This window comes from Somniosus microcephalus, chromosome 9 (genome assembly GCF_052327205.1).
Source record: "Somniosus microcephalus isolate GS21.2 chromosome 9, FLI_Smic_1.0, whole genome shotgun sequence".
NCBI lineage: Eukaryota > Metazoa > Chordata > Chondrichthyes > Squaliformes > Somniosidae > Somniosus > Somniosus microcephalus.
Window position 1 is genome coordinate 252,202,349 of NC_140995.1, and position 69,368 is coordinate 252,271,716.

Sequence of the window (69,368 nt, forward strand, 5' to 3'; positions counted from 1 at the left end):
TAGCGTACATAACATTTCCAGTGGGTATTACACTTATATATTATTATTGGGATGTTTTTAGTGTCTTCACCTGTGAAGACTTGGTGAATAAGGTTGGTGAGCTACAAGCAGAATTAGCCATATGGCAATATGACGTTGTGGCAATAACAGAAACATGGCTTAAAAACAGTGAGGACTGGGCACTTAATATTCAAGGGCACAAGGTGTTCAGAAAAGATAGGGAAGGAAAAAAGGGAGGTGGGGTGGCAGTGCTGATTAAGGAAGACATTGTAGTGTTGGAAAGGGCGGATGTTCTTGAGGGGACAAGGACAGAATCCGTTTGCTTAGAGTTGAGGAGCAAAAAGGGTATGATCACGCTATTGGGGGTATTATATAGGTCTCCAAATAGTGAGGGGGAGGTAGAGGAGCAAATCTGCGGGGAAATCGTAAAGATATGCAAGAGCTATAGAGTGGTGATATTGGGGGACTTTAATTACCCAAATATCGATTGTGATAATGCTAGGGGGAAGGGAAAGGAGGGGGAGGAATTTCTGAAATCTGTTCAGGAGAATTTCCTTGACCAATATGTTCTTGGCCCAACTAGGAAGGAGGCATTGCTGGATCTGGTGCTGGGGAATGAGGTGGGCCAGGTCGACCAAGTGTCTGTGGGAGAACACTTGGGTACGAGTGATCATCGTATCATAAGATTTAGATTAGCAATGGAGAGGAGCAAGGAACAATCTAGAGTGGAACTTCTAAACTGGAATAGGGCTAACTTCAATGGGATGCGAAAGGATCTAGCCAGGATAAAATGGAACCAAAGACTGACAGGAAAAACTGTAATGGAACAATGGGAGATCTTTAAGGAGATGTTCCAAGTACAGGCTAGGTACATTCCAACAAGAGGGAAGGGTAAGGGAACCAAAGCAAGGGCTCCTTGGATGACGAGGGAGATAGAGAAGATGATGAAACAAAAAAGAGGGTCTATGATGCATGTCAGATGAATTCTTCAAGGGAGAACCAAGCCAAATACAATAAGTTGAGAGGGGAAGTGAAGCTGAAAATAAGATTGGCAAAGAGAGAATATGAGAGTAGAATGGCAGTTAACATAAAAGGGAACACAAAAATCTTCTACCGGCATGTAAACAGTAAGCAGGTAGTAAGAGGCAGGGTGGGGACTATTAGAGACAAAGAAGGTGATATATACTTAGAGGCACAGGGCAAGGCTAGAATACTCAATGAGTACTTTGTATCGGTGTTTACTAAGGAGGTGGATGCTGACAAAATATCGGTAGAAGTGGAAAAGGTAGAAGCAATGGAAGGGGTGAAAACTGATAGACAGGATGTACTAGAAAGGCTGGGTATGCTTAGAGTGGACAAGTCACCTGGTCCAGATGGCTTGCATCCCAGGTTGCTAAGGGAATTGGGGGAGGAGATAATGGAAGGGCTGGCCATAATCTTCCAATCTTCCCTAGATGCGGGGGAGGTGCCTGAGGATTGGAAAGTGGCAAATGTGATACCATTTTTCAAGAAAGGGTGTAAGGACAATCCTAGTAACTACAGGCCGGTCAGTTTAACATCAGTAGTGGGTACAGTTTTAAAAACAATAATCAAGGAAAAAATTAACGGGTATTTGGAGAGGTTTAAGCTAATTAAGGAGAGCCAACACTAGTTTGTAAAAGGCGGATCCTGTTTGACTAATCTAACTGAATCTTTTGATGAAGTAACAGGGAGGATTGATGAAGGGAATGCAATGGATATTGTCTACATGGATTTTCGGAAGGCGTTTGGCAAAGTACCACATAGAAGATTGGTTAAAAAAATTGAGGCTCATGGAATAGGTGGGTCAGTGGCAGCTTGGATAAGGAATTGGCTTAAGGACAGAAAACAGCGAGTTGTGGTAAATGGCTGTTTTTCAGGCTGGAGGATGGTAGACAGTGGTGTTCCCCAAGGGTCAGTGCTGGGGCCACTGCTTTTTTGATATTATAAATGACCTGGATATTGGAATACAGAGTAGAATTTCTAAATTTGCTGATGACACCAAACTGGGGTGTGGCAAACAATAAGGATGATAACAATCGACTGCAACAGGACATAGAAAGGCTAGCAGAATGGGCAGACAAGTGGCAGATGGAATTTAATACAGAGAACTGTGAGGTGATGCAGTTTGGCAGAAGGAACAGGGAGAGGCAATTTACACTTAATGGCACAGTTTTAAAGAGTGTGCAGGGATAGATGGACCTGGGAGTTTAAAAAATGTTTTATTCGCTTATGGGATCTGGGCGTCGCTGGCAAGGCCGGCATTTCTTGCCCATCCCTAGTTGCCCTTGAGAAGGTGGTGGTGAGCCGCCTTCTTGAACCGCTGCAGTCCGTGTGGTGAAGGTACTCCCACAGTGCTGTTAGGGAGGGAGTTCCAGGATTTTGACCCAGCGACGATGAAGGATCAGCGATACACTCCTAAGTCAAGATGATGTGTGACTTGGAGGGGAACTTGGAGGTGGTGGTGTTCCCATGCGCCTGCTGCCCTTGTCCTTTTAGGTGGTAGAGGTCGCGGGTTTGGGAGGTGCTGCCGAAGGAGCCTTGGTGAGTTGCTGCAGTGCATCTTGTAGATGGTACACACTGCAGCCACGGTGCGCCGGTGGTGGAGGGAGTGAATGTTTAAGGTGGTGGATGGGGGGCCAATCAAACGGGCTGCTTTGTCCTGGATGGTGTCGAGCTTCTTGAGTGTTGTTGGAGCTGCACTCATCCAGGCAAGTGGAGAGTATTCCATCACACTCCTGGCTTGTGCCTTGTAGATAGTGGAAAGGCTTTGGGGAGCCAGGAGGTGAGACACTCGCCGCAGAATACCCAGCCTCTGACCTGCTCTTGTTGCCACAGTATTTATGTGGCTGGTCCAGTTAAGTTTCTGGTCAATGGTGACCCCCAGGATGTTGATGGTGGGGGATTCGGCGATGGTAATGCCTTTGAATGTCAAGGGGAGGTGGTTAGACTCTCGCTTGTTGGAGATAGTCATTGCCTGGCACTTGTGTGGCGCAAATGTTACCTGCCACTTATCAGCCCAAGCCTGAACGTCGACCAGGTCTTGCTGCATGCGGGCATGGACTGCTTCATTATCTGAGGAGTTGTGAATGGCGCTGAACAATGTGCAGTCATCAGCGAACATCCCCATTTCTGACCTTATGTTGGAGTGAAGGCCATTGATGGAGCAGCTGAAGATGGTTGCGCCTAGGACACTGCCCTGAGGAACTCCTGCAGCGATGTCCTGGGGCTGTGATGATTGACCTTCAACCACCACAACCATCTTCCTTTGTGCTAGGTATGACTCCAGCCAGTGGAGAGTTTTCCCCCTGATTCCCATTGACTTCAGTTTTACTAGGGCTCCTTGATGCCACACTCGGTCAAATGCTGCCTTGATGTCAAGGGCAGTCACTCTCACCTCACCTCTGGAATTCAGCTCCTTTGTCCATGTTTGGACCAAGGCTGTAATGAGGTCGGGAGCCGAGTGGTCCTGGCGGAACCCAAACTGGGCATCAGTGAGCAGGTTATTGGTGAGTAAGTGCTGCTTGATAGCACTGTCGATGACACCTTCCATCACTTTGCTGATGATTGAGAGTAGACTGATGGGGCGGTAATTGGCTGGATTGGATTTGTCCTGCTTTGTGTGGACAGGACATACCTGGGCAGTTTTCCACATTGTCGGAGAAATGCCAGTGTTGTAGTTGTACTGTTAATGTGCATCGGTCCCTGAAGGTGGCAGGACACATTGAGAGAGTGGTTAACAAATCATATGGGATCTTGGGCTTCATAAATAGTGGTATTGAGTACAAAAGTAAAGAAGTTATGCTGAACCTTGATAAAGCTCTGGTTGGGCCACAACTGGAGTATTGCGTCCAGTTCTGGTCACCACACTTTAGGAAGGATGTGAAGGCCCTTGAGAGGGTGCAGAGGAGATTTACCAGAATGGTTCCTGGGGTGGGGAATCTTAGCTACAAGGACAGGTTGGAGAAGCTGGATTTGTTTTCATTAGAGCAAAGGAGGTTGCGGGGTGATTTGATAGAGGTGTACAAGATTATGACGGGTTTGGATAGGCTAGACAGGGAAAGGCTGTTCCCACTAGTTGATGGTACAAGGACTAGGGGACACAGATTTAAGGTTTTGGGCAAGAGATACAGGGGAGGGATGTGAGGAAAAACTTTTTTACGCAGCGAGTGGTGAGGACCTGGAACTCGCTGCTGACGGAAGTGGTGGAAGCGGAGACCCTCAATGTTTTCAAGGGGAGACTGGATAGTCACTTGAGGGAACTAAACTTGCAGGACTACGGGGATAGAGCGGGGGATGGGACTGACTGGATTATTCTACAGAGAGCCGGCACGGACTCGATGGGCCGAATGGCCTCCTTCTGTGCCGTTATGAATTTATGACTCTATGGGGGAAAAATTCAGTTGGTAGCGCCACCCATTAGCGCCTTAAGAGGGCGCTAAGTGGGGCACAAAGCAACTAGCGCCCGGGCGCGGCGATATCTGCGCCTCTTGCAAAATTGACCGGGCATTTTGCGGCGACACTAAACAATACCGCCCGATCTCCTGCGCACGCAGATCTTGATGTCATTTGAGAGTGCAACACCCTTGGGGCGCCCCGGGACGGAAATTGAGTGGCACCCCTCTCCTTTCCACCTGGCGCGACCAACGACAGGTTGACTGGAATGCTTCCCAGTCGCTGTGGGGCTGGGGTGTCGCTATTTCAAGGGGGCCTCTTCCTGGCTTTTGTGTGGTAGCCATTTTTGCACCACTCGTTCTGAGAGAGAGAGAGATTTTGAGAGAGACAAAGAGAGAAAGAGAGACTTCTGCATTGAGTCAACGCTGTCTGAGGTAGTTTTGGCTTCTGATCATAACTTTGCAGGTACTTTGCTCTTTGACCTTCATAACTTTGATTGGCCAGATACTATGGGGGCTGCAATGGATGGGGGCGTCGTCCTTCTCCATCACATTCGGAGGGCACAGAGACGCAGAGAGAGAGTGGCAATCATGGCCAGACGAAGGAGGGCCAACAGGCCTCTGTACAGGAGACCTTATCCTCCCAGGGTTTTTCGTCAACAATTCTCCTACATTAATATGCCTGAGGAGCAGTGTTTGTGAAGGCTGTGCTTCAGCAAGGAGGTGGTCACTGAGCTCTGCCACGTGCTTCAGCCAGATCTGCAGCCTCAACTGAGGAGCAGGATGTCTCTGTCGGTGGCAGTGAAGATAACAGTGGCTCTCAACTTTTATGCCACCGGCTCATTTCAATCAGCTACTGGGGACATCGCCAATATTTCCCAGTTCGTGGTGCATTGCTGCATCCATCAGGTAACAAATGACCTCTTTAAAAGGAGACGAGAGTACATCTCTTTCCCCATGACCCCGGACAAGCAGCAAGAACGCGCAACGGGCTTTGCGATGATAGCGGGCTTCCCCATGGTGCAGGGCGCCATTGACTGCACGCATGTGGCTTTGCGGGCACCGCAAGAGAATGCCGAGGATTTCCGCAACCGAAAGGGCTTCCATTCCTTAAATGTCCAGCTGGTCATAGAGTCATAGAGTCATAGGCCTAGAAATTGAGTTGCCTTAGCGCCGCTTTTGCGGCGCTAGAGGGCCTAGCGCTGCAATTGGCGCCGGCGCCGAAATTGCCTGGGGCCCTTCCGCCGCGCTAGACCGGTAGCGCTGCGCCGGCACCGATGACGTCATCGGTGTGCGCAGCGTCCCGGTTGCCATGGCGACGGGCCCCAGCGCCGAAATTCAGTTGCGGCCGCCTCGCCCGTGGCAGCCGCAACTAAGACTCTGGCAACAGAGTCTTACCTGACTTTGCGCCGGCGCATTAAAGGCCCCGCGGCGGCCGGCCGCTTTCCCGCCGGCCGCCTGGCCGCAGCTCCCTCCCCGGACTTCCCCCCGCCCCCCCCCCCCGGAACAGAAGCAAGCCCGGCACTTGTCCGAGGTGCCGGGCTCATTTTTAGAACGATTTTCGCGGGCCGCGGCCGGGTGCAGGCAGCTCCTCCTTAAGGGAAGGAGGAGGCCTGCACTTCCCGAACCTGCCGCACCGCAGCGGGCGCCGCAGCGCCGGAATAGCGCCGATATTCAGCACGTAGCGCCAGTTTTCAGGCGCAAACACCTCTCAGCAGCGCCGGCAGCCGTTTGGGCGCAGAATTATTGAATTTTGGGCCCGACCAGCGCGACTTAGCTCCGGCACTAACTTCCGGCGCTAAAGCCCTGGCTGCGCCAAAACTCAATTTCTAGGCCATAGAGTTTTACAGCACAGAAAGAGGCCCTTCGGCCCATCGTGTCTGCGCCGCCCATCCATCCCTGTCCAGTCTAATCCCATTTTCCAGCATTTGGTCCATAGCCTTGTATGCAATGGCATTTCAAGTGCTCATCCAAATGCTTCTTGAATGTTGTGAGGGTTCCTGCCTCTACCACCCTTTCAGGCATTGAGTTCCACATTCCAACCACCCTCTGGGTGAAAAAGTTCCTCCTCAAATCCCCTCTAAATCTCCTGCCCCTTACCCTGAATCTATGCCCCCTTGTTATTGACCCCCCTACTAAGGGGAAAAGTTCCTCTTTGTCTACCCTATCTATGCCCCTCATCATTTTGTACACCTCAATCAGGTCCCCCCTCAGCCTTCTTTGCTCCAAGGAAAACAACCCCAGCCTGTCCAGCCTCTCTTCATAGCTGAGGCGCTCCATCCCAGGTAACATCCTGGTGAATCTTCTCTGCACCCTCTCCAAAGCAATCACATCCTTCCTATAGTGAGGCGACCAGAACTGCACACAGTACTCCAGCTGTGGCCTCACCAGCGTTTTGTACAGTTCCATCATAACCTCCCTGCTCTTATATTCTATGCCTCGGCTAATGAAGGCAAGTATCCCATATGCCTTTTTAACCACCTTATCTACCTGTTCCGCTGCCTTCAGGGATCTATGTACATGTACACCAAGGTCCCTCTGACCCTCTGTACTTCCTAGGGTCCTACCACTCATTGTGTATTCCCTTGCCTTATTTGTCCGTCCAAAATGCATCACCTCGCACTTTTCAGGGTTAAATTCCATTTGCCACTTTTCCGCCCATCTGACCAACCCGTTTATATCGTCCTGTAGCCTGAGGCTTTCCTCCTCACAATTTACCACCCCACCAATTTTCGTGTCATCTGCGAACTTACTGATCATACCTTTTACATTCTCATCCAAATCATTTATGTAGATCACAAACAACAAGGGACCCAGCACCGATCCCTGAGGTACCCCACTGGACACAGGCTTCCAGTCACAAAAGCAACCTTCAACCATCACCCTCTGCCTCCTGCCACTCAGCCAGTTTAGGATCCAACGCGCCAAGGCACCCTGGATCCCATGGGCTCTTACCTTCTTGACCAGTCTCCTATGCGGGACTTTGTCAAAAGCTTTACTGAAGTCCATGTAAACCACATCCACAGCATTTCCCTCATCCACCCCCCTAGTCACCCCCTCGAAAAATTCAATCAGATTTGTCAGACATGATTTACCCTTGACAAAGCCATGCTGACTATCCCCGATTAATCCTTGCCTCTCCAAGTGGAGACTAATTTTGTCCCTCAGAATTTTTTCCAATAATTTCCCTACCACAGATGTTAGGCTCACTGGCCTGTAATTCCCTGGTTTATCCCTGCTACCCTTCTTGAATAATGGTACTACGTTAGCTGTTCTCCAGTCCTCTGGTACATCCCCTGTGGCCAGAGAGGTTCTGAAAATTTGTGTCAGAGCCCCTGCAATCTCCTCCTTTGCCTCCCACAGCAGCCTGGGATACATCTCGTCTGGGCCTGGGGATTTATCCACTTTTTGGCCTGCTAAAACCGCTAACACCTCCTCCCTCTCGATGCTAATATGTTCAAGTATGTCACAGCCCCCTTGCCCGATTTCTATGTCTGCATCGTCTTTCTCCATAGTGAACACAGATGCAAAAAATTCATTTAAAACCCCGCCTACATCATCTGGCTCTACACACAGATTGCCACTTTGGTCCCTAATGGGCCCTACCCTTTCCCTGGTTATCCTCTTGCCCTTAATATACTTATAAAACATCTTAGGATTTTCCTTTATTTTGCTCGCCAGTGTTATTTCATGGCCCCTCCTCGCCCTCCTAATTTCTTTTTTAAGTATGCCCCTGCATTTTTTATACTCCTCTAGGGCTTCTTCCGTCTTTAGTCTTTTGTAACTGCCAAAAGCCCCCCTTTTATTTCTAATGCATTTTTGTATATCCCTTGTCATCCAAGGTTCCCTTTGCTTGTTGGTCCCACCCTTGACCTTTACAGGAACATGTTGGCGTTGTACTCTCTCTATTTCCCTTCTGAAAGTCTCCCACTGTTTTGATGCGGATTTTCCTATAAGTAGCTGCTCCCAGTCCAATTTGGCCAGATCCTGCCTTATCATATTAAAATCGGCCTTCCCCCAATTTAGAACCCTTATTTCCGGGCCGTCTTTGTCTTTTTCCATGACCACCTTAAATCTCACCGAATTGTGGTCACTGTCGCCAAAATGCTCTCCTACTGACACTTCCACCACTTGCCCGGCTACATTCCCCAGAATTAGGTCCAGTACCGCCCCCTCTCTTGTAGGACTTTCTACATGTTGGCTCAAAAAGCTCTCCTGGATGCACTTTAAGAATTCTGCACCCTCTAAGCCTTTCACACTCTGACTATCCCAATTTATATTGGGGAAGTTGAAATCCCCCACTATTATTACCCTATTATTTTCGCACTTTTCTGAGATTTGCCTACATATCTGTTCCTCTATCTCCCCCTGACTGTTTGGGGGCCTATAGTACACTCCCAGCAAAGTGCTTGCCCCCTTTTTGTTTTTAAGTTCTACCCATATGGCCTCATTAGAGGAACCCGCTAATATATCATCCCTCCTTACAGCAGTAATTGACTCCTTAATTAATATTGCAACACCCCCTCCCCTTTTACACCCCCCTCTGTCTCGCCTGAAGATTCTATACCCCGGAATATTGAGCTGCCAGTCCTGACCCTCCCTCAACCATGTCTCCGTGATAGCAACAATATCGTACTCCCATGTGTTCAACAACAACTTCAGTTCATCCACCTTATTTGCAAGACTCCTTGCATTAAAATAAATGCCTTCCAGCCCTGCCATATTCTCTTTTGCCTTCACATATTTGCTTTGCCTTCCCAGCTGACTTGTTTTTCCCTCTGTATTTGGCTGTAAATCATCCCCTACTATAGCTCCACTCTGTACCCCATCCCCCTGCCAAGTTAGTTTAAACCCCCCCCAGCAGTGCTAGCAAACCTCCCCGCAAGGATATTGGTTCGCCTCTGGTTCAGGTGTAAACCGTCCGACTTGTACAAGTCCCACCTTTCCCAGAAGCAGACCCAGTGATCCAGGAAACTAAAGCCCTCCCCCCTGCACCATCCCTTTAGCCACGCATTCATCTGTTCTATCTTCCTATTTCTATACTTACTAGCACGTGGCACCGGGAGTAATCCAGAGATTACAACCCTTGAGGTCCTGCTCTTTAATCCTTCACCTAGCTCCCTAAATTCTTGCTGCAGGACCTCATCCCTCTTTTTACCTATGTCGTTGGTACCAATGTGGACCACGACCACTGGCTGTTCACCCTCCCCCTCCAGAATGCCCTGCAGCCGCTCAGTGACATCCTTGACCCTGGCACCAGGGAGGCAACAAACCATCCTGGATTCACGTCTACGGCCACAGAAACGCCTATCTGTTCCCCTTACTATAGAATCCCCTACCACTATTGCTCTCCCACTCTTTTTCCCCCCTTCCTGGGCAGCAGGAGCACCGCCAGTGCCAGGAAGTTGGCTGCTGCTGCCTTCCCCTGGTGAGTCATCCCCCTCAACAGTATCCAAAGCGGTATACTTGTTTGAAAGGGGGATGTCCGCAGGGGTTCCCTGCACTACCTGCCTGCCTTTGTTGCTCCGCCTGATGGTCACCCCCTGTGCTGCCCTACCCTGAGGCGTGAACAACTCGCTAAACGTGCTATCCACGAGCCTCTCAGCATCGCGTATGCTCCAAAATTCATCCACCCGCAGCTCGAGCGCCACAATGCGGTCTACAAGTAGCTGCAGCTGGATGCATTTCCCGCACACATGGTCGCCAGGGACACTGGCAGCGTCCCTGATTTCCCACATAGAGCAAGAGGAGCAGAACACGGGTCTGAGCTCTCCTGCCATGACTTACTCCTTTAATTAATCTAAAAATTTATTCAATACCCCAGTTACAGGTATACTCTAGGGCGCTTTATTTACCAACTGTCCTCACCACAACAGAGTCCCTAGAAATTTAACACCACAGAATTCAAGCTTGTAATGAAAAGAGAGAAATACTCACCAACCAATCACTTACCTGCTCCCTGGTGACGTCACACCCCGATTACTTTTTACCTCCCTGCAACTACCGAGCTCGCAGACTGGAGTTTGGTATGCCTCTCCTGGCCTCGCTGCCGCTTTTATACCTCGCCGCCGAGTCTCCCACAGGTCCCGCCTCTCGCTGCCTGCCGCCGCTGCTCTGAGGTCTCTCCTGGCCTCGCTGCCGCTTTTATACCTCGCCGCCGAGTCTCCCACAGGTCCCGCCTCTCGCTGCCTGCCGCCGCTGCTCTGAGGCCTCTCCTGGCCTCGCTGCCGCTTTTATACCTCGCCGCCGAGTCTCCCACAGGTCCCGCCTCTCGCTGCCTGCCGCCGCTGCTCTGAGGCCTCTCCTGGCCTCGCTGCCGCTTTTATACCTCGCCGCCGAGTCTCCCACAGGTCCCGCCTCTCGCTGCCTGCCGCCGCTGCTCTGAGGCCTCTCCTGGCCTCGCTGCCGCTTTTATACCTCGCCGCCGAGTCTCCCACAGGTCCCGCCTCTCGCTGCCTGCCGCCGCTGCTCTGAGGCCTCTCCTGGCCTCGCTGCCGCTTTTATACCTCGCTGCCGAGTCTCCCACAGGTCCCGCCTCTCGCTGCCTGCCGCCGCTGCTCTGAGGCCTCTCCTGGCCTCGCTGCCGCTTTTATACCTCGCCGCCGAGTCTCCCACAGGTCCCGCCTCTCGCTGCCTGCCGCCGCTGCTCTGAGGCCTCTCCTGGCCTCGCTGCCGCTTTTATACCTCGCCGCCGAGTCTCCCACAGGTCCCGCCTCTCACTGCCTGCCGCCGCTGCTCTGAGGCCTCTCCTGGCCTCGCTGCCGCTTTTATACCTCGCCGCCGAGTCTCCCACAGGTCCCGCCTCTCGCTGCCTGCCGCCGCTGCTCTGAGGCCTCTCCTGGCCTCGCTGCCGCTTTTATACCTCGCCGCTGACACTCGCTGTCAATGCCCACTATCCTGGCAGCAGCCACGATGCATTCATCCTGCGCCAGACTTCTGTGGCAGACCTTTTCCAGGCATCGCATCACCCAGGAGGTTGGCTTCTCGGGGACAAGGGCTATCCTCTGTGCACCTGGCTAATGACCCCACTCTGTTCGCCCAGCACCCCTGCTGAGCTACGATACAACGAGAGCCATCAAGCTACCAGGAACATCGTTGAGCACACAATCAGCGTGCTCAAGCAATGGTTCCACTGTCTGGACCATTCTGGAGGAGCCCTTCAGTACTCGCCTGAATGAGTCTCCCATTTCGTTGTGTGCTGCATGCTGCATAACCTTGCAATCCTCAGGACCCAGCCAATGCCACCAGGCATTGGAGCACCAGCAGAGGAGGAGGAGGAAGAGGAGGAGGAAGATGAGGAGGATGATCATCAGCAGCACCAAGGCGGGAGGGAGGCACAAAGTGGAAGGGCCGTCCGTCAAAGGCTCATAGCAAGTCGCTTCTAGGCCCCCTCTGAGGAAATGGCTTCTGCCATTCAAACAACCTGAATGAAACCATCCTGCAACCCCTAAGCCGGTCAAGGCAACAATGAGTGCAAAGACCAAACATGTACATTTTGAATACAGACACTTCTTTATTTGACAAACTCTGTGTGTCTCATTTCCACATGACAAACTAATAGAAAGAAACACAAAAAAAAGCAGTCATTCACATAACTGGCTCTCACAACCTGGAGACAATGTCCAAAACAGTAACAAAAATTTGACCACGAACCTCGGCCTTCAATAAAACAATGAAAAACATTTTGCCACACCTCCTACTTTCTGCCCTTCGAGGGTGATCTGCTTCCCTTGCAAAATTGCCCCCTTCCCACCCTGCAGCTCGTCCGTAATGGGACCCCAGTGGCTGCAGCAAGGCTGGGGGAAGGCTGCTGAGTGTCAGAAACTGAGACTGCAGATGCCCTTGAGGGACGGCCTGGACAAGCTCTGGGCCTGGAGGGCCCGGCTGCTGACTGCTCCAACTCTGCATGGGTAGCAGCAGTCTGTCCTACAGGTGGTGGCAACTGCAGTGGAGAAGTGACAGTGGTGGCAGCAGGAATGCTGTCATCTTGAGAGAGGACAGCAACTCCCTGCTCGACCGACACACTGGCACTCCCATGGGGCAGCACTTCAGCATCCGGAGCAATCTGCTGGAGCACAGATTGCTGGCCTGCTGCGGCGTGGTGAGGGCCCCAGGGAAAGCTGCCCAATCCAGCGAGGGTGGCAGCAGTCAGTGCTCGCGTGGCCTCAATCTGTGTCTGCATGAGACCAGCCACTGACTGCGTTGCAGCACTAAGCTTTTGCATGGCAGCCGCCTGTGCTACAGCGAAGTGCTCCACACTCCTTGCCAGTGATTCAATGGATTCGGGCATCCTTGCCACTGCAGCCATGAGCTCAGTGTGCCTGTGATCCGCCTGGGCGCTCATTTCAGTGAGGACCCGCTCCTCCTCTGCGTCCAGTGCAGCAGGACTCGAGGCCATACTCTCCCTCCGGGGAGAAGGCCCCCGAGCTTCCCTACCCCCATCGCGTTGCTGCAGCTCGCTGGGTCCTGGAGCTTCACCCTCATCAGACCATTCCTCCCTGCTCCCCTCCAGGGAAGACGTGTCCCCAGTATGGCCATGGGCTGCCTCGGCTGAGAGTGGCACTGATGGTCCGGCTTCCTCCTCCTCGTCGCCTTCAGAGTCACTCACAGTGGCAGCTTGAGGGCCCGCCTCCTCACCTGGTGAATCTGAAAGCAGGGAGGTACAAGAGTGGCTTTAGCATGAGGACAGGGTGGCAGCAAGGGAGGCATGAGTGCAGCGATTTAGTGATTTGGATTGTATAGTAATCTGGGATGTAATGCTTAAGTTATCCACCAAATGGAGACAAATATGAAGGGATCACAATTACCAGTGTTTTAAGGTAATGTCCTTGCACACCACTTATTAAGGTAGTGGCATTGCATTCTGGGTATGACTCAGAGGTTGATCCTCCATCTCTTGCTTGTGCAGTAAGAAATAGAGTGTGCATGCCTGCAGCTGTAAGAGCTATGTTCTCTCCTAAACTGTGTAATTAAAAAGTAAAGTTTTGGTTCCTGAAGTCTGGCTTATCACAGTTTCTGACCTTACCACTCCGATATCACATTTGGCGACGAGGCTGAACAGATCTCATCTTGAAGAAGGGAAAATAAAAGAAAAGCACTGAATCCAGGAATCATGGCTGCTATAGTAGGACAGCTCTCTGCTTTTGATGTTCAGACGCAGACATGGAAAGAATACTGTGAGTTGCTGGAGCATTTCTTTGTGGCAAATGATATAGTTGATGGCGGGAAAAGGAGAGCTATTTTGCTCACTTCCGTGGGAAGTCAGACATATAGGCCTAGAAATTCGGTTTTGGCGCAGCGAGGGCTTTAGCGCCGGAAGTTAGTGCCGGCGCTAAGTCCCCCTGCGCGCGCCAAAAATTCAGTAGCGCCGCGCCCAAACGGCTGCCGGCGCTACTGAGGGGTCTCAGCGCCTCAAAACTGGCGCCACGCGCCGCATTGCGGCGCTATTCCGGCGCTGCGGCGCCCGCTGCGGTGCGGCAGGCTCGGGAAGTGCAGGCCTCCTCCTTCCGTTAAGGAGGAGCTGCCTGCACCCGGCCGCGGCCCGCGATAATCTTTTCAAAAATGAGCCCGGCACCTCGGACAAGTGCCGGGCTTGCTTCTGTTCCGGGCGTGGGGGGGGGGGAAGTCCGGGGAGGGAGCTGCGGCCAGGCGGCCGGCGGGAAAGCGGCCGGCCGCCGCGGGGCCTTTAATGCACCGGCGCAAAGTTCTGTAAGGCACCTCTGCCAGAACGTTGCTTGCGGCTGCCACGGGCGAGGCGGCCGCAACTCAATTTCCGAGTTCGGGCGGGTTACCATGGCAACCGGGACGCTGCGCACACCGATGATGTCATCGGTGCCGGCGCAGCGCTACCGGCCTAACGCCGATTTAGGGCCCCTGTCAATTTCTAAACTGGCCATAACTTCGGCGCTAGGCCCTCTAGCGCCTCAAAAGCGGCGCTAAGGCCAGTGAATTTCTAGGCCATAGTTTAATGAGAAACTTATGCAGTCCTGAAAAGCCTGGAGACGTACCATTTGCTAACTTAGTGGACTTGCTAAAGGAACATTTCAATCCCAGATCAAGTCAGATTGTACAGCATTTCAAATTTAATTCACGGATCAGGAAACCGGGAGAGACTGTATTGGATTATGTAGCGGTGTTGAGAAAACTGGCACACAATTGCAATTACGGGAACAGTTTGAAAGACATGCTGAGAGATAGGCTGGTTTGCGGGATAATGGATGCTCGAATGCAGAGGAGATTATTGTCCGAGACTGGGCTTACATATGAAAAAGCGTTGGAACTTGCTCAATTAATAGAGACAGCTAACCGTGATGTGCAAGAAATACAAGGTTCAGACTGGGCTACGACAAAGCAAGTTGGAGGTCCGCTGGTGCACAAGTTAAATATGAGTCGGAAACCACAACGTGAGCATGTAAAGGCATGTTATAGATGCAATGGAGATCACCTGGCGAGGGAATGCAGGTTTCTGGAGGAAAAGTGCCACAAGTGTGGGAAAAAGGGACATATAAAACGTGTATGCCAAGCAAAAGCTACCCTGGAGGTTTACAAATCTAAAGGGGGAGAAAAGCAAAACCTAGTAAGTGAAGTGAAGAAACAGGGAGCACATCACATCAGCGGAGAAGCTGAGGCAGAAGACGACATGTTCATAATGCATGGTATGGTAGAGGACATTCCAAAAGTGGATCCTATCACTTTGCAACTGATAGTAAATGACTCTAAGGTGCACTTTGAGGTGGATACCGGATGTGGTGTTACCATAATGAACAGGGAAGAGTACTCAAAATTGTGGAACCGTGCAAAAGTTCCAGAGTTAAAGTCTTGCTCTATGCAGCTTAAAACCTATACCGGTGAACGAGTGGCAACATTGGGTACAGCTACTGTAACTGTGCAACACAGGAACACCGTGGAACAGCTACCTGTAGTTGTAGTATCGGGTTCTGGACCAAACTTGTTAGGTCGGGGCTGGATACAAGAACTTAAATTAGATTGGGGAGCAATAAATCAAATAGAGGGAGGCAAACAATTGTCTTTGCAAGAAGTGTTGATTGAACATGAGAACGTGTTCAAGGAAGAACTTGGCACATTTAATGACCCCCCAGCTAAGATTTATGTCGACAAGGAGGCACTGCCAAGGTTTTTTAAACAACGACCTGTGCCGTATGCCATGAAACCGAAGGTAGAGGCTGAGCTTGACCGTCTTTTAAGAGAGAACATTCTGGAACCCGTGAAATGTTCAGAATGGGCAGCTCCCATTGTACCTGTTTTAAAACCAGACAATTTGGTAAGAATCTGTGGAGATTATAAATTGACAGTAAATAGGATGTCTAAACTTGAACAGTATCCTATTCCTAAAACTGAGGATCTTTTTGCAAACCTGGCTGGAGGGAAGAAATTCACGAAGCTGGATATGAGTCATGCATACTTGCAGATTACACTAGATGAGGAATCCAAGAAGTATGTAACCATAAATACACACAAAGGTTTGTTTACCTATAACCGCTTGCCATTCGGTGTCTCATCTAGTCCAGCTATCTTCCAGAGGACTATCGAGGATGTACTGCAAGGGATTCCACATGTTTCAATCTATCTGGATGATATTCTGGTGACGGGAAGAACCGACCAGGAGCATCTGAGCACTCTGAGAGAGGTACTACAAAGAACATAAGAACATAAGAACATAAGAAATAGGAGCAGGAGTAGGCCAATCGGCCCCTCGAGCCTGCTCCACCATTCAATAAGATCATGGCTGATCTGATCCTAACCTCAAATCTTCTATCACTCTGCATCCACCCGAACCCATGTGATCTCCCGGGAGAGGTGATTGGATAAGGCTGGGTTACGGCTCAAGAGGAGTAAGTGCACTTTCCTGGGGAATGAGGCCGTGTTTCTGGGACACAGAGTGGATGCCACAGGGCTCCATCCAATCAAGGAGAAGGTACAAGCACTGCAGGAGGCCCCAGCTCCTACCAATGTGACTGAGTTAAAAGCTTACCTGGGACTGCTAAACTATTATAACAGGTTTTTACCAAACTTGGCAACAGTGTTAGCACCTCTTCACAAACTTCTGTGCAAAGAGACACTGTGGCAGTGGAAAGAGGAACAAAGGGTTTCATTTGAACAGTCCAAGAAACTGATGCTGTCCTCGGATGTGCTGGTTCACTACAATGCAGAGAAAGACATCATTCTCTCTTGTGATGCTTCACCTGATGGGGTGGGGGCAGTTCTTTCACACAGCTTGGAAGATGGAACAGAAAGACCGATAGGGTTTATGTCTCAAACTCTGACCCCAGCGGAAAAAACTATTCCCAATTAGATAAAGAGGGATTAGCGGCAATGCTTGGGTTACAGAGGTTTCACAAGTACCTATATGGCAGGAAATTCACCATATGCACCGAACATAAACCTCTTCTATCTCTTTTTAATGAGATGAAAGCAGTACCACAGATGGTGTCACCCCGGATCCAGAGGTGGGCAGTGACGTTGAGGGCATATGAGTATGTCATCGTTTACAAGGCGGGCAAGTACCATGGGAACGCAGATGCCTTGAGCCATCTTCCACTACCAGGTACACCTATCCGTGTAGCTCCAGAGGACAGAGTTTTGATGTTGGAGGACACGGATACAGCAATTGTGACCGCAGAACAAGTAAGGACTTGGACTGGTAAAGATCCAGTACTGTCTAGAGTCCGAGAATATGTAATGAGGGGTTGGCCACAGCATCCGGAAGGGACTGATTTCATACCTTACAGTGTCAGGAAGACAGAGCTGAGTGTGCAGGATGGCTGCGTGTTGTGGGGAGCTCGAGTGATTATTCCACAGCCAGCACGACAGTCTATCCTAGTACAACTACATCAGTGTCATCCTGGAGTTTCACGCATGAAAGCCTTGGCAAGGAGTTACTTGTGGTGGCCAAAGCTAGATGAGGAGATAGAAAATCTTGTCAAGACATGCAGCACTTGTCAAGTACACAGGAAGGCACCAGCAGCGGCTCCACTCCACCCCTGGGAGTGGCCGGATAAACCATGGAGAAGATTACATGTAGATTATGCGGGTCCATTCATGGGAAAGATGTTCCTCATAATCATTGATGCACATTCCAAATGGATGGATGTGTATCCTGTAAATTCTGCTTCATCTACTGTTACTATAGACTGCCTGCATAGGAGTTTTAGTAATCAAGGGATACCGGAGATCGTAGTAAGTAACAATGCCACGTGTTTTGTGAGTACAGAAACAAAAGAGTTCATGCAAAACAATGGCATAGTGCACGTGACTTCAGCTCCATATCATCCGTCTTCAAATGGACTTGCGGAGAGAGCCGTACAAACATTTAAGGAGATGATGAAAAAAAAGTGCGGAAGGGAGTTTGGCAGCAAAGGTGTCATGAGTTCTGTTCAGCTACAGAATAACACCTCAATCTACCACAGGACTCTCTCCTGCTGAGTTGTTGTTAGGACGTCGAATACGCTCCACTCTTGACCTGGTTCACCCAGATCTAAAAAGGAAGGTGGAAAACCGACAATTCAAAAAAAAGGAGAACCATGACAGAAGGACAAAGAGCCGCAGGTTTGGAGAAGGAGATGCGGTCCTTACCAGAAATTTCAGCTATGGTCCAAAATGGATTCCTGGCGTCATAGACTCAGTGACCGGTCCAGTTTCATATAAGGTCATGTTGGGAACTGGTCAGGTGGTACGCAGACATGTGGATCAGATACTGACCAGACAAAGGGAAATCAAACTGGAGGTTCCAGAGGAGATGTCGGAGGACAAGTTGGTCCCCAGTTATCCAAATGCATTGGTGGTACCAACACCACGAACAGAGACCGTTATACCTGGACCCCTTCGTCAAGAGGAAACCATCGTAGCAGAGTCAGATACTCTGAGTACTGCTCAGGAGCAGCAGGTGGCTCTACCACAACCAATCAGGGACTTGACTGTAAGACGTTCACCAAGGACTCACAAGCCGCCAGAGAGATTGATCACGACCTGCTAGATTCGTTCAGTATGGACTATCGTTAAAGGAGTTTCCTTATGGACTTTTTAAGAATGTTGTTAAGCATTTATTGTAAACATAAGAGGGGGGGGGAAATAGTAATCTGGGATGTAATGCTTAAGTTATCCACCAGATGGAGACAAATATGAAGGGATCACAATTACCAGTGTTTTACGGTAATGTCCTGGCACACCACTTATTAAGGTAGTGGCATTGCATTCTGGGTATGACTCAGAGGTTGATCCCCCATCTTTTGCTCATGCAGTAAGAAATAGAGTGTGCAGGCCTGCAGCTGTAAGAGCTATGTTCTCTCCTAAACTGTGTAATTAAAAAGTAAAGTTTTGGTTCCTGAAGTCTGGCTTATCACAGTTTCTGACCTTACCACTCGGATATCACAGATTGAAAGTGTCAAAGGCTGCTGTTGTGAGGAACAATTGGAAGGAGAGAGGACAAAAAGGTGATGACATTACCATTGCTGTCCAGAATGGGGTCGGCGTCTCCAGTGGCAATGGGACCAATCACCCGGCTTGCCACAATCCTGTGGATGCGCTCAAGATCGCTGAGGGGTTGCAGCTGAGGCCGCGCTCCACCGGTCCGTTGCTGCTGTCTCCTATTATGAGACAGCTTGGCCTGCAAGAAAAAGGACGGCGTCTGAGTATGTATGCAGCCATGGTCTTGCCTGAAATGCCTCCCATGGTTGAATAGCCCTTACTGTATGCAGCCATGGTCTTGCCTGAAATGCCTCCCATGATGAATAGCCCTTACTGTATGCAAAGTGTGGAATGTGCGTGTGTGAAAGGGCCATTGGTGTTGGATGAGTGTTGGGCATTGGGGCTTTCAAGACCCTCTGGCCATAAAGTGAGGTTGAGATGGAGGGATGAAGAGGTTTTGAAAAAAAGGCACTCACCCTGACGACCCGAGTGAGGTCATTGAACTTTTTCCTACATTGTATATGGGTCCTGGGCACCATGCTGCTTGAGGAGACTCTCTGAGACACCTCCCTCCACACTCTTCTGTACTCGCGTGGCAAAGTCCTCCTGCCACTCTCTGGGTACAGAATGGATCTTCTGCACTCCACCCTGCGAACCAGAACCTCCAAAGCCCGCTCGCTGAAGCACTGTGCTCGCTCCCTGGTCCTTTCCATGGTGTTTGGCTGCTAGATTTAGCCACAGGTCTGTCCAGGCCGAGATTCAAGGCTCCAGTGAGCAGGGTGTGGCTGCAGAGCAAGATCGACCCTCCCCTTTAAGAACTGACCGGCGCCAGTGTGTCTCTGTTCAATTGCTAACTGACAGCACCTGCGCTGCGCCCACCCTCTGAGGTAGCGCCTCGCTCCTCGGCCTCAGCGCCTTAAGAGAGGTGTGTAGCGCCTGATTTAGCGCTCCAGTCACCTCCAGGGGTGATAAAAGCCAAGTTTGCTGTCGGAGGTGATAATTAGCGCCAGGCACTAAACTTTGCGCACTGCCGATAATGGCGCCCCATATGGGGCAATACTGAATTTCTCCCCCCATGAATCTATGACGCTATGTTATGATCGCTATTGGTTAAATGTTCACGCACAGTTCGGCTGTTAACTAAATCTGGCTCATTACTCATTACTCAATCTAATGTGACATGCCTGCATGTTGATTCTAGGACACACTGAATGGCGGAGCAGGCTCGATGGGGCGGTATGGCCTACACCTGCTGTTCTAATGCGCCGCTCTTGGCCTCGCCCTTTTCTCCGCCGCCGCTCTCAGCCTCGCCGTTATCTACCGACTTGCACTCGAGTCGGTGTTAGAGTCTGGGGGCGAGCGGGGTCGGTGTTACAGAGTCTAAGGGTGAGCAGGGTCGGTGTTACAGTCTGGGGGTGAGCGGGGTCGGTGTTGCAGTCTGGGGGTGAGCGGGGTCGATGTTACAGTCTGGGGGTGAGCAGGGTCGGTGATACAGTCTGGGGGTGAGCGGGGTCGGTGTTACAGTCTGGGGGTGAGCGGGGTCAGTGTTACAGTCTGGGGGCGAGCGGGGTCGGTGTTACAGTCTGGGGGTGAGCGGGGTCGGTGTCACAGTCTGGGGGTGAGCGGGGTCGGTGTTACAGTCTGAGGGTGAGCCGGGTCGGTGTTACAGTCTGGGGGTGAGCGGGGTCGGTGTTACAGTCTGGGGGTGAGCGGGGTCGGTGTCACAGTCTGGGGGTGAGCGGGGTCGGTGTTACAGTCTGGGGGCGAGCGGGGTCGGAGTTACAGTCTGAGGGTGAGCCGGGTCGGTGTTACAGTCTGGGGGTGAGCGGGGTCGGTGTCACAGTCTGGGGGTGAGCGGGGTCGGTGTTACAGTCTGGGGGTGAGCGGGGTCGGTGTTACAGTCTGGGGGCGAGCGGGGTCGGTGTTACAGTCTGGGGGTGAGCGGGGTCGGTGTCACAGTCTGGGGGTGAGCGGGGTCGGTGTTACAGTCTGAGGGTGAGCCGGGTCGGTGTTACAGTCTGGGGGTGAGCGGGGTCGGTGTTACAGTCTGGGGGTGAGCGGGGTCGGTGTCACAGTCTGGGGGTGAGCGGGGTCGGTGTTACAGTCTGGGGGCGAGCGGGGTCGGAGTTACAGTCTGAGGGTGAGCCGGGTCGGTGTTACAGTCTGGGGGTGAGCGGGGTCGGTGTCACAGTCTGGGGGTGAGCGGGGTCGGTGTTACAGTCTGGGGGTGAGCGGGGTCGGAGTTACAGTCTGAGGGTGAGCCGGGTCGGTGTTACAGTCTGGGGGTGAGCGGGGTCGGTGTCACAGTCTGGGGGTGAGCGGGGTCGGTGTTACAGTCTGAGGGTGAGCCGGGTCGGTGTTACAGACTGGGGGCCAGCGGGGTCGGTGTTACAGTCTGGGGGTGAGCGGGGTCGGAGTTACAGTCTGAGGGTGAGCCGGGTCGGTGTTACAGACTGGGGGCAAGCGGGGTCGGTGTTACAGTCTGGGGGTGAGCGGGGTCGGAGTTACAGTCTGAGGGTGAGCCGGGTCGGTGTTACAGTCTGGGGGCGAGCGGGGTCGGTGTTACAGTCTGGGGGCGAGCGGGGTCGGTGTTACAGTCTGGGGGTGAGCGGGGTCGGTGTTACAGTCTGGGGGTGAGCGGGGTCGGTGTTACAGTCTGGGGGTGAGCGGGGTCAGTGTTACAGTCTCGGGCTGAGCGGGGTCGGTGTTACAGTCTGGGGGTGAGCGGGGTCGGTGTTACAGTCTCGGGGTGAGCGGGGTCAGTGTTACAGTCTGGGGGGTGAGCGGGGTCGGAGTTACAGTCTCGGGGTGAGCGGGGTCAGTGTTACAGTCTGGGGGTGAGCGGGGTCGGTGTTACAGACTGGGGGTGAGCGGGGTCGGTGTTACAGTCTGGGGGTGAGCGGGGTCAGTGTTACAGTCTGGGGGTGAGCGGGGTCGGTGTTACAGTCTGGGGGTGAGCAGGGTCGGTGTTACAGTCTGGGGGTGAGCGGGGTCGGTGTTACAGTCTGGGGGGTGAGCGGGGTCGGTGTTACAGTCTGGGGGTGAGCGGGGTCGGTGTTACAGTCTGAAGGTGAGCGGGGTCGGTGTTACAGTCTGGGGGTGAGCGGGGTCGGTGTTACAGTCTGGGGGTGAGCGGGGTCGGTGTTACAGACTGGGGGTGAGCGGGGTCGGTGTTACAGTCTGGGGGTGAGCGGGGTCGGTGTTACAGTCTGGGGGCGAGCGGGGTCGGTGTTACAGTCTGGGGGCGAGCGGGGTCGGTGTTACAGACTGGGGGTGAGCGGGGTCGGTGTTACAGTCTGGGGGTGAGCGGGGTCAGTGTTACAGTCTCGGGGTGAGCGGGGTCGGTGTTACAGTCTGGGGGTGAGCGGGGTCGGTGTTACAGTCTCGGGGTGAGCGGGGTCAGTGTTACAGTCTGGGGGGTGAGCGGGGTCGGTGTTACAGTCTGGGGGTGAGCGGGATCGGTGTTACACTCTGGGGGTGAGCCGGGTCGGTGTCACAGTCTCGGGGTGAGCGGGGTCGGAGTTACAGTCTGGGGGTGAGCGGGGTCGGTGTTACAGTCTGGGGGTGAGCGGGGTCGGTGTTACAGTCTGAGGGTGAGCGGGGTCGGTGTTACAGTCTCGGGGTGAGCGGGGTCAGTGTTACAGTCTGGGGGTGAGCGGGGTCGGAGTTACAGTCTGGGGGTGAGCGGGGTCAGTGTTACAGTCTGGGGGTGAGCGGGGTCAGTGTTACAGTCTGGGGGTGAGCGGGGTCGGTGTTACAGACTGGGGGTGAGCGGGGTCAGTGTTACAGTCTGGGGGTGAGCGGGGTCAGTGTTACAGTCTGGGGGTGAGCGGGGTCAGTGTTACAGTCTGGGGGCGAGTGGGGTCGGTGTTACAGTCTGAGGGTGAGCGGGGTCGGTGTTACAGTCTGGGGGTGAGCGGGGTCGGTGTTACAGTCTGGGGCTGAGCGGGGTCGGTGTTACAGTCTGGGGGTGAGCGGGGTCGGTGTTACAGTCTGGGGGTGAGCGGGGTCAGTGTTACAGTCTGGGGGTGAGCGGGGTCGGTGTTACAGTCTGGGGGTGAGCGGGGTCGGTGTTACAGTCTGGGGGTGAGCGGGGTCGGTGTTACAGTCTGGGTGTGAGCGGGGTCGGTGTTACAGTCTGGGGGTGAGCGGGGTCGGAGTTACAGTCTGGGGGTGAGCGGGGTCAGTGTTACAGTCTCGGGGTGAGCGGGGTCGGAGTTACAGTCTGGGGGTGAGCGGGGTCGGAGTTACAGTCTGGGGGTGAGCGGGGTCGGTGTTACAGTCTGGGGGCGAGCGGGGTCGGTGTTACAGTCTGGGGGTGAGCGGGGTCAGTGTTACAGTCTCGGGGTGAGCGGGGTCAGTGTTACAGTCTGGGGGTGAGCGGGGTCGGTGTTACAGTCTGGGGGAGAGCGGGGTCGCTGTTACAGTCTGGGGGTGAGCGGGGTCGGTGTTACAGTCTGGGGGTGAGCGGGTTCGGTGTTACAGTCTGGGGGTGAGCGGGGTCGGGGTTACAGTCTGGGGGTGAGCGGGGTCGGGGATCCAGTCTGGGGGCGAGCGCGGTCGGTGTTACAGTCTGGGGGTGAGCGGCGTCAGTGTTACAGACTGGGGGTGAGCGGGGTCGGTGTTACAGTCTGGGGGTGAGCGGGGTCGGTGTTACAGTCTGGGGGTGAGCGGGGTCGGGGATCCAGTCTGGGGGCGAGCGCGGTCGGTGTTACAGTCTGGGGGTGAGCGGGGTCGATGTTACAGTTTGGGGGTGAGCGGGGTCGGTGTTACAGACTGGGGGTGAGCGGGGTCGGTGTTACAGTCTGGGGGCGAGTGGGGTCGGTGTTACAGTCTGGGGGCGAGCGGGGTCGGTGTTACAGTCTGGGGCGAGTGGGGTCGGTGTTACAGTCGGGGGGTGAGCGGGGTCGATGTTACAGTTTGGGGCTGAGCGGGGTCAGTGTTACAGTCTGGGGGTGAGCGGGGTCGGTGTTACAGTCTGGGGGTGAGCGGGGTCGATGTTACAGTTTGGGGGCGAGCGGGGTCAGTGTTACAGTCTGGGGGTGAGCGGGGTCGGTGTTACAGTCGGGGGGTGAGCGGGGTCGATGTTACAGTTTGGGGCTGAGCGGGGTCAGTGTTACAGTCTGGGGGTGAGCGGGGTCGGTGTTACAGTCTGGGGGTGAGCGGGGTCGATGTTACAGTCTGGGGGCGAGCGGGGTCAGTGTTACAGTCTGGGGGTGAGCGGGGTCGATGTTACAGTCTGGGGGCGAGCGGGGTCGGTGTTACAGTCTGGGGGTGAGCGGGGTCGGTCTTACAGTCTGGGGGCGAGCGGGGTCGGTGTTACAGTCTGGGGGCGAGTGGGGTCGGTGTTACAGTCTGGGGGCGAGCGGGGTCGGTGTTACAGTCTGGGGCCGAGCGGGGTCGGTGTTACAGTCTGGGGGTGAGCGGGGTCAGTGTTACAGTCTCAGGGTGAGTGGGGTCGGTGTTACAGTCTGGGGGCGAGCGGGGTCAGTGTTACAGTCTCAGGGTGAGCGGGGTCGGTGTTACAGTCTGGGGGCGAGCGGGGTCAGTGTTACAGTCTCAGGGTGAGCGGGGTCGGTGTTACAGTCTGGGGGCGAGCGGGGTCAGTGTTACAGTCTCAGGGTGAGCGGGGTCGGTGTTACAGTCTGGGGGTGAGCGGGGTCAGTGTTACAGTCTGGGGGTGAGCGGGGTCAGTGTTACAGTCTCAGGGTGAGTGGGGTCGGTGTTACAGTCTCGGGGTGAGCGGGGTCGGTGTTACAGTTTGGGGGTGAGCGGGGTCGGTGTTACAGTCTGGGGGCGAGCGGGGTCAGTGTTACAGTCTGGGGGCGAGCGGGGTCAGTGTTACAGTCTGGGGGCGAGCGGGGTCGGTGTTACAGTCTGGGGGCGAGCGGGGTCGGTGTTACAGTCTGGGGGCGAGCGGGGTCAGTGTTACAGTCTGGGGGTGAGCGGGGTCGGTGTTACAGTCTGGGGGTGAGCGGGGCCGATGTTACAGTCTGGGGGTGAGCGGGGTCGGTGTTACAGTCTGGGGGCGAGCGGGGTCGGTGTTACAGTCTGGGGGTGAGCGGGGTCGGTGTTACAGTCTGGGGGTGAGCGGGGTCGGTGTTACAGTCTGGGGGCGAGCGGGGTCGGTGTTTCACTCTGGGGTGAGCGGGGTCGGTGTTACAGTCTGGGGGCGAGTGGGGTCGGTGTTACAGTCTGGGGGTGAGTGGGGTCGGTGTTACAGTCTGGGTGCCAGCTGGGTCGGTGTTACAGTCTGGGGGCGAGCGGGGTCGGTGTTACTCTCTGGGGGTGAGCGGGGTCGGTGTTACAGTCTGGGGGTGAGTGGGGTCGGTGTCACAGTCTGGGGGTGAGCGGGGTCGGTGTTACAGACTGGGGGTGAGCGGGGTCGGTGTTACAGTCTGGGGGTGAGCGGGGTCGGTGTTACAGTCTGGGGGTGAGCGGGGTCAGTGTTACAGTCTGGGGGTGAGCGGGGTCGGTGTTACAGTCTGGGGGCGAGCGGGGTCGGTGTTACAGTCTGGGGGTGAGCGGGGTCAGTGTTACAGTCTCGGGGTGAGCGGGGTCAGTGTTACAGTCTGGGGGTGAGCGGGGTCGGTGTTACAGTCTGGGGGTGAGCGGGGTCGCTGTTACAGTCTGGGGGTGAGCGGGGTCGGTGTTACAGTCTGGGGGTGAGCGGGTTCGGTGTTACAGTCTGGGGGTGAGCGGGGTCGGGGTTACAGTCTGGGGGTGAGCGGGGTCGGGGATCCAGTCTGGGGGCGAGCGCGGTCGGTGTTACAGTCTGGGGGTGAGCGGCGTCAGTGTTACAGACTGGGGGTGAGCGGGGTCGGTGTTACAGTCTGGGGGTGAGCGGGGTCGGTGTTACAGTCTGGGGGTGAGCGGGGTCGGGGATCCAGTCTGGGGGCGAGCGCGGTCGGTGTTACAGTCTGGGGGTGAGCGGGGTCGATGTTACAGTTTGGGGGTGAGCGGGGTCGGTGTTACAGACTGGGGGTGAGCGGGGTCGGTGTTACAGTCTGGGGGCGAGTGGGGTCGGTGTTACAGTCTGGGGGCGAGCGGGGTCGGTGTTACAGTCTGGGGCGAGTGGGGTCGGTGTTACAGTCGGGGGGTGAGCGGGGTCGATGTTACAGTTTGGGGCTGAGCGGGGTCAGTGTTACAGTCTGGGGGTGAGCGGGGTCGGTGTTACAGTCTGGGGGTGAGCGGGGTCGATGTTACAGTTTGGGGGCGAGCGGGGTCAGTGTTACAGTCTGGGGGTGAGCGGGGTCGGTGTTACAGTCGGGGGGTGAGCGGGGTCGATGTTACAGTTTGGGGCTGAGCGGGGTCAGTGTTACAGTCTGGGGGTGAGCGGGGTCGGTGTTACAGTCTGGGGGTGAGCGGGGTCGATGTTACAGTCTGGGGGCGAGCGGGGTCATTGTTACAGTCAGGGGGTGAGCGGGGTCGATGTTACAGTCTGGGGGCGAGCGGGGTCGGTGTTACAGTCTGGGGGTGAGCGGGGTCGGTCTTACAGTCTGGGGGCGAGCGGGGTCGGTGTTACAGTCTGGGGGCGAGTGGGGTCGGTGTTACAGTCTGGGGGCGAGCGGGGTCGGTGTTACAGTCTGGGGCCGAGCGGGGTCGGTGTTACAGTCTGGGGGTGAGCGGGGTCAGTGTTACATTCTCAGGGTGAGTGGGGTCGGTGTTACAGTCTGGGGGCGAGCGGGGTCAGTGTTACAGTCTCAGGGTGAGCGGGGTCGGTGTTACAGTCTGGGGGCGAGCGGGGTCAGTGTTACAGTCTCAGGGTGAGCGGGGTCGGTGTTACAGTCTGGGGGCGAGCGGGGTCAGTGTTACAGTCTCAGGGTGAGCGGGGTCGGTGTTACAGTCTGGGGGTGAGCGGGGTCAGTGTTACAGTCTGGGGGTGAGCGGGGTCAGTGTTACAGTCTCAGGGTGAGTGGGGTCGGTGTTACAGTCTCGGGGTGAGCGGGGTCGGTGTTACAGTTTGGGGGTGAGCGGGGTCGGTGTTACAGTCTGGGGGCGAGCGGGGTCAGTGTTACAGTCTGGGGGCGAGCGGGGTCAGTGTTACAGTCTGGGGGCGAGCGGGGTCGGTGTTACAGTCTGGGGGCGAGCGGGGTCGGTGTTACAGTCTGGGGGCGAGCGGGGTCAGTGTTACAGTCTGGGGGTGAGCGGGGTCGGTGTTACAGTCTGGGGGTGAGCGGGGCCGATGTTACAGTCTGGGGGTGAGCGGGGTCGGTGTTACAGTCTGGGGGCGAGCGGGGTCGGTGTTACAGTCTGGGGGTGAGCGGGGTCGGTGTTACAGTCTGGGGGTGAGCGGGGTCGGTGTTACAGTCTGGGGGCGAGCGGGGTCGGTGTTTCACTCTGGGGTGAGCGGGGTCGGTGTTACAGTCTGGGGGCGAGTGGGGTCGGTGTTACAGTCTGGGGGTGAGCGGGGTCGGTGTTACAGTCTGGGTGCCAGCTGGGTCGGTGTTACAGTCTGGGGGCGAGCGGGGTCGGTGTTACTCTCTGGGGGTGAGCGGGGTCGGTGTTACAGTCTGGGGGTGAGTGGGGTCGGTGTCACAGTCTGGGGGTGAGCGGGGTCGGTGTTACAGACTGGGGGTGAGCGGGGTCGGTGTTACAGTCTGGGGGTGAGCGGGGTCGGTGTTACAGTCTGGGGGTGAGCGGGGTCAGTGTTACAGTCTGGGGGTGAGCGGGGTCGGTGTTACAGTCTGGGGGTGAGCGGGGTCGGTGTTACAGACTGGGGGTGCGCGGGGTCGGTGTTACAGTCTGGGGGTGAGCGGGGTCGGTGTTACAGTCTGGGGGTGAGCAGGGTCGGTGTTACAGTCTGGGGGCGAGCGGGGTCGGTGTTACAGTCTGGGGGCGAGCGGGGTCGGTGTTACAGTCTGGGGGTGAGCGGGGTCGGTGTTACAGTCTGGGGCGAGCGGGGTCGGTGTTACAGTCTGGGGGTGAGCGGGGTCGGTGTTACAGTCTGGGGTGAGCGGGGTCGGTGTTACAGTCTGGGGTGAGCGGGGTCGGTGTTACAGTCTGGGGGTGAGCGGGGTCGGTGTTACAGTCTGGGGGTGAGCGGGGTCGGTGTTACAGTCTGGGAGTGAGCGGGGTCGGTGTTACAGTCTGGGGGTGAGCGGGGTCGGTGTTACAGTCTAGGGGTGAGCGGGGTCCGTGTTACAGTCTGGGGGTGAGCGGGGTCGGTGTTACAGTCTGGGGGTGAGCGGGGTCAGTGTTACAGTCTGGGGGTGAGCGGGGTCGGTGTTACAGTCTGGGGGTGAGCGGGGTCAGTGTTACAGTCTGGGAGTGAGCGGGGTCGGAGTTACAGTCTGGGGGTGAGCGGGGTCAGTGTTACAGTCTGGGGGTGAGCGGGGTCAGTGTTACAGTCTGGGGGTGAGCGGGGTCGGTGTTACAGACTGGGGGTGAGCGGGGTCAGTGTTACAGTCTGGGGGTGAGCGGGGTCAGTGTTACAGTCTGGGGGTGAGCGGGGTCAGTGTTACAGTCTGGGGGTGAGCGGGGTCGGTGTTACAGTCTGGGGGTGAGCGGGGTCGGTGTTACAGTCTGGGGGTGAGCGGGGTCGGAGTTACAGTCTGGGGGTGAGCGGGGTCAGTGTTACAGTCTCGGGGTGAGCGGGGTCGGAGTTACAGTCTGGGGGTGAGCGGGGTCGGAGTTACAGTCTGGGGGTGAGCGGGGTCGGTGTTACAGTCTGGGGGTGAGCGGGGTCGGTGTTACAGTCTGGGGGCGAGCGGGGTCGGTGTTACAGTCTGGGGGTGTGCGGGGTCAGTGTTACAGTCTCGGGGTGAGCGGGGTCAGTGTTACAGTCTGGGGGTGAGCGGGGTCGGTGTTACAGTCTGGGGGTGAGCGGGGTCGGTGTTACAGTCTGGGGGTGAGCGGGGTCGGTGTTACAGTCTGGGGGTGAGCGGGTTCGGTGTTACAGTCTGGGGGTGAGCGGGGTCGGGGTTACAGTCTGGGGGTGAGCGGGGTCGGGGATCCAGTCTGGGGGCGAGCGCGGTCGGTGTTACAGTCTGGGGGTGAGCGGCGTCAGTGTTACAGACTGGGGGTGAGCGGGGTCGGTGTTACAGTCTGGGGGTGAGCGGGGTCGGTGTTACAGTCTGGGGGTGAGCGGGGTCGGGGATCCAGTCTGGGGGCGAGCGCGGTCGGTGTTACAGTCTGGGGGTGAGCGGGGTCGATGTTACAGTTTGGGGGGTGAGCGGGGTCGGTGTTACAGACTGGGGGTGAGCGGGGTCGGTGTTACAGTCTGGGGGCGAGTGGGGTCGGTGTTACAGTCTGGGGGCGAGCGGGGTCGGTGTTACAGTCTGGGGCGAGTGGGGTCGGTGTTACAGTCGGGGGGTGAGCGGGGTCGATGTTACAGTTTGGGGGCGAGCGGGGTCGGTGTTACAGTCTGGGGGCGAGCGGGGTCGGTGTTACAGTCTGGGGGCGAGCGGGGTCGGTGTTACAGTCTGGGGGCGAGCGGGGTCGGTGTCACAGTCTGGGGGTGAGTGGGGTCGGTGTTACAGTCTGGGGGCGAGCGGGGTCGGTGTTACAGTCTGGGGGCGAGCGGGGTCGGTGTCACAGTCTGGGGGTGAGCGGGGTCGGTGTCACAGTCTGGGGGTGAGCGGGGTCAGTGTTACAGTCTGGGGGTGAGCGGGGTCGGTGTTACAGTCTGGGGGTGAGCGGGGTCGATGTTACAGTTTGGGGGCGAGCGGGGTCAGTGTTACAGTCTGGGGGTGAGCGGGGTCGATGTTACAGTTTGGGGCTGAGCGGGGTCAGTGTTACAGTCTGGGGGTGAGCGGGGTCGGTGTTACAGTCTGGGGGTGAGCGGGGTCGATGTTACAGTCTGGGGGCGAGCGGGGTCAGTGTTACAGTCTGGGGGTGAGCGGGGTCGATGTTACAGTCTGGGGGCGAGCGGGGTCGGTGTTACAGTCTGGGGGTGAGCGGGGTCGGTCTTACAGTCTGGGGGCGAGCGGGGTCGGTGTTACAGTCTGGGGGCGAGTGGGGTCGGTGTTACAGTCTGGGGGCGAGCGGGGTCGGTGTTACAGTCTGGGGCCGAGCGGGGTCGGTGTTACAGTCTGGGGGTGAGCGGGGTCAGTGTTACAGTCTCAGGGTGAGCGGGGTCGGTGTTACAGTCTGGGGGCGAGCGGGGTCAGTGTTACAGTCTCAGGGTGAGCGGGGTCGGTGTTACAGTCTGGGGGCGAGCGGGGTCAGTGTTACAGTCTCAGGGTGAGCGGGGTCGGTGTTACAGTCTGGGGGCGAGCGGGGTCAGTGTTACAGTCTCAGGGTGAGCGGGGTCGGTGTTACAGTCTGGGGGCGAGCGGGGTCAGTGTTACAGTCTCAGGGTGAGTGGGGTCGGTGTTACAGTCTCGGGGTGAGCGGGGTCGGTGTTACAGTCTGGGGGTGAGCGGGGTCGGTGTTACAGTCTGGGGGCGAGCGGGGTCAGTGTTACAGTCTGGGGGCGAGCGGGGTCAGTGTTACAGTCTGGGGGCGAGCGGGGTCGGTGTTACAGTCTGGGGGCGAGCGGGGTCGGTGTTACAGTCTGGGGGCGAGCGGGGTCAGTGTTACAGTCTGCGGGTGAGCGGGGTCGGTGTTACAGTCTGGGGGCGAGCGGGGTCGGTGTTACAGTCTGGGGGTGAGCGGGGTCGGTGTTACAGTCTGGGGGTGAGCGGGGTCGGTGTTACAGTCTGGGGGCGAGCGGGGTCGGTGTTTCACTCTGGGGTGAGCGGGGTCGGTGTTACAGTCTGGGGGCGAGTGGGGTCGGTGTTACAGTCTGGGGGTGAGCGGGGTCGGTGTTACAGTCTGGGTGCCAGCTGGGTCGGTGTTACAGTCTGGGGGCGAGCGGGGTCGGTGTTACTCTCTGGGGGTGAGCGGGGTCGGTGTTACAGTCTGGGGGTGAGTGGGGTCGGTGTCACAGTCTGGGGGTGAGCGGGGTCGGTGTTACAGACTGGGGGTGAGCGGGGTCGGTGTTACAGTCTGGGGGTGAGCGGGGTCGGTGTTACAGTCTGGGGGTGAGCGGGGTCAGTGTTACAGTCTGGGGGTGAGCGGGGTCGGTGTTACAGTCTGGGGGTGAGCGGGGTCGGTGTTACAGACTGGGGGTGGGCGGGGTCGGTGTTACAGTCTGGGGGTGAGCGGGGTCGGTGTTACAGTCTGGGGGTGAGCAGGGTCGGTGTTACAGTCTGGGGGCGAGCGGGGTCGGTGTTACAGTCTGGGGGCGAGCGGGGTCGGTGTTACAGTCTGGGGGTGAGCGGGGTCGGTGTTACAGTCTGGGGCGAGCGGGGTCGGTGTTACAGTCTGGGGGTGAGCGGGGTCGGTGTTACAGTCTGGGGTGAGCGGGGTCGGTGTTACAGTCTGGGGTGAGCGGGGTCGGTGTTACAGTCTGGGGGTGAGCGGGGTCGGTGTTACAGTCTGGGGGTGAGCGGGGTCGGTGTTACAGTCTGGGAGTGAGCGGGGTCGGTGTTACAGTCTGGGGGTGAGCGGGGTCGGTGTTACAGTCTAGGGGTGAGCGGGGTCGGTGTTACAGTCTGGGGGTGAGCGGGGTCGGTGTTACAGTCTGGGGGTGAGCGGGGTCAGTGTTACAGTCTGGGGGTGAGCGGGGTCGGTGTTACAGTCTGGGGGTGAGCGGGGTCGGTGTTACAGTCTGGGGGCGAGCGGGGTCCGTGTTACAGACTGGGGGCGAGCGGGGTCGGTGTTACAGTCTGGGGGTGAGCGGGGTCGGTGTTACAGTCTGGGGGTGAGCGGGGTCGGTGTCACAGTCTGGGGGTGAGCGGGGTCGGTGTTACAGTCTGGGGGTGAGCGGGGTCGGTGTTACAGTCTGGGGGTGAGCGGGGTCAGTGTTACAGTCTGGGGGTGAGCGGGGTCGGTGTTACAGTCTGGGGGCGAGCGGGGTCGGTGTTACAGTCTGGGGGTGAGCGGGGTCGGTGTTACAGTCTGGGGGCGAGCGGGGTCAGTGTTGCAGTCTGGGGGCGAGCGGGGTCAGTGTTGCAGTCTGGGGTTGAGCGGGGTCGGTGTTACAGTCTGGGGGCGAGCGGGGTCGGTGTTACAGTCTGGGGGTGAGCGGGGTCGGTGTTACAGTCTGGGGGCGAGCGGGGTCGGTGTTACAGACTGGGGGTGAGCGGGGTCGGTGTTACAGTCTGGGGGCGAGCGGGGTCGGTGTTAAAGTCTGGGGGCGAGCGGGGTCGGTGTTACAGTCTGTGGGTGAGCGGGGTCGGTGTTACAGTCTGGGGGTGAGCGGGGTCGGTATTACAGTCTGGGGGTGAGCGGGGTCGGTGTTACAGTCTGGGGGTGAGCGGGGTCGGTGTTACAGTCTGGGGGTGAGCGGGGTCGGTGTTACTGTCTGGGGGTGAGCGGGGTCGGTGTTACAGTCTGGGGGTGAGCGGGGTCGGTGTTACAGTCTGGGGGTGAGCGGGGTCGGTGTTACAGTTTGGGGGTGAGCGGGGTCTGTGTTACAGTCTGGGGGTGAGCGGGATCGGTGTTACCTCTGGGGGTGAGCGGGGTCGGTGTTACAGTCTGGGGGTGAGCGGGGTCGCTGTTACAGTCTGGGGGTGAGCCGGGTCAGTGTTACAGTCTGGGGTGTGCGGGGTCGGTGTTACAGTTTGGGGGTGAGTGGGGTCGGTGTTACAGTCTGGGGGTGAGCGGGGTCGGTGTTACAGTCTGGGGGTGAGCGGGGTCGGTGTTACAGTCTGGGGGTGAGCGGGGTCGGTGTTACAGTCTGGGGGTGAGCAGGGTCGGTGTTACAGTCTGGGGGCGAGCGGGGTCGGAGTTACAGTCTGAGGGTGAGCCGGGTCGGTGTTACAGACTGGGGGTGAGCGGGGTCGGTGTTACAGTCTGGGGGTGAGCGGGGTCAGTGTTACAGACTGGGGGTGAGCGGGGTCGGTGTCACAGTCTGGGGGTGAGCGGGGTCGGTGTTACAGTCTGGGGGCAAGCGGGGTCGGTGTTACAGTCTGGGGGTGAGCGGCATCAGTGTTACAGTCTGGGGGTGAGCGGGGTCACTGTTACAGTCTGGGGGTGGACGGGGTCGGTGTTACAGTCTGGGGGTGAGCGGGGTCGGTGTTACAGTCTGGGGTGAGCGGGGTCGGTGATACAGTCTGAGGGTGAGCGGGGTCGGTGTTACAGTCTGGGGGTGAGCGGGGTCGGTGTTACAGTCTGGGGGTGAGCGGGGTCAGTGATAAAGTCTGAGGGTGAGCGGGGCCGGTGTTACAGTCTGGGGATGAGCGGGGTCGGTGTTACAGTCTGGGGGTGAACGGGGTCGGTGTTACAGTCTGGGGGTGAGCGGGGTCGGTGTTACAGTCTGGGGGTGAGCGGGGTCGGTGTTACAGTCTGGGGGCGAGCGGGCTCGGTGTTACAGTCTGGGGGTGAGCGGGGTCGGTGTTAAAGTTTGGGGGTGAGCGGGGTCGGTGATACTGTCTGGGGGTGAGCGGGGTCAGTGTTACAGTCTGGGGGTGAGCGGGGTCAGTGTTACAGTCTCGGGGTGAGCGGGGTCGGTGTTACAGTCTGGGGGTGAGCGGGGTCGGTGTCACAGTCTGGGGGTGAGCGGGGTCGGTGTTACAGTCTGGGGGTGAGCGGGGTCGGTGTTACAGTCTGGGGGCGAGCGGGGTCAGTGTTACAGTCTGGGGGTGAGCGGGGTCGGTGTTACAGTCTGGGGGTGAGCGGGGTCAGTGTTACAGTCTGGGGGTGAGCGGGGTCAGTGTTACAGTCTGGGGGCGAGCGGGGTCGGTGTTACAGACTGGGGGTGGGCGGGGTCGGTGTTACAGTCTGGGGGCGAGCGGGGTCGGTGTTACAATCTGGGGGCGAGCGGGGTCGGTGTTACAGTCTGGGGGTGAGCGGGGTCGGTGTTACAATCTGGGGGCGAGCGGGGTCGGTGTTACAGTCTGGGGGTGAGTGGGGTCGGTGTTACAGTCTGGGGGTGAGCGGGGTCGGTGTTACAGTCTGGGGGCGAGCGGGGTCGGTGTTAAAGTCTGGGGGTGAGTGGGGTCGGTGTTACAGTCGGGGGGCGAGCGGGGTCGGTGTCACAGTCTGGGGGTGAGCGGGGTCGGTGTTACAGACTGGGGGTGAGCGGGGTCGGTGTTACAGTCTGGGGGTGAGCGGGGTCGGGGTTACAGTCTGGGGGTGAGCGGGGTCGGTGTTACAGTCTGGGGGTGAGCGGGGTCGGTGTTACAGTCTGGGGGCGAGCGGGGTCCGTGTTACAGTCTGGGGGTGAGCGGGGTCAGTGTTACAGTCTGGGGGTGAGCGGGGTCGGTGTTACAGTCTGGGGGTGAGCGGGGTCAGTGTTACAGTCTGAGGGTGAGCGGGGTCGATGTTACAGTCTGGGGGTGAGCGGGGTCGGTGTTACAGACTGGGGGTGAGCGGGGTCGATGTTACAGTTTGGGGGTGAGCGGGGTCGGTGTTACAGTCTGGGGGTGAGTGGGGTCGGTGTTACAGACTGGGGGTGAGTGGGGTCGGTGTTACAGTCAGGGGGTGAGCGGGGTCGGTGTTACAGTCTGGGGGTGAGTGGGGTCGGTGTTACAGACTGGGGGTGAGTGGGGTCGGTGTTACTCTCTGGGGGTGAGCGGGGTCGGTGTTACAGTCTGGGGGCGAACGGGGTCGGTGTTACAGTCTGGGGGTGAGCGGGGTCGGTGTTACAGTCTGGGGGTGAGCGGGGTCGGTGTTACAGTCTGGGGGTGAGCGGGGTCAGTGTTACAGTCTGAAGGTGAGCGGGGTCTGTGTTACAGTCTGGGGTTGAGCGGGGTCGGTGTTACAGTCTGGGGGTGAGCGGGGTCGGTGTCACAGTCTCGGGGTGAGCGGGGTCGGTGTTACAGTCTGGGGGTGAGCGGGGTCGGTGTCACCGTCTGGGGGTGAGCGGGGTCGGTGTTACAGTCTGGGGGTGAGCGGGGTCGGTGTTACAGTCTGGGGGTGAGCGGGGTCGGTGTTACAGTCTGGGGGTGAGCGGGGTCGGTGTTACAGTCTGGGGGTGAGTGGGGTCAGTGTTACAGTCTGATGGTGAGCGGGGTCGGTGTTACAGTCTGGGGGTGAGCGGGGTCGGTGTTACAGTCTGGGGGCGAGCGGGGTCGGTGTTACAGTCTCGGGGTGAGCGGGGTCGGTGTTACAGTCTGGGGTTGAGCGGGGTCGGTGTTACAGTCTGGGGGTGAGCGGGGTCGGTGTTACAGTCTGTGGGTGAGCGGCGTCAGTGTTACAGACTGGCGGTGAGCGGGGTCGGTGTTACAGTCTGGGGGTGAGCGGGGTCGGTGTTACAGTCTGGGGGTGAGCGGGGTCGGTGTTACAGTCTGGGGGCGAGCGGGGTCGGTGTTACAGTCTGGGGGTGAGCGGGGTCGGTGTTACAGTCTGCGGGTGAGCGGGGTCGGTGTTACAGTCTGGGGGTGAGCGGGGTCGGTGTTACAGTCTGGGGGTGAGCGGGGTCGGTGTTACAGTCTGGGGGTGAGCGGGGTCGGTGTTACAGTCTGGGGTGAGCGGGGTCGGTGTCACAGTCTGCGGGTGAGCGGGGTCGGTGTTACAGTCTGGGGGTGAGCGGGGTCGGTGTTACTGTCTGGGGGCGAGCGGGGTCGGTGTTACAGTCTGGGGGTGAGCGGGGTCGGTGTTACTGTCTGGGGGTGAGCGGGGTCGGTGTTACAGTCTGGGGTGAGCGGGGTCGGTGTTACAGTCTGAGGGTGAGCGGGGTCGGTGTTACAGTCTGGGGGTGAGCGGGGTCGGTGTTACAGTCTGGGGGTGAGCGGGGTCGGTGTTACAGTCTGGGGGTGAGCGGGGTCAGTGTTACAGTCTGGGGGCGAGCGGGGTCGGAGTTACAGTCTGAGGGTGAGCCGGGTCGGTGTTACAGACTGGGGGTGAGCGGGGTCGGTGTTACAGACTGGGGGTGAGCGGGGTCGGTGTCACAGTCTGGGGGTGAGCGGGGTCGGTGTTACAGTCTGGGGGCAAGCGGGGTCGGTGTTACAGTCTGGGGGTGAGCGGCATCAGTGTTACAGTCTGGGGGTGAGCGGGGTCACTGTTACAGTCTGGGGGTGGGCGGGGTCGGTGTTACAGTCTGGGGGTGAGCGGGGTCGGTGTTACAGTCTGGGGTGAGCGGGGTCGGTGATACAGTCTGAGGGTGAGCGGGGTCGGTGTTACAGTCTGGGGGTGAGCGGGGTCGGTGTTACAGTCTGGGGGTGAGCGGGGTCAGTGATAAAGTCTGAGGGTGAGCGGGGCCGGTGTTACAGTCTGGGGATGAGCGGGGTCGGTGTTACAGTCTGGGGGTGAACGGGGTCGGTGTTACAGTCTGGGGGTGAGCGGGGTCGGTGTTACAGTCTGGGGGTGAGCGGGGTCGGTGTTACAGTCTGGGGGCGAGCGGGGTCGGTGTTACAGTCTGGGGTGAGCGGGGTCGGTGTCACAGTCTAGGGGTGGGCGGGGTCGGTGTTACAGTCTGGGGGTGAGCGGGGTCGGTGTTAAAGTTTGGGGGTGAGCGGGGTCAGTGATACTGTCTGGGGGTGAGCGGGGTCGGTGTTACAGTCTGGGGGTGAGCGGGGTCAGTGTTACAGTCTGGGGGTGAGCGGGGTCGGTGTTACAGTCTGGGGGTGAGCGGGGTCGGTGTTACAGTCTGGGGGTGAGCGGGGTCAGTGTTACAGTCTCGGGGTGAGCGGGGTCGGTGTTACAGTCTGGGGGTGAGCGGGGTCGGTGTCACAGTCTGGGGGTGAGCGGGGTCGGTGTTACAGTCTGGGGGTGAGCGGGGTCGGTGTTACAGTCTGGGGGCGAGCGGGGTCAGTGTTACAGTCTGGGGGTGAGCGGGGTCGGTGTTACTGTCTGGGGGTGAGCGGGGTCAGTGTTACAGTCTGGGGGTGAGCGGGGTCGGTGTCACAGTCTGGGGGTGAGCGGGGTCGGTGTTACAGTCTGGGGGTGAGCGGGGTCGGTGTTACAGTCTGGGGGCGAGCGGGGTCAGTGTTACAGTCTGGGGGTGAGCGGGGTCGGTGTTACAGTCTGGGGGTGAGCGGGGTCGGTGTTACAGTCTGGGGGTGAGCGGGGTCGGTGTTACAGTCTGGGGGCGAGCGGGGTCGGTGTTACAGTCTGGGGGTGAGCGGGGTCGGTGTTACTGTCTGGGGGTGAGCGGGGTCGGTGTTACAGTCTGGGGGTGAGCGGGGTCGGTGTTACAGTCTGGGGGTGAGCGGGTTCGGTGTTACAGTCTGGGGGTGAGCGGGGTCGGTGTTACAGTCTGGGGGTGAGCGGGGTCGGTGTTACAGTCTGGGGGTGAGCGGGGTCGGTGTTACATTCTGGGGGTGAGCGGGGTCAGTGTTACAGTCTGGGGGCGAGCGGGGTCGGTGTTACAGTCTGGGGGTGAGCGGGGTCGGTGTTACAGTCTGGGGGTGAGCGGGGTCAGTGTTACAGTCTGAGGGTGAGCGGGGTCGATGTTACAGTCTGGGGGTGAGCGGGGTCGGTGTTACAGACTGGGGGTGAGCGGGGTCGATGTTACAGTTTGGGGGTGAGCGGGGTCGGTGTTACAGTCTGAGGGTGAGCGGGGTCGGTGTTACAGTTTGGGGGTGAGCGGGGTCGGTGTTACAGACTGGGGGTGAGCGGGGTCGGTGTTACAGTCTGGGGGTGAGCGGGGTCGGTGTTACAATCTGGGGGTGAGCGGGGTCGGTGTTACAGTCTGGGGGCGAGCGGGGTCGGTGTTACAGTCTGGGGGTGAGCGGGGTCGGTGTTACAGTCTGGGGGCGAGCGGGGTCAGTGTTACAGTCTGGGGGTGAGCGGGGTCGGTGTTACAGTCTGGGGGTGAGCGGGGTCAGTGTTACAGTCTGGGGGTGAGCGGGGTCAGTGTTACAGTCTGGGGGCGAGCGGGGTCGGTGTTACAGACTGGGGGTGGGCGGGGTCGGTGTTACAGTCTGGGGGCGAGCGGGGTCGGTGTTACAATCTGGGGGCGAGCGGGGTCGGTGTTACAGACTGGGGGTGAGCGGGGTCGGTGTTACAGACTGGGGGTGAGCGGGGTCGGTGTCACAGTCTGGGGGTGAGCGGGGTCGGTGTTACAGTCTGGGGGCAAGCGGGGTCGGTGTTACAGTCTGGGGGTGAGCGGCATCAGTGTTACAGTCTGGGGGTGAGCGGGGTCACTGTTACAGTCTGGGGGTGGGCGGGGTCGGTGTTACAGTCTGGGGGTGAGCGGGGTCGGTGTTACAGTCTGGGGTGAGCGGGGTCGGTGATACAGTCTGAGGGTGAGCGGGGTCGGTGTTACAGTCTGGGGGTGAGCGGGGTCGGTGTTACAGTCTGGGGGTGAGCGGGGTCAGTGATAAAGTCTGAGGGTGAGCGGGGCCGGTGTTACAGTCTGGGGATGAGCGGGGTCGGTGTTACAGTCTGGGGGTGAACGGGGTCGGTGTTACAGTCTGGGGGTGAGCGGGGTCGGTGTTACAGTCTGGGGGTGAGCGGGGTCGGTGTTACAGTCTGGGGGCGAGCGGGGTCGGTGTTACAGTCTGGGGTGAGCGGGGTCGGTGTCACAGTCTAGGGGTGGGCGGGGTCGGTGTTACAGTCTGGGGGTGAGCGGGGTCGGTGTTAAAGTTTGGGGGTGAGCGGGGTCAGTGATACTGTCTGGGGGTGAGCGGGGTCGGTGTTACAGTCTGGGGGTGAGCGGGGTCAGTGTTACAGTCTGGGGGTGAGCGGGGTCGGTGTTACAGTCTGGGGGTGAGCGGGGTCGGTGTTACAGTCTGGGGGTGAGCGGGGTCAGTGTTACAGTCTCGGGGTGAGCGGGGTCGGTGTTACAGTCTGGGGGTGAGCGGGGTCGGTGTCACAGTCTGGGGGTGAGCGGGGTCGGTGTTACAGTCTGGGGGTGAGCGGGGTCGGTGTTACAGTCTGGGGGCGAGCGGGGTCAGTGTTACAGTCTGGGGGTGAGCGGGGTCGGTGTTACTGTCTGGGGGTGAGCGGGGTCAGTGTTACAGTCTGGGGGTGAGCGGGGTCGGTGTCACAGTCTGGGGGTGAGCGGGGTCGGTGTTACAGTCTGGGGGTGAGCGGGGTCGGTGTTACAGTCTGGGGGCGAGCGGGGTCAGTGTTACAGTCTGGGGGTGAGCGGGGTCGGTGTTACAGTCTGGGGGTGAGCGGGGTCGGTGTTACAGTCTGGGGGTGAGCGGGGTCGGTGTTACAGTCTGGGGGCGAGCGGGGTCGGTGTTACAGTCTGGGGGTGAGCGGGGTCGGTGTTACTGTCTGGGGGTGAGCGGGGTCGGTGTTACAGTCTGGGGGTGAGCGGGGTCGGTGTTACAGTCTGGGGGTGAGCGGGTTCGGTGTTACAGTCTGGGGGTGAGCGGGGTCGGTGTTACAGTCTGGGGGTGAGCGGGGTCGGTGTTACAGTCTGGGGGTGAGCGGGGTCGGTGTTACATTCTGGGGGTGAGCGGGGTCAGTGTTACAGTCTGGGGGCGAGCGGGGTCGGTGTTACAGTCTGGGGGTGAGCGGGGTCGGTGTTACAGTCTGGGGGTGAGCGGGGTCAGTGTTACAGTCTGAGGGTGAGCGGGGTCGATGTTACAGTCTGGGGGTGAGCGGGGTCGGTGTTACAGACTGGGGGTGAGCGGGGTCGATGTTACAGTTTGGGGGTGAGCGGGGTCGGTGTTACAGTCTGAGGGTGAGCGGGGTCGGTGTTACAGTTTGGGGGTGAGCGGGGTCGGTGTTACAGACTGGGGGTGAGCGGGGTCGGTGTTACAGTCTGGGGGTGAGCGGGGTCGGTGTTACAGTCTGGGGGTGAGCGGGGTCGGTGTTACAGTCTGGGGGCGAGCGGGGTCGGTGTTACAGTCTGGGGGTGAGCGGGGTCGGTGTTACAGTCTGGGGGTGAGCGGGGTCGGTGTTACAGTCTGAAGGTGAGTGGGGTCGGTGTTACAGTCTGGGGGCGAACGGGGTCGGTGTTACAGTCTGGGGGTGAGCGGGGTCGGTGTTACAGTCTGGGGGTGAGCGGGGTCGGTGTTACAGTCTGGGGGTGAGCGGGGTCGGTGTTACAGTCTGGGGGTGAGCGGGGTCGGTGTTACAGTCTGAAGGTGAGCGGGGTCTGTGTTACAGTCTGGGGTTGAGCGGGGTCGGTGTTACAGTCTGGGGGTGAGCGGGGTCGGTGTCACAGTCTCGGGGTGAGCGGGGTCGGTGTTACAGTCTGGGGGTGAGCGGGGTCGGTGTCACCGTCTGGGGGTGAGCGGGGTCGGTGTTACAGTCTGGGGGTGAGCGGGGTCGGTGTTACAGTCTGGGGGTGAGCGGGGTCGGTGTTACAGTCTGGGGGTGAGCGGGGTCGGTGTTACAGTCTGGGAGTGAGTGGGGTCAGTGTTACAGTCTGATGGTGAGCGGGGTCGGTGTTACAGTCTGTGGGTGAGCGGCGTCAGTGTTACAGACTGGGGGTGAGCGGGGTCGGTGTTACAGTCTGGGGGTGAGCGGGGTCGGTGTTACAGTCTGGGGGTGAGCGGGGTCGGTGTTACAGTCTGGGGGCGAGCGGGGTCGGTGTTACAGTCTGGGGGTGAGCGGGGTCGGTGTTACAGTCTGCGGGTGAGCGGGGTCGGTGTTACAGTCTGGGGTGAGCGGGGTCGGTGTTACAGTCTGGGGGTGAGCGGGGTCGGTGTTACAGTCTGGGGGTGAGCGGGGTCGGTGTCACAGTCTGGGGGTGAGCGGGGTCGGTGTTACAGTCTGGGGGCGAGCGGGGTCGGTGTTACTGTCTGGGGGCGAGCGGGGTCGGTGTTACAGTCTGGGGGTGAGCGGGGTCGGTGTTACTGTCTGGGGGTGAGCGGGGTCGGTGTTACAGTCTGGGGTGAGCGGGGTCGGTGTTACAGTCTGAGGGTGAGCGGGGTCGGTGTTACAGTCTGGGGGTGAGCGGGGTCGGTGTTACAGTCTGGGGGTGAGCGGGGTCGGTGTTACAGTCTGGGGGTGAGCGGGGTCAGTGTTACAGTCTGGGGGCGAGCGGGGTCGGAGTTACAGTCTGAGGGTGAGCCGGGTCGGTGTTACAGACTGGGGGTGAGCGGGGTCGGTGTTACAGACTGGGGGTGAGCGGGGTCGGTGTCACAGTCTGGGGGTGAGCGGGGTCGGTGTTACAGTCTGGGGGCAAGCGGGGTCGGTGTTACAGTCTGGGGGTGAGCGGCATCAGTGTTACAGACTGGGGGTGAGCGGGGTCACTGTTACAGTCTGGGGGTGGGCGGGGTCGGTGTTACAGTCTGGGGGTGAGCGGGGTCGGTGTTACAGTCTGGGGTGAGCGGGGTCGGTGATACAGTCTGAGGGTGAGCGGGGTCGGTGTTACAGTCTGGGGGTGAGCGGGGTCGGTGTTACAGTCTGGGGGTGAGCGGGGTCAGTGATAAAGTCTGAGGGTGAGCGGGGCCGGTGTTACAGTCTGGGGATGAGCGGGGTCGGTGTTACAGTCTGGGGGTGAACGGGGTCGGTGTTACAGTCTGGGGGTGAGCGGGGTCGGTGTTACAGTCTGGGGGTGAGCGGGGTCGGTGTTACAGTCTGGGGGCGAGCGGGGTCGGTGTTACAGTCTGGGGTGAGCGGGGTCGGTGTCACAGTCTAGGGGTGGGCGGGGTCGGTGTTACAGTCTGGGGGTGAGCGGGGTCGGTGTTAAAGTTTGGGGGTGAGCGGGGTCGGTGATACTGTCTGGGGGTGAGCGGGGTCGGTGTTACAGTCTGGGGGTGAGCGGGGTCAGTGTTACAGTCTGGGGGTGAGCGGGGTCGGTGTTACAGTCTCGGGGTGAGCGGGGTCGGTGTTACAGTCTGGGGATGAGCGGGGTCGGTGTTACAGTCTGGGGGTGAGCGGGGTCGGTGTTACAGTCTGGGGGTGAGCGGGGTCGGTGTTACAGTCTGGGGGTGAGCGGGGTCGGTGTTACAGTCTGGGGGTGAGCGGGGTCGGTGTTACAGTCTGGGGGTGAGCGGGGTCAGTGTTACAGTCTGGGGGTGAGCGGGGTCAGTGTTACAGTCTCGGGGTGAGCGGGGTCGGTGTTACAGTCTGGGGGTGAGCGGGGTCGGTGTCACAGTCTGGGGGTGAGCGGGGTCGGTGTTACAGTCTGGGGGTGAGCGGGGTCGGTGTTACAGTCTGGGGGCGAGCGGGGTCAGTGTTACAGTCTGGGGGTGAGCGGGGTCGGTGTTACTGTCTGGGGGTGAGCGGGGTCAGTGTTACAGTCTGGGGGTGAGCGGGGTCGGTGTTACAGTCTGGGGGCGAGCGGGGTCGGTGTTACAATCTGGGGGCGAGCGGGGTCGGTGTTACAGTCTGGGGGTGAGCGGGGTCGGTGTTACAGACTGGGGGTGGGCGGGGTCGGTGTTACAGTCTGGGGGCGAGCGGGGTCGGTGTTACAATCTGGGGGCGAGCGGGGTCGGTGTTACAGTCTGGGGGTGAGCGGGGTCGGTGTTACAATCTGGGGGCGAGCGGGGTCGGTGTTACAGTCTGGGGGCGAGCGGGGTCGGTGTTACAGACTGGGGGTGGGCGGGGTCGGTGTTACAGTCTGGGGGCGAGCGGGGTCGGTGTTACAATCTGGGGGCGAGCGGGGTCGGTGTTACAGACTGGGGGTGAGCGGGGTCGGTGTTACAATCTGGGGGCGAGCGGGGTCGGTGTTACAGTCTGGGGGTGAGCGGGGTCGGTGTTACAATCTGGGGGCGAGCGGGGTCGGTGTCACAGTCTGGGGGCGAGCGGGGTCGGTTTTACTGTCTGGGGGTGAGCGGGGTCAGTGTTACAGTCTCGGGGTGAGCGGGGTCGGTGTTACAGTCTGGGGGTGAGCGGGGTCGGTGTTACAATCTGGGGGCGAGCGGGGTCGGTGTTAAAGTCTGGGGGTGAGTGGGGTCGGTGTTACAGTCGGGGGGCGAGCGGGGTCGGTGTCACAGTCTGGGGGTGAGCGGGGTCGGTGTTACAGACTGGGGGTGAGCGGGGTCGGTGTTACAGTCTGGGGGTGAGCGGGGTCGGGGTTACAGTCTGGGGGTGAGCGGGGTCGGTGTTACAGTCTGGGGGTGAGCGGGGTCGGTGTTACAGTCTGGGGGTGAGCAGGGTCGGTGTTACAGTCTGGGGGTGAGCGGGGTCGGTGTTACAGTCTGGGGGTGAGCGGGGTCGGTGTTACAGTCTGGGGGTGAGCGGGGTCGGTGTTACAGTCTGGGGTGAGCGGGGTCGGTGTTACAGTCTGGGGGTGAGCGGGGTCGGTGTTACAGTCTGGGGGTGAGCGGGGTCGGTGTTACAATCTGGGGGCGAGCGGGGTCGGTGTTAAAGTCTGGGGGTGAGTGGGGTCGGTGTTACAGTCGGGGGGCGAGCGGGGTCGGTGTCACAGTCTGGGGGTGAGCGGGGTCGGTGTTACAGTCTGGGGTGAGCGGGGTCGGTGTCACAGTCTGGGGGTGAGCGGGGTCGGTGTTACAGTCTGGGGGTGAGCGGGGTCGGTGTTACAGTCTGGGGGTGAGCGGGGTCGGTGTTACAGTCTGGGGTGAGCGGGGTCGGTGATACAGTCTGAGGGTGAGCGGGGTCGGTGTTACAGTCTGGGGGTGAGCGGGGTCGGTGTTACAGTCTGGGGGTGAGCGGGTTCAGTGATAAAGTCTGAGGGTGAGCGGGGCCGGTGTTACAGTCTGGGGATGAGCGGGGTCGGTGTTACAGTCTGGGGGTGAACGGGGTCGGTGTTACAGTCTGGGGGTGAGCGGGGTCGGTGTTACAGTCTGGGGGTGAGCGGGGTCGGTGTTACAGTCTGGGGGCGAGCGGGGTCGGTGTTACAGTCTGGGGTGAGCGGGGTCGGTGTCACAGTCTAGGGGTGGGCGGGGTCGGTGTTACAGTCTGGGGGTGAGCGGGGTCGGTGTTAAAGTTTGGGGGTGAGCGGGGTCGGTGATACTGTCTGGGGGTGAGCGGGGTCGGTGTTACAGTCTGGGGGTGAGCGGGGTCAGTGTTACAGTCTGGGGGTGAGCGGGGTCGGTGTTACAGTCTGGGGGTGAGCGGGGTCGGTGTTACAGTCTGGGGGTGAGCGGGGTCAGTGTTACAGTCTGGGGGTGAGCGGGGTCGGTGTTACAGTCTGGGGGTGAGCGGGGTCAGTGTTACAGTCTCGGGGTGAGCGGGGTCGGTGTTACAGTCTGGGGGTGAGCGGGGTCGGTGTCACAGTCTGGGGGTGAGCGGGGTCGGTGTTACAGTCTGGGGGTGAGCGGGGTCGGTGTTACAGTCTGGGGGCGAGCGGGGTCAGTGTTACAGTCTGGGGGTGAGCGGGGTCGGTGTTACTGTCTGGGGGTGAGCGGGGTCAGTGTTACAGTCTGGGGGTGAGCGGGGTCGGTGTTACAGTCTGGGGGCGAGCGGGGTCGGTGTTACAATCTGGGGGCGAGCGGGGTCGGTGTTACAGTCTGGGGGTGAGCGGGGTCGGTGTTACAGACTGGGGGTGGGCGGGGTCGGTGTTACAGTCTGGGGGCGAGCGGGGTCGGTGTTACAATCTGGGGGCGAGCGGGGTCGGTGTTACAGTCTGGGGGTGAGCGGGGTCGGTGTTACAATCTGGGGGCGAGCGGGGTCGGTGTTACAGTCTGGGGGCGAGCGGGGTCGGTGTTACAGACTGGGGGTGGGCGGGGTCGGTGTTACAGTCTGGGGGCGAGCGGGGTCGGTGTTACAATCTGGGGGCGAGCGGGGTCGGTGTTACAGTCTGGGGATGAGCGGGGTCGGTGTTACAATCTGGGGGCGAGCGGGGTCGGTGTTACAGTCTGGGGGTGAGCGGGGTCGGTGTTACAGTCTGGGGGCGAGCGGGGTCGGTTTTACTGTCTGGGGGTGAGCGGGGTCGGTGTTACAGTCTGGGGGTGAGCGGGGTCGGTGTTACAATCTGGGGGCGAGCGGGGTCGGTGTTAAAGTCTGGGGGTGAGTGGGGTCGGTGTTACAGTCGGGGGGCGAGCGGGGTCGGTGTCACAGTCTGGGGGTGAGCGGGGTCGGTGTTACAGACTGGGGGTGAGCGGGGTCGGTGTTACAGTCTGGGGGTGAGCGGGGTCGGGGTTACAGTCTGGGGGTGAGCGGGGTCGGTGTTACAGTCTGGGGGTGAGCGGGGTCGGTGTTACAGTCTGGGGGTGAGCAGGGTCGGTGTTACAGTCTGGGGGTGAGCGGGGTCGGTGTTACAGTCTGGGGGTGAGCGGGGTCGGTGTTACAGTCTGGGGGTGAGCGGGGTCGGTGTTACAGTCTGGGGTGAGCGGGGTCGGTGTTACAGTCTGGGGGTGAGCGGGGTCGGTGTTACAGTCTGGGGGTGAGCGGGGTCGGTGTTACAATCTGGGGGCGAGCGGGGTCGGTGTTAAAGTCTGGGGGTGAGTGGGGTCGGTGTTACAGTCGGGGGGCGAGCGGGGTCGGTGTCACAGTCTGGGGTGAGCGGGGTCGGTGTTACAGTCTGGGGTGAGCGGGGTCGGTGTCACAGTCTGGGGGTGAGCGGGGTCGGTGTTACAGTCTGGGGGTGAGCGGGGTCGGTGTTACAGTCTGGGGGTGAGCGGGGTCGGTGTTACAGTCTGGGGTGAGCGGGGTCGGTGTCACAGTCTGGGGGTGAGCGGGGTCGGTGTTACAGTCTGGGGTGAGCGGGGTCGGTGTCACAGTCTGGGGGTGAGCGGGGTCGGTGTTACAGTCTGGGGGTGAGCGGGGTCGGTGTTACAGTCTGGGGGTGAGCGGGGTCGGTGTTACAGTCTGGGGGCGAGCGGGGTCGGTGTTACAGTCTGGGGGTGAGCGGGGTCGGTGTTACTGTCTGGGGGTGAGCGGGGTCGGTGTTACTGTCTGGGGGTGAGCGGGGTCGGTGTTACAGTCTGGGGGTGAGCGGGGTCGGTGTTACAGTCTGGGGGTGAGCGGGTTCGGTGTTACAGTCTGGGGGTGAGCGGGGTCGGTGTTACAGTCTGGGGGTGAGCGGGGTCGGTGTTACAGTCTGGGGGTGAGCGGGGTCGGTGTTACAGTCTGGGGGTGAGCGGGGTCGGTGTTACAGTCTGGGGGTGAGCGGGGTCGGTGTTACAGTCTGGGGGTGAGCGGGGTCGGTGTTACAGTCTGGGGGTGAGCGGGGTCGGTGTTACAGTCTGGGGGTGAGCGGGGTCGGTGTTACAGTCTGGGGGTGAGCGGGGTCGGTGTTACAGTCTGGGGGTGAGCGGGGTCGGTGTTACAGACTGGGGGTGAGCGGGGTCGGTGTTACAGTCTGGGGGTGAGCGGGGTCAGTGTTACAGTCTGGGGGTGAGCGGGGTCGGGGTTACAGTCTGGGGGTGAGCGGGGTCGGTGTTACAGTCTCGGGGTGAGCGGGGTCGGTGTTACAGTCTGGGGGTGAGCGGGGTCAGTGTTACAGTCTGGGGGCGAGCGGGGTCGGTGTTACAGTCTGGGGGTGAGCGGGGTCGGTGTTACAGTCTCAGGGTGAGCGGGGTCGGTGTTACAGTCTGGGGGTGAGCGGGGTCAGTGTTACAGTCTGGGGGTGAGCGGGGTCGGTGTTACAGTCTGGGGGTGAGCGGGGTCAGTGTTACAGTCTGGGGGTGAGCGGGGTCGGTGTTACAGTCTGGGGGTGAGCGGGGTCGGTGTTACAGTCTGGGTGTGAGCGGGGTCGGTGTTACAGTCTGGGGGTGAGCGGGGTCGGTGTTACAGTCTGGGGGCGAGCGGGGTCGGTGTTACAGTCTGGGGGTGGGCGGGGTCAGTGTTACAGTCTGGGGGTGAGCGGGGTCGGTGTTACAGTCTGGGGTGAGCAGGGTCGGTGTTACAGTCTGGGGGTGAGCGGGGTCGGTGTTACAGTCTGGGGGTGAGCGGGGTCGGTGTTACAGTCTGGGGTGAGCGGGGTCGGTGTTACAGTCTGGGGGTGAGCAGGGTCGATGTTACAGTCTGGGGGTGAGCGGGGTCGGTGTTACAGTCTGGGGGTGAGCGGGGTCAGTGTTACAGTCTGGGGGTGAGCGGGGTCGATGTTACAGTCAGGGGGTGAGCGGGGTCGGTGTCACCGTCTGGGGGTGAGCGGGGTCGGTGTTACAGTCTGGGGGTGAGCGGGGTCGGTGTTACAGTCTGGGGGTGAGCGGGGTCGGTGTTACAGTCTGGGGGTGAGCGGGGTCGGTGTTACAGTCTGGGGTTGAGCGGGGTCGGTGTTACAGTCTGGGGGGTGAGCGGGGTCAGTGTTACAGTCTGGGGGTGAGCGGGGTCGGTGTTACAGTCTGGGGGTGAGCGGGGTCGGTGTTACAGTCTGGGGGTGAGCGGGGTCGGTGTTACAGTCTGGGGGCGAGCGGGGTCGGTGTTACAGTCTGGGGGCGAGCGGGGACGGTGTTACAGTCTAGGGGTGAGCGGGGTCGGTGTTACAGTCTGGGGGTGAGCGGGGTCGGTGTTACAGTCTGGTGGCGAGCGGGGTCGGTGTTACAGTCTGGGGGCGAGCGGGGTCGGTGTTACAGTCTGGGGGCGAGCGGGGTCGGTGTTACAGTCTGGGGGCGAGCGGGGTCGGTGTTACAGTCTGGGGGTGAGCGGGGTCGGTGTTACAGACTGGGGGTGAGCGGGGTCGGTGTTACAGTCTGAGGGTGAGCGGGGTCGGTGTTACAGTCTGGGGGTGAGCGGGGTCGGTGTTACAGACTGGGGGTGAGCGGGGTCGGTGTTACTGTCTGAGGGTGAGCGGGGTCGGTGTTACAGTCTGGGGGCGAGCGGGGTCAGTGTTACAGTCTGGGGTTGAGCGGGGTCGGTGTTACAGTCTGGGGGTGAGTGGGGTCGGTGTTACAGTCTGGGGGTGAGCGGGGTCGGTGTTACAGACTGGGGGTGAGCGGGGTCGGTGTTACAGTCTGAGGGTGAGCGGGGTCGGTGTTACAGTCTGGGGGTGAGCGGGGTCGGTGTTACAGTCTGGGGGTGAGCGGGGTCGGTGTTACAGTCTGGGGGTGAGCGGGGTCGGTGTTACAGTCTGGGGGTGAGCGGGGTCGGTGTTACAGTCTGGGGGTGAGCGGGGTCGGTGTTACAGTCTGGGGGTGAGCGGGGTCGGTGTTACAGTCTGGGGGTGAGCGGGGTCGGTGTTACAGTCTGGGGGTGAGCAGGGTCGGTGTTACAGTCTGGGGGGGAGCGGGGTCGGTGTTACAGTCTGGGGGTGAGCGGGGTCGGTGTTACAGTCTGGGAGTGAGCGGGGTCGGTGTTACAGTCTGGGGGTGAGCGGGGTCAGTGTTACAGTCTGAAGGTGAGCGGGGTCGGTGTTACAGTCTGAGGGTGAGCGGGGTCGGTGTTACAGTCTGGGGGTGAGCGGGGTCAGTGTTGCAGTCTGAGGGTGAGCGGGGTCGGTGTTACAGTCTGGGGGTGAGCGGGGTCGGTGTTACAGTCTGGGGGTGAGCGGGGTCGGTGTTACAGTCTGGGGGTGAGCGGGGTCGGTGTTACAGTCTGGGGGTGAGCGGGGTCGGTGTTACAGTCTGGGGGTGAGCGGGGTCAGTGTTGCAGTCTGAGGGTGAGCGGGGTCGGTGTTACAGTCTGGGGGTGAGCGGGGTCGGTGTTACAGTCTGGGGGTGAGCGGGGTCGGTGTTACAGTCTGGGGGTGAGCGGGGTCAGTGTTGCAGTCTGGGGGTGAGCGGGGTCAGTGTTACAGTCTGGGGTGAGCAGGGTCGGTGTTACAGTCTGGGGCTGAGCGGGGTCGGTGTTACAGTCTGGGGGTGAGCCGGGTCGGTGTTACAGTCTGGGGGTGAGCGGGGTCAGTGTTACAGTCTGGGGGTGAGCGGGGTCAGTGTTGCAGTCTGAGGGTGAGCGGGGTCGGTGTTACAATCTGGGGGTGAGCGGGGTCAGTGTTACAGTCTGGGGGCGAGCGGGGTCGGTGTTACAGTCTGGGGGTGAGCGGGGTCGGTGTTACAGTCTTGGGGTGAGCGGGGTCAGTGTTACAGTCTGGGGGCGAGCGGGGTCGGTGTTACAGTCTGGGGGTGAGCGGGGTCGGTGTTACAGTCTTGGGGTGAGCGGGGTCGGTGTTACAGTCTGGGGGTGAGCGGGGTCAGTGTTACAGTCTCGGGGTGAGCGGGGTCAGTGTTACAGTCTGGGGGTGAGCGGGGTCAGTGTTACAGTCTCGGGGTGAGCGGGGTCGGTGTTACAGTCTGGGGGTGAGCAGGGTCGGTGTTACAGTCTGGGGGGTGAGCGGGGTCGGTGTTACAGACTGGGGGTGAGCGGGGTCGGTGTTGCAGTCTGGGGGTGAGCGGGGTCGGTGTTACAGTCTGTGGGTGAGCGGGGTCAGTGTTGCAGTCTCGGGGTGAGCGGGGTCGGTGCTACAGTCTGGGGGTGAGCGGGGTCGGTGTTACAGACTGGGGGTGAGCGGAGTCAGTGTTACAGTCTGGGGGTGAGCGGGGTCGGTGTTACAGTCTGGGGGTGAGCGGGGTCGGTGTTACAGTCTGGGGGTGAGCGGGGTCGGTGTTACAGTCTGGGGGTGAGCGGGGTCGGTGTTACAGTCTGGGGGTGAGCGGGGTCGGTGTTACAGTCTGGGGGTGAGCGGGGTCGGTGTTACAGTCTGGGGGTGAGCGGGGTCGGTGTTACAGTCTGGGGGTGAGCAGGGTCGGTGTTACAGTCTGGGGGTGAGCGGGTTCGGTGTTACAGTCTGGGGGTGAGCAGGGTCGGTGTTACAGTCTGGGGGTGAGCGGGGTCGGTGTTACAGTCTGGGGGTGAGCGGGGTCGATGTTACAGTCTGGGGGCGAGCGGGGTCGGTGTTACAGTCTGGGGGTGAGCGGGGTCAGTGTTACAGTCTGGGGGTGAGCGGGGCCGGTGTTACAGTCTCGGGGTGAGCGGGGTCGGTGTTACAGTCTGGGGGTGAGCGGGGTCAGTGTTACAGTCTGGGGGTGAGCGGGGTCAGTGTTACAGTCTGGGGGTGAGCGGGGTCGGTGTTACAGTCTGGGGGTGAGCGGGGTCAGTGTTACATTCTGGGGGTGAGCGGGGTCGGTGTTACAGTCTCGGGGTGAGCGGGGTCGGTGTTACAGTCTGGGGGTGAGCGGGGTCGGTGTTACAGTCTGGGGGTGAGCGGGGTCGGTGTTACAGTCTCGGGGCAAGCGGGGTCGGTGTTACAGTCTGGGGGTGAGCGGGGTCGGTGTTACAGTCTGGGGGTGAGCGGGGTCAGTGTTACAGTCTGGGGGTGAGCGGCGTCAGTGTTGCAGACTGGGGGTGAGCGGGGTCGGTGTTGCAGTCTGGGGGTGAGCGGGGTCGGTGTTACAGTCTGGGGGTGAGCGGGGTCGGTGTTACAGTCTGGGGGCGAGCGGGGTCGGTGTTACAGTCTGGGTGTGAGCGGGGTCGGTGTTACAGTCTGGGGGTGAGCGGGGTCGATGTTACAGTTTGGGGGTGAGCGGGGTCGGAGTTACAGACTGGGGGTGAGCGGGGTCGATGTTACAGTCTGGGGGCGAGCGGGGTCGGTGTTACAGTCTGGGGCGAGTGGGGTCGGTGTTACAGTCTGGGGCGAGCGGGGTCGGTGTTACAGTCTGGGGGTGAGCGGGGTCGGTGTTACAGTCTGGGGGTGAGCGGGGTCGGTGTTACAGTCTGGGGGTGAGCGGGGTCGGTGTTACAGTCTGGGGTGAGCGGGGTCAGTGTTACAGTCTGGGGTGAGCGGGGTCGGTGTTACAGTCTGGGGGTGAGCGGGGTCGGTGTTACAGTCTGGGGGTGAGCGGGGTCAGTGTTACAGTCTGGGGGTGAGCGGGGCCGGTGTTACAGTCTCGGGGTGAGCAGGGTCAGTGTTACAGTCTGGGGGTGAGCGGGGTCGGTGTTACAGTCTCGGGGTGAGCGGGGTCGGTGTTACAGTCTGGGGGTGAGCGGCGTCAGTGTTGCAGACTGGGGGTGAGCGGGGTCGGTGTTACAGTCTGGGGGTGAGCGGGGTCGGTGTTACAGTCTGGGGGCGAGCGGGGTCGGTGTTACAGTCTGGGGGTGAGCGGGGTCGGTGTTACAGTCTGGGGGCGAGCGGGGTCGGTGTTACAGTCTCGGGGTGAGCAGGGTCGGTGTTACAGTCTCGGGGTGAGCGGGGTCAGTGTTACAGTCTGGGGGTGAGCGGGGCCGGTGTTACAGTCTCGGGGTGAGCGGGGTCGGTGTTACAGTCTGGGGGTGAGCGGGGTCGGTGTTACAGTCTGGGGGTGAGCGGGGTCGGTGTTACAGTCTCGGGGTGAGCGGGGTCGGTGTTACAGTCTGGGGGTGAGCGGGGTCAGTGTTGCAGACTGGGGGTGAGCGGGGTCGGTGTTGCAGTCTGGGGGTGAGCGGGGTCGGTGTTACAGTCTGGGGGCGAGCGGGGTCGGTGTTACAGTCTGGGGGTGAGCGGGGTCGATGTTACAGTTTGGGGGTGAGCGGGGTCGGTGTTGCAGTCTCGGGGTGAGCGGGGTCGGTTTTACAGTCTGGGGGTGAGCGGGGTCGGTGTTACAGTCTGGGGGCGAGCGGGGTCGGTGTTACAGTCTGGGTGTGAGCGGGGTCGGTGTTACAGTCTGGGGGTGAGCGGGGTCGATGTTACAGTTTGGGGGTGAGCGGGGTCGGAGTTACAGACTGGGGGTGAGCGGGGTCGATGTTACAGTCTGGGGGCGAGCGGGGTCGGTGTTACAGTCTGGGGGCGAGTGGGGTCGGTGTTACAGTCTGGGGGCGAGCGGGGTCGGTGTTACAGTCTGGGGGTGAGCGGGGTCGGTGTTACAGTCTGGGGGTGAGCGGGGTCGGTGTTACAGTCTGGGGTGAGCGGGGTCGGTGTTACAGTCTGGGGGTGAGCGGGGTCGGTGTTACAGTCTGGGGGTGAGCGGGGTCAGTGTTACAGTCTGGGGGTGAGCGGGGCCGGTGTTACAGTCTCGGGGTGAGCAGGGTCAGTGTTACAGTCTGGGGGTGAGCGGGGTCGGTGTTACAGTCTGGGGGTGAGCGGGGTCGGTGTTACAGTCTGGGGGTGAGCGGGGTCGGTGTTACAGTCTGGGGGTGAGCGGGGTCGGTGTTACAGTCTGGGGGTGAGCGGGGTCGGTGTTACAGTCTGGGCGTGAGCGGGGTCGGTGTTACAGTCTGGGGGTGAGCGGGGTCGGTGTTACAGTCTGGGGGCGAGCGGGGTCGGTGTTACAGTCTGGGGGTGAGCGGGGTCGGTGTTACAGTCTGGGGGCGAGCGGGGTCGATGTTACAGTCTGGGGGTGAGCGGGGTCAGTGTTACAGTCTGGGGGTGAGCGGGGTCGGTGTTACAGTCTGGGGGTGAGCGGGGTCAGTGTTACAGTCTGGGGGTGAGCAGGGTCGGTGTTACAGTCTGGGGGTGAGCGGGGTCGGAGTTACAGACTGGGGGTGAGCGGGGTCGGTGTTACAGTCTGGGGGTGAGCGGGGTCGGTGTTACAGTCTGGGGGTGAGCGGCGTCAGTGTTGCAGACTGGGGGTGAGCGGGGTCGGTGTTGCAGTCTGGGGGTGAGCGGGGTCGGTGTTACAGTCTGGGGGTGAGCGGGGTCGGTGTTACAGTCTGGGGGCGAGCGGGGTCGGTGTTACAGTCTGGGTGTGAGCGGGGTCGGTGTTACAGTCTGGGGGTGAGCGGGGTCGATGTTACAGTTTGGGGGTGAGCGGGGTCGGTGTTACAGTCTGGGGTGAGCGGGGTCGGTGTTACAGTCTGGGGGTGAGCGGGGTCGGAGTTACAGACTGGGGGTGAGCGGGGTCGATGTTACAGTCTGGGGGCGAGTGGGGTCGGTGTTACAGTCTGGGGGCGAGCGGGGTCGGTGTTACAGTCTGGGGGTGAGCGGGGCCGGTGTTACAGTCTCGGGGTGAGCGGCGTCAGTGTTGCAGACTGGGGGTGAGCGGGGTCGGTGTTACAGTCTGGGGGTGAGCGGGGTCGGTGTTACAGTCTGGGGGCGAGCGGGGTCGGTGTTACAGTCTCGGGGTGAGCAGGGTCGGTGTTACAGTCTGGGGGTGAGCGGGGTCGGTGTTACAGTCTCGGGGTGAGCGGCGTCAGTGTTGCAGACTGGGGGTGAGCGGGGTCGGTGTTACAGTCTGGGGGTGAGCGGGGTCGATGTTACAGTCTGGGGGTGAGCGGGGTCAGTGTTACAGTCTGGGGGTGAGCGGGGTCGGTGTTACAGTCTGGGGGTGAGCGGGGTCGGAGTTACAGACTGGGGGTGAGCGGGGTCGGTGTTACAGTCTGGGGGTGAGCGGGGTCGGTGTTACAGTCTGGGGGTGAGCGGCGTCAGTGTTGCAGACTGGGGGTGAGCGGGGTCAGTGTTGCAGTCTCGGGGTGAGCGGGGTCGGTGCTACAGTCTGGGGGTGAGCGGGGTCGGTGTTACAGACTGGGGGTGAGCGGAGTCAGTGTTACAGTCTGGGGGTGAGCGGGGTCGGTGTTACAGTCTGGGGGTGAGCGGGGTCGGTGTTACAGTCTGGGGGTGAGCGGGGTCGGTGTTACAGTCTGGGGGTGAGCGGGGTCGGTGTTACAGTCTGGGGGTGAGCGGGGTCGGTGTTACAGTCTGGGGGTGAGCGGGGTCGGTGTTACAGTCTGGGGGTGAGCGGGGTCGGTGTTACAGTCTGGGGGTGAGCGGGGTCGGTGTTACAGTCTGGGGGTGAGCAGGGTCGGTGTTACAGTCTGGGGGTGAGCGGGTTCGGTGTTACAGTCTGGGGGTGAGCAGGGTCGGTGTTACAGTCTGGGGGTGAGCGGGGTCGGTGTTACAGTCTGGGGGTGAGCGGGGTCGATGTTACAGTCTGGGGGCGAGCGGGGTCGGTGTTACAGTCTGGGGGTGAGCGGGGTCAGTGTTACAGTCTGGGGGTGAGCGGGGCCGGTGTTACAGTCTCGGGGTGAGCGGGGTCGGTGTTACAGTCTGGGGGTGAGCGGGGTCAGTGTTACAGTCTGGGGGTGAGCGGGGTCAGTGTTACAGTCTGGGGGTGAGCGGGGTCGGTGTTACAGTCTGGGGGTGAGCGGGGTCGGTGTTACAGTCTGGGGGTGAGCGGGGTCAGTGTTACAGTCTGGGGGTGAGCGGGGTCGGTGTTACAGTCTCGGGGTGAGCGGGGTCGGTGTTACAGTCTGGGGGTGAGCGGGGTCGGTGTTACAGTCTCGGGGCGAGCGGGGTCGGTGTTACAGTCTGGGGGTGAGCGGGGTCGGTGTTACAGTCTGGGGGTGAGCGGGGTCGGTGTTACAGTCTGGGGGTGAGCGGGGTCAGTGTTACAGTCTGGGGGTGAGCGGCGTCAGTGTTGCAGACTGGGGGTGAGCGGGGTCGGTGTTGCAGTCTGGGGGTGAGCGGGGTCGGTGTTACAGTCTGGGGGTGAGCGGGGTCGGTGTTACAGTCTGGGGGCGAGCGGGGTCGGTGTTACAGTCTGGGGGTGAGCGGGGTCGGTGTTACAGTCTGGGGGTGAGCGGGGTCAGTGTTACAGTCTGGGGGTGAGCGGGGTCGGTGTTACAGTCTGGGTGTGAGCGGGGTCGGTGTTACAGTCTGGGGGTGAGCGGGGTCGATGTTACAGTTTGGGGGTGAGCGGGGTCGGAGTTACAGACTGGGGGTGAGCGGGGTCGATGTTACAGTCTGGGGGCGAGCGGGGTCGGTGTTACAGTCTGGGGCGAGTGGGGTCGGTGTTACAGTCTGGGGGCGAGCGGGGTCGGTGTTACAGTCTGGGGGCGAGCGGGGTCGGTGTTACAGTCTGGGGGTGAGCGGGGTCGGTGTTACAGTCTGGGGGTGAGCGGGGTCGGTGTTACAGTCTGGGGTGAGCGGGGTCAGTGTTACAGTCTGGGGTGAGCGGGGTCGGTGTTACAGTCTGGGGGTGAGCGGGGTCGGTGTTACAGTCTGGGGGTGAGCGGGGTCAGTGTTACAGTCTGGGGGTGAGCGGGGCCGGTGTTACAGTCTCGGGGTGAGCAGGGTCAGTGTTACAGTCTGGGGGTGAGCGGGGTCGGTGTTACAGTCTCGGGGTGAGCGGGGTCGGTGTTACAGTCTGGGGGTGAGCGGCGTCAGTGTTGCAGACTGGGGGTGAGCGGGGTCGGTGTTACAGTCTGGGGGTGAGCGGGGTCGGTGTTACAGTCTGGGGGCGAGCGGGGTCGGTGTTACAGTCTGGGGGTGAGCGGGGTCGGTGTTACAGTCTGGGGGCGAGCGGGGTCGGTGTTACAGTCTCGGGGTGAGCAGGGTCGGTGTTACAGTCTCGGGGTGAGCGGGGTCAGTGTTACAGTCTGGGGGTGAGCGGGGCCGGTGTTACAGTCTCGGGGTGAGCGGGGTCGGTGTTACAGTCTGGGGGTGAGCGGGGTCGGTGTTACAGTCTGGGGGTGAGCGGGGTCGGTGTTACAGTCTCGGGGTGAGCGGGGTCGGTGTTACAGTCTGGGGGTGAGCGGCGTCAGTGTTGCAGACTGGGGGTGAGCGGGGTCGGTGTTGCAGTCTGGGGGCGAGCGGGGTCGGTGTTACAGTCTGGGGGCGAGCGGGGTCGGTGTTACAGTCTGGGGGTGAGCGGGGTCGATGTTACAGTTTGGGGGTGAGCGGGGTCGGTGTTGCAGTCTGGGGGTGAGCGGGGTCGGTTTTACAGTCTGGGGGTGAGCGGGGTCGGTGTTACAGTCTGGGGGCGAGCGGGGTCGGTGTTACAGTCTGGGTGTGAGCGGGGTCGGTGTTACAGTCTGGGGGTGAGCGGGGTCGATGTTACAGTTTGGGGGTGAGCGGGGTCGGAGTTACAGACTGGGGGTGAGCGGGGTCGATGTTACAGTCTGGGGGCGAGCGGGGTCGGTGTTACAGTCTGGGGGCGAGTGGGGTCGGTGTTACAGTCTGGGGGCGAGCGGGGTCGGTGTTACAGTCTGGGGGTGAGCGGGGTCGGTGTTACAGTCTGGGGGTGAGCGGGGTCGGTGTTACAGTCTGGGGTGAGCGGGGTCGGTGTTACAGTCTGGGGGTGAGCGGGGTCGGTGTTACAGTCTGGGGGTGAGCGGGGTCAGTGTTACAGTCTGGGGGTGAGCGGGGCCGGTGTTACAGTCTCGGGGTGAGCAGGGTCAGTGTTACAGTCTGGGGGTGAGCGGGGTCGGTGTTACAGTCTGGGGGTGAGCGGGGTCGGTGTTACAGTCTGGGGGTGAGCGGGGTCGGTGTTACAGTCTGGGGGTGAGCGGGGTCGGTGTTACAGTCTGGGGGTGAGCGGGGTCGGTGTTACAGTCTGGGGGTGAGCGGGGTCGGTGTTACAGTCTGGGGGCGAGCGGGGTCGGTGTTACAGTCTGGGGGTGAGCGGGGTCGGTGTTACAGTCTGGGGGCGAGCGGGGTCGATGTTACAGTCTGGGGGTGAGCGGGGTCAGTGTTACAGTCTGGGGGTGAGCGGGGTCGGTGTTACAGTCTGGGGGTGAGCAGGGTCGGTGTTACAGTCTGGGGGTGAGCGGGGTCGGAGTTACAGACTGGGGGTGAGCGGGGTCGGTGTTACAGTCTGGGGGTGAGCGGGGTCGGTGTTACAGTCTGGGGGTGAGCGGCGTCAGTGTTGCAGACTGGGGGTGAGCGGGGTCGGTGTTGCAGTCTGGGGGTGAGCGGGGTCGGTGTTACAGTCTGGGGGTGAGCGGGGTCGGTGTTACAGTCTGGGGGCGAGCGGGGTCGGTGTTACGGTCTGGGTGTGAGCGGGGTCGGTGTTACAGTCTGGGGGTGAGCGGGGTCGATGTTACAGTTTGGGGGTGAGCGGGGTCGGAGTTACAGACTGGGGGTGAGCGGGGTCGATGTTACAGTCTGGGGGCGAGCGGGGTCGGTGTTACAGTCTGGGGGCGAGTGGGGTCGGTGTTACAGTCTGGGGGCGAGCGGGGTCGGTGTTACAGTCTGGGGGTGAGCGGGGTCGGTGTTACAGTCTGGGGGTGAGCGGGGCCGGTGTTACAGTCTCGGGGTGAGCGGCGTCAGTGTTGCAGACTGGGGGTGAGCGGGGTCGGTGTTACAGTCTGGGGGTGAGCGGGGTCGGTGTTACAGTCTGGGGGCGAGCGGGGTCGGTGTTACAGTCTCGAGGTGAGCAGGGTCGGTGTTACAGTCTGGGGGTGAGCGGGGTCGGTGTTACAGTCTCGGGGTGAGCGGCGTCAGTGTTGCAGACTGGGGGTGAGCGGGGTCGGTGTTACAGTCTGGGGGTGAGCGGGGTCGGTGTTACAGTCTGGGGGCGAGCGGGGTCGGTGTTACAGTCTCGGGGTGAGCAGGGTCGGTGTTACAGTCTGGGGGTGAGCGGGGTCGGTGTTACAGTCTGGGGGTGAGCGGGGTCAGTGTTACAGTCTGGGGGTGAGCGGGGCCGGTGTTACAGTCTCGGGGTGAGCGGGGTCGGTGTTACAGTCTGGGGGTGAGCGGGGTCGGTGTTACAGTCTGGGGGTGAGCGGGGTCGGTGTTACAGTCTCGGGGTGAGCGGGGTCAGTGTTACAGTCTGGGGGTGAGCGGGGTCGGTGTTACAGTCTCGGGGTGAGCGGGGTCGGTGTTACAGTCTGGGGGTGAGCGGCGTCAGTGTTGCAGACTGGGGGTGAGCGGGGTCGGTGTTGCAGTCTGGGGGTGAGCGGGGTCGGTGTTACAGTCTGGGGGCGAGCGGGGTCGGTGTTACAGTCTGGGGGTGAGCGGGGTCGATGTTACAGTTTGGGGGTGAGCGGGGTCGGAGTTACAGACTGGGGGTGAGCGGGGTCGATGTTACAGTCTGGGGGCGAGCGGGGTCGGTGTTACAGTCGGGGGGTGAGCGGGGTGGGTGTTACAGTCTGGGGTGAGCGGGGTCGGTGTTACAGTCTGAGGGTGAGCGGGGTCAGTGTTACAGTCTGGGGGTGAGCGGGGTCGGAGTTACAGACTGGGGGTGAGCGGGGTCGATGTTACAGTCTGGGGCGAGTGGGGTCGGTGTTACAGTCGGGGGGTGAGCGGGGTGGGTGTTACAGTCTGGGGTGAGCGGGGTCGGTGTTACAGTCTGAGGGTGAGCGGCGTCAGTGTTGCAGACTGGGGGTGAGCGGGGTCGGTGTTGCAGTCTGGGGGTGAGCGGGGTCGGTGTTACAGTCTGGGGGTGAGCGGGGTCGGGGTTACAGTCTGGGGGCGAGCGGGGTCGGTGTTACAGTCTGGGGGTGAGCGGGATCGGTGTTACAGTCTGGGGGTGAGCGGGGTCGATGTTACAGTCTGGGGGCGAGCGGGGTCGGTGTTACAGTCTGGGGCGAGCGGGGTCGATGTTACAGTCTGGGGGCGAGCGGGGTCGGTGTTACAGTCGGGGGGTGAGCGGGGTCGGTGTTGCAGTCTGGGGGTGAGCGGGGTCGGTGTTACAGTCTGGGGGTGAGCGGGGTCGATGTTACAGTTTGGGGCTGAGCGGGGTCAGTGTTACAGTCTGGGGGTGAGCGGGGTGGGCGTTACAGTCTGGGGGTGAGCGGGGTCGGTGTTACAGTCTGGGGGTGAGCGGGGTCGATGTTACAGTCTGGGGGTGAGCGGGGTCAGTGTTACAGTCTGGGGGTGAGCGGGGTCGGGGTTACAGTCTGGGGGTGAGCGGGGTCAGTGTTACAGTCTGAGGGTGAGCGGGGTCAGTGTTACAGTCTGGGGGTGAGCGGGGTCGATGTTACAGTCTGGGGGTGAGCGGGGTCGGTGTTTCACTCTGGGGTGAGCGGGGTCGGTGTTACAGTCTGGGGGTGAGCGGGGTCGGTGTTACAGTCTGGGGGTCAGCTGGGTCGGTGTTACAGTCTGGGGGCGAGCGGGGTCGGTGTTACTCTCTTGGGGTGAGCGGGGTCGGTGTAACAGTCTGGGGGTGAGTGGGGTCGGTGTCACAGTCTGGGGGTGAGCGGGGTCGGTGTTACAGATTGGGGGTGAGCGGGGTCGGTGTTACAGTCTGGGGGTGAGCGGGGTCAGTGTTACAGTCTGGGGGTGAGCGGGGTCGGTGTTACAATCTGGAGGTGAGAGGGGTCTGTGTTACAGTCTGGGGGCGAGCGGGGTCGGTGTTACAGACTGGGGGTGGGCGGGGTCGGTGTTACAGTCTGGGGGTGAGCGGGGTCGGTGTTACAGTCTGGGGGTGAGCGGGGTCAGTGTTACAATCTGGGGTGAGCGGGGTCAGTGTTACAGTCTGGGGGTGAGCGGGGTCGGTGTTACAGTCTGGGGGTGAGCGGGGTCGGTGTTACAGTCTGGGGGCGGGCGGGGTCGGTGTTACAGTCTGGGGGCGGGCGGGGTCGGTGTTACAGTCTGGGGGCGAGCGGGGTCGGTGTTACAGTCTGGGGGTGAGCGGGGTCGGTGTTACAGTCTGGGGGTGAGCGGGGTCGGTGTTACAGTCTGGGGGCGAGCGGGGTCGGTGTTACAGTCTGGGGTGAGCGGGGTCGGTGTTACAGTCTGGGGGTGAGCGGGGTCGGTGTTACAGTCTGGGGGTGAGCGGGGTCGGTGTTACAGTCTCGGGGTGAGCGGGGTCAGTGTTACAGTCTGGGGGTGAGCGGGGTCGGTGTTACAGTCTGGGGGTGAGCGGGGTCGGTGTTACAGTCTCAGGGTGAGCGGGGTCAGTGTTACAGTCTGGGGGTGAGCGAGGTCGGTGTTACAGTCTGGGGGCGAGTGGGGTCGGTGTTACAGTCTGGGGGTGAGCGGGGTCGGTGTTACAGTCTGGGGGTGAGCGGGGTCAGTGTTACAGTCTGGGGGTGAGCGGGGTCGGTGTTACAGTCTGGGGGTGAGCGGGGTCGGTGTTACAGTCTGGGGGCGAGCGGGGTCGGTGTTACAGTCTGGGGGTGAGCGGGGTCGGTGTTACAGTCTGAGGGTGAGCGGGGTCGATGTTACAGTCTGGGGGCGAGCGGGGTCGGTGTTACAGTCTGGGGGTGAGCGGGGTCGGTGTTACAGTCTGGGGGTAAGCGGGGTCAGTGTTACAGTCTGGGGGTGAGCGGGGTCGGTGTTACAGTCTGAGGGTGAGCGGGGTCGATGTTACAGTCTGGGGGCGAGCGGGGTCGGTGTTACAGTCTGGGGGTGAGCGGGGTCGGTGTTACAGTCTGGGGGTGAGCGGGGTCAGTGTTACAGTCTGGGGGTGAGCGGGGTCGGTGTTACAGTCTGGGGTGAGCGGGGTCAGTGTTACAGTCTGGGGGTGAGCGGGGTCGGTGTTACAGTCTGGGGGTGAGCGGGGTCGGTGTTACAGTCTGGGGGTGAGCGGGGTCGGTGTTACAGTCTGGGGGTGAGCGGGGTCGGTGTTACAGTCTGGGGTGAGCGGGGTCGGTGTTACAGTCTGGGGGTGAGCGGGGTCGGTGTTACAGTCTGGGGTGAGCGGGGTCGGTGTTACAGTCTGGGGGCGAGCAGGGTCGATGTTACAGTCAGCGGGTGAGCGGGGTCAGTGTTACAGTCTGTGGGTGAGCGGGGTCGATGTTACAGTCAGTGGGTGAGCGGTGTCGGTGTTACAGTCTGGGGGTGAGCGGGGTCGGTGTTACAGTCTGGGGGTGAGCGGGGTCAGTGTTACAGTCTGGGGGTGAGCGGGGTCGGTGTTACAGTCTGGGGGTGAGCGGGGTCAGTGTTACAGACTGGTGGTGAGCGGGGTCGGTGTTACAGTCTGGGGGCGAGCGGGGTCGGTGTTACAGCCTGGGGGCGAGCGGGGTCGGTGTTACAGTCTGGGGTCGAGCGGGGTCGGTGTTACAGTCTGGGGGGTGAGCGGGGTCGGTGTTACAGACTGGGGGTGAGCGGGGTCGGTGTTACAGTCTGGGGGTGAGCGGGGTCGGTGTTACAGTTTGGGGGCAAGCGGGGTCGGTGTTACAGTCTGGGGTGAGCGGGGTCAGTGTTACAGTCTGGGGGTGAGCGGGGTCGGTGTTACAGACTGGGGGTGAGCGGGGTCGGTGTCACAGTCTGGGGGTGAGCGGGGTCGGTGTTACAGACTGGGGGTGAGCGGGGTCGGTGTTACAGTCTGGGGGGTGAGCGGGGTCGGTGTTACAGACTGGGGGTGAGTGGGGTCGGTGTCACAGTCTGGGGGTGAGCGGGGTCAGTGTTACAGTCTGGGGGTGAGCGGGGTCGGTGTTACAGACTGGGGGTGAGCGGGGTCGGTGTTACAGTCTGGGGGTGAGCGGGGTCGGTGTCACAGTCTGGGGGTGAGCGGGGTCGGTGTTACAGACTGGGGGTGAGCGGGGTCGGTGTTACAGTCTGGGGGGTGAGCGGGGTCGGTGTTACAGACTGGGGGTGAGTGGGGTCGGTGTCACAGTCTGGGGGTGAGCGGGGTCGGTGTTACAGTCTGGGGGTGAGCGGGGTCGGTGTTACAGACTGGGGGTGAGCGGGGTCGGTGTTACAGTCTGGGGGCGAGCGGGGTCGATGTTACAGTCTGGGGGTGAGCGGGGTCGGTGTTACAGTCTGGGGGTGAGCGGGTTCGGTGTTACAGTCTGGGGGTGAGCGGGGTCAGTGTTACTGTCTGAGGGTGAGCGGGGTCAGTGTTACAGTCTGGGGGTGAGCAGGGTCAGTGTTACAATCTGGGGGTGAGCAGGGTCGATGTTACAGTCTGGGGGCGAGCGGGGTCGGTTTTACAATCTGGGGTGAGCGGGTTCGGGGTTATTTTGTTTTATTTTGACTGTGCAGAGTTAGCTTCAGTCACAGGAGTGCTTCAGTAGAGAAATTAGAATTTAATTACTTTCAGCTTATTATAATTTTCCGAGCAATAAGCTGAAAGCCCTGAAGCTTTGCAGTGATTGGAGTTCTAATCAGGACTGTGATCGTTCTCTGATATTATGTATATTAGAATAGGATCATGGTAATTACTAACAATCTCTACACACATTCCCAGCTCTCTTACCAAGGTTCAGAGCCGCTAATTATTACACCTTGCAAATGTTAAATTAAGTAAATAATTAGCGTTGTGATGACTCCAATCCAGAGGGGAGCATCACCAGAGCCTTGGATAGAAGGAAAGCAATGGGCTGAATGGCCTGTATAGAGGGAGATCGATGGGCCAAATGGCCTGGATAGAGGGAGATTGATGGGCCAAATGGCCTGGGTGGAGATCGATGGGCCGAATGGCCTGGATAGAGGGAGATCGATGGGCCGAATGGCCTTGATAGAGGGGGATTGATGGGCCAAATGGCCTGGATGGAGATCGATGGGCCAAATGGCCTGGATAGAGGGAGATCGATGGGCCGAATGGCCTGTATAGAGGGAGGCTGATGGGCCGAATGGTCTGGATAGAGGAGATCAATGGGCAGAATGATCTGAGTTGCGGGAGATCGATGGGTCGAATGGTCTGGGTTGAGGGAGATCGATGGGCTGAATTGTCTGGATAGAGGGAGATCGATGGGCTGAATGGACTGGATAGAGGGACATCGATGGGCCGAATGGTCTGGGTAGTGGGAGGTAGATGGGCCGAATGATCTGGATAGAGGGAGGTCGATGGGCCGAATGGCCTCTATAGAGGGAGGTCGATTTGCCGAATGGTCTGGATAGAGGAGATCAATGGGCCGAATGGTCTGGGTTGAGGGGGATCGATGGGCCGAATGGTCTGGTTTGAGGGAGATCGATGGGCTGAATGGTCTGGGTAGAGGGAGATCGATGGGCCGAATGGTCTGGCTAGAGGGAGACCGATGGGCCGAATGGTCTGGGTAGTGGAGATCGATGGGCTGAATGGCCTGGCTAGAGGGACATCGATGGGCCAAATGGTCTGGGTAGTGGGAGGTCGATGGGCTGAATGATCTGGATAGAGGAAGATCGATGGGGCGAATGGTCTGGATAGAGGGAGATCGATGGGCTGAATGGTCTGGGTAGTGGGAGGTTGATGGGCCGAATGGACTGGATAGAGGGCGATCGATGGGCCGAATGATCTGGATAGAGGGAGATCGATGGGCCGAATGGTCTGGTTAGAGGGATTGATTGGCCGAATGGTCTGGTTAGAGGGAGATCGATGGGCCGAATGGTCTGGATTGAGGGCAATCGATGGGCCGAATGGTCTGGATAGAGGGAGATCGATGGGCCGAATGGCCTGGATAGAGGGAGACCGATGGGCCGAATGGCCTTGATAGAGGGACATCGATGAGCCGAATGGTCTGGGTAGGGGAGATCGATGGGCCGAATGGTCTGGATAGAGGGAGATCGATGGGCCAAATGGTCTGGATAGAGGGAGATCGATGGGCCGAATGGCCTGGATAGAGGGAGATCGATGGGCCGAATGGTCTGGATAGAGGGAAATCGATGGGCCAAGTGGCCTGGATAGAGGGAGGTTGATGGGCCGAATGGTCTGGATAGAGGGAGATCGATGGGCCGAATGGCCTGCATAGAGGGAGACCGATGGGCCGAATGGCCTGGATAGAGGGACATCGATGGGCTGAATGGCCTGGCTAGGGGAGATCGATGGGCCGAATGGTCTGGATAGAGGCAGATCGATGGGCCAAATAACTACACATGGGTATGATCTGGTGGCCATTACAGAAATATGGCTGCAAGGTGACCATGACTGGGAACTAAACATCCAGGGGTATTTGACAATTAGGAAGGACAGTCAGGATGGAAGGGGAGGTGGGGTGGCTATGTTAATAAAGGATGGAATCACTGCAATAGTGAGAAATGATATTGGGTCAAAGGATCAGGATAATGAAACGGTTTGGGTGGAGATAAGGAACAATAAGGGGAAAAAGTCACTAGTGGGCATAGTCTATAGGCCTCCTAACAGTTGCAACTCTGTTGGTCGGAGTATAAATCAGGAAATAGTTGGGGCTTGTAATAAGGGAACAGCTATAATCATGGGGGATTTTAGCTTTCATATTGACTGGACAAATCAAATTGGGCAGGGCAGCCTTGAGGAAGAGTTCGTAGAGTGCATTAGGGACGGGTTCCTTGAGCAGTATGTTACTGAACCAACCAGGGGGCAGGCAATCTTAGATCTGGTCCTGTGTAATGAGACAGGATTAATAAAAAATATCCTAATAAAGGATCCCCTTGGAATGAATGACCATAACATGGTTGAATTCCAAATTCAGTTGGAGGGTGAGAGAGTTGGATCTCAAACCAGTGTACTAAGCTTAAATAAAGGAGACTATGAAGGTATGAGAGCAGAGTTGACTAAAGTGGACTGGGAAAATAGATTAAAGTGTAAGATGGTACATGAGCAGTGGTGTACATTCAAGGAGATATTTCACAACCTTCAAGAAAAATATATTCCACTGAGGAAAAAGGGGCATAAAAGAAAAGACAGCCATCCGTGGCTAAGTAAAGTAATAAAGGATGGTATCCGACTGAAAACAAGGGCATATAAAGTAGACAAATCTAGTGGGAGGATAAAAGATTGGGAAGCATTTAAAAGCCAGCAAAGAATAACTAAAAGATTAATTAAGAAAGGGAAGATAGATTCTGAAAGTAAACTCGCAAAAAATATAAAAACAGATAGCAAGAGTTTCTACAGTTATATAAAAAGAAAAAGAATGGCTAAAGTGAATGTTGGTCCCTTAGAGGATGAGACCGGGAAATTAGTGGTAGGGAACATGGAGATGGCAAAAACGCTGAACAAATATTTTGTATCAGTCTTTACAGTAGAGGACACTAAAAATATCCCAACACTGGACAAACAGGGGGCTATAGGGGGGTGTGGTGTCCGTGTGTTGATAAAGACACTGAAGACAGGAGTTGGTTCATAGGTATTTACTAAGCAAAGTCTGGGGGGGGGGGTTCTAACGGATATACACAATATACAGGCTTATATAGCCCGAGTGGCAATTACCGGCATTACAGCACACCTGGGGCTCTTAAAGGCACATACACCACAATTCCTCCCCTTTTAGCTAACCAGTACATCATATTTTAAGTAATTATTAATTACATGTTATAAACAAAATAATATACATTGCTGTAGTTAATTAATTATAAGTTAGTCTCTCAGGAGGCTTCCTGACTCGGTCCGGATAACGCCTCGGGGGTGTAGTAGTTTCTGGTGGTGTAGTAGGTTCTTCTGGCAAGGCTGATTCGGCTTGAATGCCAGTGTCGGGTTCATCGGGTTCCAGTATCACCGGATCGGAGGTAGATATGGGTATCTCTACTTCATCGTTAGATGTATAGAGTTGTGGTGTAGGTTGTCCCTTTTCGGATGACTTTATGATTTGGTCAGCATGGTGCCTTATTATGCTTTCTCCGATGTCCACGGTATACATCAGCGGTCCTAGTCGTGTGCAGATAGTTCCAGGCTGCCATTTCTCGGTACGGTAGTCCCGGGCCAAAACTTGTAGACCTATCTGGAAGGTTCTAGTTGGCCTTTCATTCATGCCTTGAAACTGTCGGTTCTCCACGTCCCTTCTGATGTTGGGCTTGACCAAATCCAGCCGGCATCTTAGGTTTCTATTGAAGAACATCATGGCAGGAGTTTGGTTGGTAACCATATGTGTTGCATTCCTGTATGCGAATAAGAAGTTATCCACCTTGTGCTGAAGTTTTATGTCTTCATTACCCATGGCCTTTATGGCCTTCTTGAAGGTCTGGACAAACCTTTCAGCCAATCCATTGGTGGCGGGATGGTATGGGGCGGACGTGTAGTGCTTAACCCCATTGTTTCTTAAGAACTTCCTCAATTCTTCGGACACAAATTGCGGTCCATTATCAGAACAGATCTGTTCAGGCAGCCCATTCCTGGCAAATATGGTCCTTAATTCTGTGATGGTTTTTTCCGTGGTGGTGGAGGACATCTTTATTACCTCCGGCCACTTGGAGTGTGCATTAACCGCGATTAAGAACATTGAGTCCATAAATGGAACAGCAAAGTCGATGTGTACCCTTTGCCATGGAGATGAGGGCCACTCCCATGGATGTAGAGGGGCTTGTGGTGGAGCGTTTTGGACCATCTGGCATCCTAGGCAGCTCTTGGTCATTTCTTCAATGTCTCCATCGATACCTGGCCACCATACAAACGCCCTAGCTAGGTTCTTCATTTTCACTCCACCCAGATGCCCCTCATGAAGCTCCTTTAGCACTTTATCCTGGAGTTTGGGTGGAATCACCACTCTGGATCCACATATCAAGGTTCCTCGGCACACTGACAGCTGTTCTCTTCTTTGCGAGAATGCTGGCAACAGTGGTTCGCCATGTGCTGGCCATCCCTTCACTGTTAAATCGTAGACCCATGAGAGAGTCGGGTCATTTCTCGTCTCCCTTTCAATGGCAGAATTTGTCACTGGTAGACATTCCACTATGGTAGAGTGGAACATCTCTACTGGGTCTACTGTAGGTGCCTCTTCTACCGTTGGCAACGGTAGGCGCGATAAACCGTCAGCATTTCCATGCTGTTTTGACCCTTTGTATTCTATGTTGTATTGGTGTGCCCCTAGAAAAAGGGACCACCTCTGTAGCCTTTGCGCTGTCATAATGGGAACACCTTTTTTAGGGTTGAATATGGAGATGAGGGGTTGATGGTCAGTCAGCAAGGTAAATTTTTGCCCGTGTAGGTAATGGTTGAATTTCTTCACTCCCCATACCAGGCTGAGTGCTTCCCTGTCGATTTGGGCATAGTTACGCTCAGCTGAGTTTAATGAGCGTGACGCAAAAGCTATCGGCCGTTCTGAGCCATCAGGGAATTTATGGGATAATACTGCTCCTATGCCGTAAGGGGATGCATCGCACGCCAGTCTGATTGGCAGTGATGGGTTGTAATGAGCCAAAACTTCTTCGGATGTGATTAAGTCTTTGCATTTATGGAAGGCACGTTTACAGTCTTCGTTCCATTTCCAAATCACTCCTGTTTGTAGAAGTTCATTAAGAGGGTGTAGAAGAGTTGATAAGTTCGGTAAAAATTTATGATAGTAATTTATTAATCCCAGGAACGACCTTAATTGTGAAACATTTTCAGGTGCTGGGGCTTTTATAACCGCTTCAATTTTTTCAGGTGATTTATGCAACCCTTCATTATTAATTATGTGGCCACAATATGATATCTGAGTTTGGAAAAATTCGCACTTGGGGCGATTCGCTCGTAGGCCCCGTTCTTTCAGCCTAGTGAGCACCTGCTCCAAATTGGCAAGGTGCTCGTTGTCGTTTTCTCCTGTTACAAGGATGTCATCTAGGTAGCATTGAGTCCCCGGAATCCCTTGCAGGACTTGCTCCATAGCTCTTTGCCAGATAGGTGGAGCTGATGCTACTCCAAAAACCAGTCGATTGTACTGGTACAGGCCTTTGTGTGTGTTTATCGTGAGATACTTTTTAGAGGCCTCCTCAACCTCCATCTGTAGATATGCCTGTGCCAAGTCAATTTTGGTGAAACGTTTCCCTCCGGATAGTGAGGCGAAAATATCTTCTATCCTCGGAAGAGGATACTGTACTGTGTGAAGGACCGGGTTTACAGTCACATTGAAGTCACCACAGATGCAAATTTTTCTCTGTTCTTCAGGTTTATCTTTATTCAATGCTTTTTTCATGACTGGAACGATGGGTGTTGCCCATTCGCTCCAATCTGTTTTGGATAATACGCCTGCTTTTTCCAAATTCTCCAGCTCTGCCTCGACTGCTGGACGTATTGCGTATGGCACCGGTCTTGCCTTAAAAAATGTGGGAATTGCTGCATCTTCCACTTTTATTGAGGCGGTGATGCCTTTCAAGGTTCCTAGTTTCTCTTGAAACACTTCTTTGGCATTGGCCAAGATGTCTTTTAATCGTTCAGGTATGATGTCATCCTTGTTTATTTCCTTACTGGTCACCGTCAGTGCCTGAATGGAGTGCCAGTCTAAACGTATCTTCCTGATCCATTCACGTCCCAACAACGATGGACCACCATCTTGTAGAATGTATAAATACAACTTTTGTATTTCTTTGCCATTGTATACAACAGGCACCCTTATTTTTCCTTTGGGGTATACTTTCTGCCCCGTATATGTTTTTAAGATAATTGATGTGTCTTTTAGAGGTATATGCGAAAATAGCCTCTCATAATCCCATCGATTTATTATGGTTAGAGCTGATCCTGTATCTAGCTCCATTTTAACTGGGGACCCTGCTATTGTGAGGGTAACCCAAATGGTTTGGTAATCATCTTTGGCAAGTACATTATGTCATTTGAGACAGCTTAGTCTCTTGTTTTCGAAGTCGCTATCGCTCTTCTGGTCTTCGGAGCTACTGTCTGTCATCATTTGTACCTTCCTGTACTTTTCTTTATTGATTTTTTTTTTCTGTCAGTGGATTTATTTTGTCCAGATTGGCATACCCGTGCAATGTGTCCAATCTTTCCTCATTGCCTGCATGCTTTGTCCTTGAACCAGCAGTCCCTCTGGTTATGGGTGGATCTGCCGCAGCGATAACATCTTTTGAAACCCTGTGTCATTTCATGGGTGCCGAAGTCCTGTGTCTTTTGTTGTATCTCTGCAGCTCCTTTTGCTGCTGCTTCGTATGATACAGCCATACTGAAAGCTTTGTCCAATGTTAAATCTTTTTCAGAAAGCAGTCCTTTTTGTGTTCCTTCACTTAAGAGACCGCAAACGAATTTGTCTCGAAAATAATCTGATAGTCCTGCCCCGAATTGGCAGTACTTTGATAGCTTTCTTAATTCGGTTAGGTAATCAGCATTACTTTCATTCTTGTGTTGATTTCTCTTAAAGAACTTGAATCGTTCCGCTATCAGCAGCAGTGTTGGGTTTAAGTGCTCCTGCAGGGTATCAACAATTCCTTAAAAATTCTTGTCCTTTGGTTTGGCTGGAGTGATTAAATTTCGTAACAGCCCGTATGTCTTTGCGCCCATTAAGTTCAGAAGTACTGAAGCTTTTTTTTCATCTTCTATTCCATTTGCAGTGCAATATACCTCTACTTTTTCCACGTATGTGGTCCAATCCTCTATTTCGCTATCAAAAGCATCAATATTACCAGACTTAGGCATTTCAGAAAAGATATGGCGCTTCCCGCGCTTTTTTTTCTTTTCTGTAGCAAAGATATGGCGCTTCCCGCGCTTTCCCGCCGCTGCTGCCGATAACAACGCTGTTTACTGCGGTTTCCGTTCTCTCTTTTTTTAATTTACTGTTGGAGACTTGTTCCCGCTGGAGGTCTGAACGCTGACCTGCTTGCCGCGCCGGCCGTCTCCCGAGTGCTCCTCCCAGTCCGTTATTGCTTGCCTCCGATTTCGCTGCCTGTCCCAGCTGTAGAGCCAGCGCTGGAGCCCCAGCCTGATGCCCAGGAAGGATTAGCGCAGTACCTGCCACCAGCTTGGCCAGCTGGTGAAACCATAGCTTCTCTTGAGTCTTCTGGACGCCCGAGGAATCGATGTCCTTGAGGTGCTGCCGAATTGCAGGTAAGTCCGTTTCCACTTCGTCGCCACTGTAGTGTCCGTGTGTTGATAAAGACACTGAAGACAGGAATTGGTTCATAGGTATTTACTAAGCAAAGTCTGGGGGGGGGGGTTCTAACGGATATACACAATATAGAGGCTTATATAGCCCGAGTGGCAATTACCGGCATTACAGCACACCTGGGGCTCTTAAAGGCACATACACCACAGGGGGGAGGAGCTAAACACGATTAAAATCACTAAGGAGGTGGTACTCGGTAAGATAATGGGACTAAAGGCGGATAATCCCCTGGACCTGATGGCTTACATCCTAGGGTCTTGAGAGAAGTAGCGGTAGGGATTATGGATGCATTAGTGGTAATTTTCTAAAACTCCCTGGATTCAGGAAAGGTCCCAGCAGATTGGAAAACTGCTAATGTAACGCCCTTATTTAAAAAGGGAAGTAGACAAAAGGCTGGAAACTATAGACCAGTTAGCCTAACATCTGTGGTTGGTAAAATGTTGGAGTCCATTATTAAGGAAGCAGTAACAGGACATTTGGATCAGCATAATTTAATCGGACAGAGTCAGCATGGTTTTATGAAGGGGAAGTCATAGATACATAGATACATAGAAGATAGGAGCAGGAGTAGGCCATTCGGCCCTTCGTGCCTGCTCCGCCATTTAATGAGATCATGGCTGATCCTTTAATTCAGTATCCCGTCCCCGCCTTCTCTCCGTAACCCTTAACCCCTTTTGCCCGTAGAAATATATCTAA